The following is a 72,089-nucleotide window of genomic DNA, read 5'->3' on the forward strand; positions in this document are numbered from 1 at the left end:
CATAATATTATCTCTTCATCCCAGTCAATTTGCTACCTGAATATTTATTGAATACTAAATATATATCCAAGTCAGTGGTCATGAAATTAAAGGAAGAAACAGGACATAATCCATGCTTTTTCCTCCTTGTCATCGGATTACTGTGTGACAGAGATAGCTGTAAAACTCACCTAAGGATTCGGTTAATATATATTGCATATATTCTTTTAAATGCTATCCTCACATAAATATACACAAAATTTCCAATTGATTTTGAGGCACTTTGCATTAGAAACATACAGGTATTAGGTATTTGAAACTATTAGTCTCTTTCTTGGTATTTTGGAACACCAGTGAACCAAATTTACAATAAAGGTAGGCACTTAATTACAAAAAGGTTGTTCTTCCTTGATTTTATAATACAATCCCATCAATTTTCCCAAACTTCCCTGGACAGATTATGTAGCTTGAATTCACCATAATTAATAAAAATAATACTGTTGCTGCAGGTGAAGAAGTCAGATTTTCTCTGTGTATGCATAATTGCATTAAAGATGGTTGTTTAGCATTATTATAGTTCAGATAAAATGCTCTAAATGTCCCTAGTCAAACAATCTAACCTAAAAATTTGTAGCTCTATGGATCATAAATATTTCTGCTGTCACTTCTCCTAAATGAATTATCCTCTTTTGTTATTTTCCAAATTAAATTATATTTGAAACAAGTAAATGCAGCAGTTGGATTTTCACTGTAAGCAGAGACTTTATACATATACCGAGTAGAAAACTCAAGCAAATAAAACAGATACCAATCAAGCTTTATAAAATATTAGAGCCTTCCTAATTTTCTTATTGCAAAAGGTTTTATAAAGTTTATTTCTAAGAAATGAAATTTCCTTTTCATCCTTCTTTCCCTTTTTGTTCTTTTCCCTCAAGCCAATATATCGATAGAGCATATTTCAGAGACATCAAATTCTACAACACTGCCAGTACCTGAGATCGCATACCAAAGAATCAGCATGAAAAAGAAAACAGCAACTAAAAAGAACATAGATGGATGGATAGATAGATGCATAGATGCATAGATGCATAGATGCATAGATGCATAGATGCATAGATGCATAGATAGATAGATAGATAGATAGATAGATAGATAGATAGATAGATAGATAGATAGATAGATAGATAGATAGATAGATAGATAGATAGATAGATAGATAGATAGATAGATAGATAGATAGATAGATAGATAGATAGATATTTACTAAACCGTTATTCTTCAACCTGTAAACTGAATATGAAATAGCTTTGCCCATGAGTATTAGCAAGATAGCTTGAGGGACTTGGGAGGTGTTGCTTCAGCTCTTTATCTCCAATTTTAATTTATCTTCTGCAGTATCCATCTCATCTCATTTTATTATGCTTTGTGTGATATTTACAATTACCTTGATTCCTCCCATCATAAACAGGATGAAGAATATTTCTCTGTACTGTTAACAGGGTGTCTCACAAAGTGAAGGCTATGAAATAAAAATAGGGGTGATATAATTAGGCTTGCTATTCTAATGAAAAACTTGTAAAACTTGGAATGTGAAACTCTCATTTAGCAAAGCCACCCTCAAATTATTTTCTCTCTTTGTAATTTTTCTAATTCTAGTCCCATTCTGCTGACTGAAGAAAGCTTATATCTCTGAGACTTTCAATGTGTTCCCTGAGTTTCAGTGTGTTGGTGTATGCTGGCGTCAACAATGTGTCAAGGAAATGTCAGTGATTTCTAATTGCAGTCACTGTTTTATACTGTCTAATAAACAGCCCTTCGGTTTAATGACTTCTAAAACTCTCCTCTTCTTTTTTGCAGTTATTTGACATTCATCAATGTACCTTGAATGTATAGATTACTATACTTTTCATTTGACTGTACATTCTATATCAATCTGCATAGTAAAAACGCATATTGCACAAATATCTGAAGATGTTTATTTTTGGGTCTTATCTGAAACCAAACAGAGCAGTTAAACACCTTGAGATGCCAATTGGTTTAGGCTGACTGATTCTGAACCTTTTCTTCTGTAATATTAATTTGTACATCTAAATTATATATTTCTATATACATCTGCACTTCTATATACATATTGTATATGCTCATAACCACAGTTAAATATGAATGTATTATATCTGACTGCATTTCCTTCCGCAGTGCATACTAACACTTTTTTTCAGCTCTCTTACCTCTCATATCACCATCACCAGTAACATATAAACTGTAAGATATCTGGAACATGGAAATTGTCTTTATAATACACCTGTGGAAAGAACAAAACAGTTATGTTAGAAGCAAATGTTGCAAAATTTAGTACTGTAGCACAAGATACTCATTCACAGCTTCATCTTCCCATTATACTGAGGCATTCAACACAAGACAAATTCTACGTTGAAAGAGTAAATTTCTTACAATGAGAACAATCAGACAATGGAATAATCTCCCCAGGGAAGTGGTGGATTCCCCAACATTGGACACTTTTAAGGTTCATCTGGACAGGGTGCTGGACTATCCTGTCTAGACTGTGATTTTGCCAAAAAAAGGTTGGACCAGATGATACTTGAGATCCTTTCCAACCTGGTATTCCATGATTCTAGGATTCTATGACACTTTTTTTCAGTCTAGCTAAGGAATATTGGTTGATCTGCACTTGAGAGGAGATGACATCTTACTAATTAGAATAAAATTCCATTTCACTGAACAGGTGACCTGCACCTATTAAACATTTCTCTGCTGATTTGAAAAATAGTCATGATCATTTAAGCATGATTATACGGAGCTATTTTCAACATTTTATTTTCCACATCTTGTGCTTATAAGGGCTAAGAAAAATTAAGAAAGACCGTTATCAAGACCAGATGGAAAAACTGAGCAAATAGCTCAATGTACCAATGAGTTCAAGTATTTTTGACTGAGTTATTTACAACATGTTTGCAATCTAATACTCAGAGAGGGGATGAGGAATTGATTTTTGGGAAAGGACATGGAAGAAATCACATACATATGTATGCACTGCGAACACTCGGGAGTTAGCTAATACATGACGTTAAAAGATATCCAATTTTGGATGTGAAACCTTAAAATATCATAGAAATTGTATTCTTTTATTATGTGAATTCTTACTTACAGTGATACAAGTATGTAGAACGGTAACTCTTTTGAATAAGTAAAATGTGAGTAGCCTGACTGTCCACTTGCAAATTATGTGTAGACAATATACTGTTCAGCATTAGAGAGTTTGACACAAATCATGCTATTGATGCTATTTTAGTTCTGAGTGCTAGATATTAGCTATACACCCTAGCATTCATTAGTGTTTTTTTTTTTTCTCAGGTGCTGCATCTTACATTTTGGAAACATTAGCACTACAATTGATAAATAACTCCTGAGTGGACCAGAAAGTCTTACTCCAAGGCTTAGCAGCTGCAGTATGTTGTCATTGCCTCTTGTTATTTTACCCATTAAAGTTTTAATTTCATCACCTCTGGGACCCAGACAAGAGATATTTTTTATTCCTCCTCAGTATCCATTTTCTGAAATAACAACCTGAATAAAATATCTGGTGCAACAGCACTGCTGTTTGCAAACTGTTTCACATTTTAAGTAGTCACAATGAAAGCTTTCAAAGAGCAGGGTCAGCTCTTGGAAAATCAAACAATAACAATATATGCACAGTTCTCTACAAATTAGCATCTATTTCTAATTCTGAATGTGTTCCTTTGACTTTCCTTTCAGCAAAAGACTGAGGTTAAAATGCCTGATTCATTTCAGTATTCTTTTTTTTTTTTTTTTTTTTTTTTTTTTTTTTTTTTTTGTTAGTTTAACAGGCTAAATACAAACATGATTCTGACTTCTTTCAAGGGTGATTTATTATTTTGACAGATCTCAAGCAGCATCTCGGATCAGCAGTAGTAAAGCCCTAGCAGTTACATGTTCGACAGAGCAAACTGCTTAAACTCAAGCACAGTAGACTGCAACTCACTGTCTGACATTGATGTGTCAAAAGTGTGTCAAAGTGGATACAACACAGGCAATCAGAGGTTTAAGTACAGTTTCTCTCCTTGGAAATCCATCTCACTAAAGAAGTTGGGATAGCAGTGCTAAGATAATATAGGGGTCGTATTTGTTTCCTTTTTTTTCCCCTCCAAACATGAACAGGTCTGTTCCTTTTTTACGGTGAAAATGAACTCTTACATTGCTGACCTGAGTTCTTTATTTGGGCTTCTTCTGGCATAAAGATTGCAAATTTACACAATTTCAGTGTCCCTATTCAATCTGAAGCTTGTACAAGATATTTTGAACCTTTCCTTTCCAAAATTAAGCTTTTAAAATGGTACCATTCCTCACAGTATACACGGACCTATTTAATACTTACTGATGCACTGCTAGTTTTAGAGAGGCTAGGAATAAAACTATATAGTACAAAGGAGGACATACTCCCTGAAAGTGATAGTTATTCAATCACATTCAATTGCTTCTTTATATCACTTCAATTAAAGGCTTATTGTATCTTTTCACCATCCCAAGTTAGGCTTGAATTAGAGATAAGCTAAGTTCTTTGAAATATAAAAAGTATAAGCACAGAAGAAAGAAGAAGACCAATGTGGTTTTCTAATGTCTTTCTGAGTAGTGTAACTTGTATATGCATGGAAAATCTACCTTATATTTTCACCATGTATATTCTTCCCCATCTTGAGAATATGAATCAGAAATCTTAATAACAGTGACCCATCTAAACCCAGTATTAGGGTAGGCTAGGCAGCAAAGATGTTGGAGGAAGAATATGAGTTGCAGATGAAACAAGAAAATAGCCAGAGAAATTCTGCTGCAATGTAAGTGAGTGTGCAAAGCAGTTTGCTCACACAGACTTGGAAGCACCATGTCAATCTGTACTGTGCATCCTCACTCACTGTTTTAGGAACAGAGGGTGGAATAACCGGTCACTGTCACCGTGTTCAGGAAAAATCAGATTAAGTGGGTTTAAAAGAGATGTTATTTATCTAGATATTCAGATGGCTGAGCTCTGTTTGTCATAAAATATCAGTAACATTTTTTACAAGTGATGTTAGACATAATTTCCGTTACTTCATTTTAGCAACCAATGCATTTAGGAAATCAAGATTAAGTTGTCAAGTCTTTTTTTTTTAATTTTTTTTTTTTAATAATAAATATGGATGTTATTTTAAAATAGTACAGGAACAGAAGTACCATTTGCTACCACTTTTATTCTACAAATTATAAAATGTGAGTCTTAGATGTTTTAATTTAACAGAAAACATTGATCAAACCCCTCTTTTCTTAGGACCTACAACAGCAAAACAAATATCTCCAGAGGCAATTGTTTTGTATTTCAACCTGTCATTGAAGAAACAAATTTGGTGCTGGCATGACTGATTTTTAAGTCTAAAACCAGGAGGGAAAAGTAAATACTAAAATCAAAGATGGAAAATTATTTTTAAGGAATGTTCAACTTTCAAACAGCATAGCTTGATATGTCAGAAAAAACATAGGAAGGAAAAATGCTGTAAATGGAGAGTAGGTGATCATCCAAAGCTGCCTGTCATCTAATCTCTTACCTGAACACACTGTGAAGGAAAGCATAAAATGTTATAGCCATACAGTTATATTATTAGTATCATATTGGTACTTGTCTGTCAGGAGCTATCCTAGAAAACTGGCTTTTTAAAACAAATAGCAAGACAGGTTAAAGATAAAGGTGCAGCAGAGAGATGTTGATTATTTTCCAGACACTTATTATTGAGAGCAAAAAAAATAAATATTCTGAATTTTAATTTCTGCCAGAAATTGTAGCAGATAAATCCTGCATAGACACCACATGATTTCCAGCTAGAAAAAGTAATGCTGTCTACTGATAGGAAAACTTCCTTCTAGCTCATCAGATTGAACTGATAGTTATAGCCTACAAGGATGTCCTCAAACCTCAGCTGAATGGATGCAAAATCTTCAGATAGCAAGTTCAGTCACTAGATGGCAGAATCTTCTAATTAGTTAAGTGTGATTTGTTATTTAACCACCTCTGGGAGCAAACCTGTTTCTCAGTTATGAGAGCAGTGCAGCAAGTCGTTCTCATCTTCAGTTGTGCAGTAAACCACACATCTTTGTTACTCAATGCAGCCACAAGTTTTTATCATTCAGTAGCTTTTCCCAGCTATTCCTTCAATACCATAACATAAAAATATTTTATGTTATGCAAATTACTTTCAAGCAAGCACAGAGCAGTGCTGCACTTGTAATTCTGGCTCATATGTTCAAATGCCACAGTAGCGGTTCAGAGGCCAAATTTAAAGTCTTTGTAAAAATCATTCTACATTTGAGTGCACACTCAAATTTATTTGGTAGTATTTGACCTAGTAGCTTACAGCACTCATACAGTTCTGAGGTAGGCAATAAATTAATCTAACAAAAAGTTGAAATCCATAAGAAAAGCATGGATTTTTCTAATTAATTCACATTTTTATGTCCATGTGAAACTGAAAGCAGATCAGTGTGCCCAGATAGGTAGAAAGTAGACAGAGCTTTACTCAGCTCTATATGCAGTGATATCAACTGTGAATGGTGGTAGGTGGAGACCAATGCATTTCTGAGTTTCACTGTCTGTCTTTATGCCTGTTCCATCCTTGCCTGTGGGTAAATACTGCTGCTACATATTGTAAAGTCCTTTGTGACTTAAGTGGTGTGCCAAAGTCACACAAGCAAACTTCAGAGGAGCAGGAACTTAAACCCGAATTTCCCCAGTGCCAGCTGCATACACTCAGTTGATTGAGTGGATGTTTACTCTTCCTTTTTGGCCATGGAAAAACTGAGTGAAGTTACAAATTTTGCAGAGAGTTATACCACATTATATCAAACCTTTATGTAGATGAGTCCTAAAAGACAAGGCCCATGATTAATATGTGCATTCAAAAGACAGTAGGAGTTCAATTAAAAACAAAGGCACGGGTAATGTACTTAGCTGGAAGGGAGGGTGATGACACCAAGGAATAACAACTCTGACAACTAAGGAGAGAAAAGGGAACAAAAAGCTACTAGTGAAAAAGCTCTATGCAATTGCTGCAGAAATTTCAGTAGAGTTCTTTCTGGTACAGACAAGTATTGCCTAATGCACAAGAAAATCTATTGACTTCATTTATTCATTTATTATTTTTTAATAAATGATGAAACAGTGTTTACAATGCAATGATCATTTTTAGATCATAGCTTTAATATTTATCAAGGCCACTTAGAAGCCTCACATGGCTTTTTCATCTCATCTACTTATGATCTTTCTAAGCAGTTGACTAGCAATTAATTGAAGAACAGCCGACATGGCTATAATAATGGTATTTGCAAACAGTTATGGATAATACTAATTATTTAAAATAGTTTTGATACATGCTAGAATTTCTCTGAACACAGACAAGCTATAGATACAACTTGGGACACTAAAGACAAAGGTACTCGTTATAGCTTTGTTGATCTAACAGTTTACTACTTCTAAAAGGTGGCAGTTTCTTTCCTTCTCTTACTTTCTCTACTATGTCAGCAATCATCAGATCCTCTGCACACTCAGTACAACTTGCTGGACAGGTAAAAAAAAAAAAAAAAAAACAACAAAAAAAAAAAAAAAAAAAAAAAAAAAACCAAAAAACTAAAACCTGACCTGGCAAAATTAAATCATTAGGTTAGCAAACTGAATCAGCTCCAAGCAAAAGGTCAGAGAGGGAAGTCGCAGCCAAGAGACTAAGAGAAAGGTGAAATGACTATCATTCTGGAGTGGGAATTGGCTAGATTAGCTCAAGTGTACTTTCACTGAAATGTCTATTTCATGTAAGTCAGTGAGAGAGACCCCAGACTCTGATTATACACGAACTCGTGAATCTGCAGTTCCTGAATCTCTAAGTAGGACATTACTTCTGCAAACTTTCTGGAAGAATGAAATGATAAAAAAAACCCTAGTATTTTGATGTTTGCATACATTTAGTAATACTGCATATAAATTCAGATCAGGCTGTTAATCTTCTGCTTTTGTTCCATTCTGGAAGCACAGCAAGAATTCCAGAGTGTGGCATTACTATATCTAAGAGTCATTAAATGTACAGTTAGGTGATTTAGTGACAGATGACACAGATAAGGAAGTGGTACTCAGTGCTGCCTTTACCTTCAGTCATCACTAGTGAGGTCTCTCAGATCCCTGAGCTTAGTGAAGCAGTTCAAGAAGAGCTACCAGCAGTGGATGAGGATAGAGTCAGGGTTTACTTGAGACCCATGCAAGTCCATGGGACCCGCCACACTGCATCCAGAGTTACTGAGGGAGTCAGAAGCTGTCCCTGCAATACCACTCACTATTATCTTTGATAGACTGTAGAGATCAGGGATGTCTCCAATCACTGAAGAGAAGGAAAAGTTACAGTCACCTTTAAAATGGGTCAAAAGCATAATTCAGGGAACTATGACATGGTCAGCCTCACTTTGTTCCCTGGAAAATCAAGGAAGTGTTTCTGGACACAAGACAGAGAAGACGGTGACTGGGAACAGTTAGCATAGATTTACCAGGTTTACCAATGATAATTCATGCCTGATGAACCTGATTGTCTTATAGGATAAAATTATTGAATCTGAGAATGAAGAGAGATCAATTACTTTACCAAGGTTTTGTAAACCATATCCTATAATATTCTTTTATTCAAGTTGGGACATTACAGTCTGCATGGGTGGTAAGCCACAGGGGTAATGTGTGTTGTAGCTGCATATGTGTATATACAACTGTATATGTGTATACACATGTGTATATATACACATATACAAATATACATATTAGCTAACAAATCAGAGCATTATGGTGTGCTGAGGAAAGCAAGGGTTCAGGTCAGCTTTAAACTTTAAACATTTTTAAATTAATTTATAAGCAACACCACTTTTTGTTTTAATAGTTACTTCTTATTAATCAACAGTATTTGCAATTATTGATCAACATCACTATGTATAGAAAACTGTTACTCTTTAATGCTTATAACCTAAATACCACAGAGCTAATACTATGTAGACAGCACTTGCAGTCCCTGTTGGTCTTAGTAGCTTAGGCTTGAGAGCTCTTTGATAAGAGGACTCATAATTTCAACAGGCTGTTTGGTTTCTTCTCCTTCCTTGCTCCCTGCTGTTTTTATATTATATACTACTTATTTTGTATTTACTTTTGGCTGTTCAACTTCTATATTAGGTAGGATGGTCTGCATATTTTCAGTTCCTTTTGTTTATCTTGTTCTTTATCTTGCAACTGTTTGTTTTCTGGATGACTCTTATGTGCACCTACATATACCTTTCTGTCTTTGGTTGTTACATTACTCGCATAACTATTTAAAATGTTTGTACATTGTGTCTGGCTATGCCATAACAATTACAAAATACTTGTTTACTGTTACTGGATATACCAAATATATTTGTCTTCAAGGCAAAGTATTATTAATTATATTCTGATTGACAAACTTCTAATTTATATGTGGCCTCTGCTTTGGCTACATGCAGCATAGTGTTAGAAAATTATTGCATAGAAGCCCATCTCTGCAGGAGAGTTCTACCGTATTCTAAAAAGAAAGATGAATATTCACAAAATATTCTGAAACAAATAACATCTAGTGTTTGTTCAGATCCCTCTCTTTTGTCTGGTACCATTAGCTACGGGATAGATATCTGCAAACTTAAATTATGCAGGTATACTCTGGACCACAGCAGTGGCCAGATTTAGTTACAATACATATTTCATTAAGAAACTCAAGTTGTATTAATATAGATAATGGGATACTGTGGCATAATATTATAGATATAGAATAAAACTAGATTTTGGATAATGTAATGCTTCAGTTCTGCTACTTTTATTGACTGAAACATTGCCAAGTCTCATTACTTTTATCACTAGTTTTCGGATCTGGTGTTCTATTCTTAAGTCACCAAATACTAAGTTAAATGATTGTGTGGAAGACTCATTTCTTTTAAAAATAAAAATAAGAATGTTTGTGTTCGTGGTTCTGAAACCCAATCTGGACAGAAATAAAAGTATCTCCAAATCTCCCTAGATCTTATTTTGGTTCCTTTTGTTCCTGGAACTGGACATGGAAGTGTATTGGGTGTCCATCTGTCATTCTCCATCCTGTCAGTCGTTCTTTGAATCACAGCAAAAGTAAATGAAAAGGGGGCAATAGTCATTAGCACAGAGATTTTCCCTCTCTTAACTGTACTTTACCTTGGACACTTTTGGCTAAGAGATATGTGAATTCTATGTCTTAGGGATTTGTTCATCATGATATGCAAGGCATAAAGTACCTTAGACAATACCTCAGTTCTTCAGAGACAACCTTAGTGAAGTCCTTATGTCAATATAAAGTGTTGCCTTTGGACATACTTCTTCCTATTCCAACATTAATTAGATAAAAAGGATAAATAAAACTTGTTTAATGCTTTGTAGAGCAGCAGAAATAACAATTTGAGGATCAGTAAAGCTATGTGGATCAGTGTGCATCATGGAGTAAAGCCTACCCAAAAGTATCACGCAGACACATGAGACCTTGACTACATCTGTCCAGCTCTAACTAGATAGATTAATCCAGTAATTGCTTCCAGAGAAGTAACAGATTAATTTGCTGATTTAACAGTTTCCATATTCATTATATTTGTAGTACACTGGCAGACCAGAAGGTGATAGAAATCCCAGTGACAACTGCTAATTGGCCTTGGATATGGGGAACATCAAGGAGATTGGCCTGGTTATGTGATTAGCAAGGCTGTTGGTGGCATATGCTGACAGTCTGATATGGAAAGTAATAAACAGTGAAAACACAGTCACCATTGGGGTAAACACATCCACGGGCATCCATCACCACATTGGTCAGTGGAATGGCTGTGCTTCTGATGGAACTATTACACAGAGAAGTTGAGCTGCCAGTCCAGGATCCCAAACATGCAATGATCAGAGTGTCCTCTTCCCCTGCAACCATAGTGTTGGTCTGGCATGAGTGTGAAGTGTGTGTATACTGTAGAACAGAGGTCTTCAATTAGAAATAACTGCCAACGTGCTGTATCCACCCTGCTCAGAAAATAAACTTCAGATTCTATATGAGTTGTGCGATTTTGTTTTTGCATTCAGCCAAGTCTACATTTCCCTGTGAAAAACTGCTACTCTAATCTAAGGAATGCTTAAACAAATGAAGAGGAAATCTCCAAGTACTTGCAATTTTCCATGATTTTAATAATAATGTGAGTTGGCTAATGTAAAACTTGACTCTGTCATGTACTGGTGGGCATGTATTCCAGAAGTCTTTTCAGCTAAGTAGAGTTTTCTAAGAAACAAATAATTTGACAAAATCAAGTCCAAAGCAAGTGCATAAGATGCCTAAATTTACTTTAAAAAAAATCCATAGGCCATCAGGGGAATGCATTCTTTACAAAAATGACTAATAGATCTTATTCTAAAACAATGTTATCTGAACAGTATCTAATCATTTCCCCCATAAAATATTTCTGCATTAAGTTCAGACTGAACTTGAAGAAAAACATTTCAGTTCTTGAATATTTAATATTCTAAAATGTGTTAACATTTTTTATCTATCATTTTACAGAAAACACTAAGTTAACTATCACAAAGCAGAAAGCAAATCTTTATATTACTACTGTGGCCCAAAGTCATAGCACTAAGAAATACAAATTTCCATCTCAAACACAAACTAAAGTGAAATATGACATTAGTATGACATGTACACAATTATGTTGGCAGACTAAGTTTGCAGATTCCTTATATAGTTTAAGGAACTGGTAGGAGAGCTTTGAAATTGTGCATAAGGAAATATTTGGACATCAATTAAATTATAGTTGGTGATGTAAATAAAACCAGAAGAAATTTATTAGTCAATAAGTTCAGAAATCTGAACCTGGGGAGGAGACAATGAAGCAAGGTAGAGAAGGCAGCTTCAGTAAGGTGAAGATAACTGAAATAACAGCAACTGATACCTCTTTTCTTTCCTACCATGATCTGAATGCTTCACTGAAGCTAACATGAAAAAAAAAAAAAAAAAAAAAAAAAAGGAAAAGCTTATGCTGGTCATGATGCACGGATACTGAAGATTCCCACTCTCCTAGGTATACCTCTAAATTGATAAAAATTTATATTTAGGGGCTAGTGAGATCTGCAGACAGAACGACCTTTCATTTTCTTCTTATAGTGAAGACAAAGGGATGAGATTAAGGTTTTTCCCATCTTCATAGAAAAAAAATCTATTCTTCCTTTCATGGATTTTTATTAGTCATTTTAAAAATATTTATGGGAAATAAGCCAACAAGTGAAAGATTATTAAATGCATATGCAATTTATAGTAACTTCTGAAATACATTATTGCATCCTGAATTGTTGAATTTACAGGCAACAAGAAGAAAAAAAAAAAAAAGGAAAAATAGAAAAAAAAAAAAAAAAACACTAAGAAAAACACAGTCTGTTTTAAGACATTAGGATGGAATAAATTGAACAGCCCCTGGTTATAAAAGAAATGCACGTTTTGCAATGCTGTTACAGTCCTGCCACATTTGTAGAAAAAATGCTGCTCTGTGCCAAAAGCTCGGAAGGTGCTCAGCACATTGATAAAGTAGCTATAAAACAGCAGCAAATTGCAGCTGCCCAGGCCGCTGGGGAATACACATGCAGTCAGTTTGTTACAATTTGGCAATTACTTCTGTGGCCAAGCAGTTTGTTATTAGGGATGTAGAAAAGTGCTTTTTCAGAGAACAGGAAAGACATTAACAAAACCAGCACCGCAAAGCTGCGGGAACAGCACTTACCTACACCACTTACCATAAAAGCAGGAAAAAAAAATCTCCTGATTGCAATAGGCTTTGAAGCCTTCTGTGATTAGAAAGCAAAAGACCTCTGTTGGGAATGGACATTACACAAATGCTGCATGCAAATAACTGTACAGGCGACCTGTGCCGGCCATCAGCAGTGATGGCACAGGGAGCACAGCCAGTAGTTGCCCCCTTTGCCTCCCCAGCCTCAGAGGGATGGACAGGGGCAGAGGTACTTCTTGCTGGGCTGGAGAAGGGTTTTTGCAGCCACAGCACCCAGAGAAAACATGTACTGCGGGTGTTAGGAGAGAGAAAATTAGATATGCAGTAGTGGTTCTGCCAGTGATACTCTGGGAGAACTGGGAGCGTGGGCCTTGCCACTGTGACAGATGATTCACTTGATCTTTCAGTCAAAGTAACAAAATATTTTGTCATATTAGGCTCACATAAACATATTGCTAACTACACACAAAGACACGGGGTCTAGCTTAATAAACACTTGTGCTCTAATTGGCAGTTTCCAAAATACTAAAAACAATAGTGGCCACTGGAGGGCTCAAACACATCTTAAGAAATATTATTGCAGCCCATGGATTGTGCTTGGCCACCAAGCAAGGATGAGACATAAATGTCTTTACATAACTAGGAGTGAATATTTGAGGATATAAATATCAAACTTTGTGGCTAATGGGATGTAATTATGAGTTGTCTTGAAATTTAATTTGCTTATTCCTCTTTCTAGCTATCCTGTGCTAAAGGATGCTAGCAGAATGAGGATCTTCTGTTCCTAATGGCTACCATTATTATGCTCAGTCTTTAAACATAAAGTATTATTTCTTGGAAGACTCACAATAAAAATCTTTTCCTTTATATGAAGGCCAAACCTGTGCAAGTAAAACTAAAGGCAACTAGGTAGCAAATATAAAATTTTCACATTGCAGTAGGTTAAAATGTAATAATCAGAGATGTGTGATTTCTGCTAAACCAGATGATTACAAATTAGTATGTTATTCATTTATTTCTGAGGGATTATCAGAAAGTTTGGACAAACTCTGGACAAAGAGGAAGAGGTTAATTAACTAGCTATTTAATGGACTTATGACATGAAGGAGATATATCTTAACTAACTGTTAAAATAATCTCTCATGTATTTTTACGTGAAAAGGTCTTCACAGATTTTTCTGGGAATTATTGTCACCTGTGGGTTATTAACCATCTTTAAAAAGCAACATTCTAAATAAGTGTTTGGATGAAGTTAAACAAGCCCATTTACAAAGCACATTGACAGTATCAGTTAATAATATCTTAAACTATTGAGGCTGGTAATACCTTTAGTGCAAAACTAGGTTATATTAAACACACTGTGGGAGCTGGAAGGACCTCACTCTGATAGGAAATCACCATGTCAAAAAAATTTATGAATATGTAGTGTGAGAAGGACAAAATTATTCACACCAAGTTGAAATTTTACTTTAACTCCAATATAAGCAAAAGGAGATAAGATGGAGTGCAATTATCACTATTTTTCAGGTAAGTAAGAGGGAAACATGTTAAGATTCACAGTACTTGAAGGCTATGTTTTCAAATGGGGATAGATTTTGAGTGATCTCAACACAATTGATTCCTGTTAATATATCATGCAGAGTACCAGAATTGATAGATGTCCTGAAATTCTGATCCATGAGAAAACTCAGTAAAAATCCATGAACATGCACCTGTTCTTGAGTACACATTTACTGGCTTGGCTGAGTAGGGATGGATCATTCAGTTGAAATAGCTGAGCACAAATATGTTTTCAAATACTTCTCTGACATCGTCAGAAGCACTGATGGATGGATTTCCATTTCTGTTGTGCCAACTTGGACCACAAACATGTTCAAGGTGGTCTATGTCCCCCACCCTCCATGACACATTCCCAACACTCTCTTCAACTCACTCCAGCCCAGACAGTTCTGGATCTGTTTAGTAAACTTGTAGAGTGCTGATTCCAAGCCTGCATTTTCTTTTTCTTTAATTTTCTTTCTATTCACATTCAAACTTTAATAATTAATTTCATCTTTAATTGTTAAGTAATATTTATTCATGCACTTTTATAAATATATTCTTATATGTAAAATAGATACAAATCTGCATGCATATATATAAATGCAAATATTTTATATTTATACATATTTGTAACTTTTAAAAAATATAAATATATATTTTTATAAAGAGAGAAAGAGTCCTCTCTATGTGAGGTCCTTAAGGTACTTCTGGGCTAAAGAAGGTGTCAGGGATTCAGCAGTCAACCAGTCCCAAGGACATTTGTGATCACCTGGGTGCAGCCATGGCAAATAGCAAGGCTGGGCCAAAGAGTGGCTCCCTTGGGGTCGTCACTGTCCTCTTCTTGTTTCATTTTCATGGTATTAAGCAGTATGGTTATTCTCCTTCTCAGTCTTTCATTTGTTCCTTCAGCCAACAATGAAAGTCAGAAAAAATTAATCAAATGAGATGTTTAACAGATATCTATACTTCTTATTCCAGTTAGAAACTAATTGGACAGATACTTCTTTAAAGTGCAAGATCAAACCTGCTAAGTACTACATTTATGAAATCCATTCAACCAGCACAACTGATAAAAAAACAGGGTGTTTCTTACCATACCAATCACATCCTCACACCCCCTCAAACCAACTTATCCAAAGAAACAAACAGAAAAAAAAAAACAAACCCAAACCTGAAACTGTCTATATAAAATAGTGCAGTGGATTAATCTGATAGGAATCTTTCTGAATACAAGCAAAACAATAGATAGCAACATGTCAACTGTTCAACAACCAAAAAAGTTATCAAGGAAAAATTAGAAAAGGTCTTCAGGAATGATCTTATTTAGATACCCACACTAAATGCATGGGTATCACATATCTTTTAGTGCATACAAGAACAAAGGGACCTTGTCTTCTTAAGAGCCCATTTGTTCCTGCTCAGTGAGCTGGTGTCCTGCTTACCTGTAAAACTTTCCCCCATGAAGATGTATGAATAACCTTTTATTTCAGTATAAATGTAGGTTGCAGGCTGATCCTATATCTCAAGCCCATCATGGGGTGGAGGAAATTGAAGATTTCTTAAATTACTAAATTTCAAAATTAAAATGTATGACTTCTAAGCAATTGCCACTTGAAGGAAATATTTGTCAGCTATTGCTTCACTATGAAATAGCCTGTTCCTCTTGAATTCAGGAAAAAAAAAAAAAAAAAAAAAAAAAGTGACAGTTTCCTTGTCCAGCACTGAATACTGAAGAAACTGTTCCTGATGTCAGTTTTTTGTATGGCAGTGGAAGTACAGTCTTTTTTGGTTGTTATGTTCTTCATTCTACTTTTGTTGTTTTTCTTTATGGTTCTCCAAAATGAAAACCTACAATTTATGTACATTTTTCAAGGAAAGTTCCTTCATTTAAAATGTTCAGAGTAGCCTTGAATTTGTTTTGAGATATTGACATGAAACTTTTTTCTGCTTCTATCTTAAGTGAAAAACAGTGGTTAAATCAACCACAGTTGTATCTATGAAAAGAAGTCATATTTTCAAGGCATGTTTCAGTGGCTATCCAAAAAGCTATCAATAGAGTATACTAATAATAATCTGGTTCTACAAAAAAAAAAAATATTTGAAATTATTAGTTGGCTAAAAATGATAGTAAGATTAATATAAATGGTTAAGTTCTTTACCCTGTATTTTGTTGGTCATATATCTTGAAGTTCCTGATTGCTACAGGTTTCCACAAATTAAGTTATAGAAAAAGACCCAGTTTGCTATTTTTTCTTATTTCACTATCAGTCTTGAATTGTATCATTTCCTACACAATATATATATGAAACATTACCTTGAAGTGTATTACTAAATCAAAGCTGATACATAATTAAAACAAGTATTAACAACTGCTGCCACATAACTCAGACTATTGCATTTTTTCCCAGAAATAAAATAAAAGTCGTCATGCATTGCTTATTCTTGAAAGTAAAAAATTTATTATACTCACAGTCTTCCCTTGTAATAGATTTCAGAGCAAATCACTTTATTTTAATCTCAATTTTGTAGTACTTTTCAGTGGAAAATGCTGGAAACTGAAGCTCCATATGTATTTCCAGTAACAGTAATATAAATATCTTGAGACATTTTTGCTGGTCCTGTTTAGTGGTGTAGTACTGCTTGAAGTTTAAATACATACATCAGATTTTGCTCAGTTTAGAATCAACTTAAAGTGGATAAATAAAGTACCAAGTTTCTATCAAAAAAATTGTTTCTGGCTTAAGCAACTACCCCACCATGTAATTTGAGAGCTAAAATAGTAAGAAAATAATACCTTTTATTCTCATATACTGAAACCTTGTACTAGTCACTGTCTATTAGGTAATATTTTTTTTATAACCTTAGTTATACAAATACTTCACCTTAAAAGGAATGTTTGCACTCTCCTCCAAAAAAAATTGGATATATCGCTTTTTTTTTTTTTTTTTTTAGTCCTATAATGTTTAATTAGGGTGTTTAATCCTGAGTTTATAGTTTAATTCTGAGTATTTATTTTTAAAACATAGGCTATTAATAGCATTGTATTCACAAATAAAACTACAAACTCACTTTTGGTTTTCTGCTGAGACCAGTTTTTCGGATAGTTGTATGAGGAAGTAAAACAGCAGTTTTTCAGGTCTGTGGTCCTCATTTTTTGATCTTGCTTCTGGGAAAATGAGGAATGCAGAGGAACTGATCTTGGTTTTGAATAGAATTTATTCTCATATAAACCAATTCTTTTGAAATCTCAGGATAAGGAGTCTCCTGGCAGGGGATGAGGAAGAAACCCTTTATTTCTGAAAGGAATCTCTACTGAACCGTGGATACATTAAACCTCATCAAAGCACAAGATTTTGTATGCTTGGTCATTTTGGGCTTAGGCTCTCATTACAGGATTCAAGTGTTGGGGTTTTTTTATTATTTCATTGCTGAGTTAGGCTTTTAAAATTATATTTAATATGTTTAATATTTATTATTTTTATCATCCTTCAGTCTACTTTGTTCAAAAAGAAGTAGCCATTTCCAGAAATATAGCTCTGTGAACACTATTCTAGCCATCTGTTGTGGTTTGAGCTCAGCAGGCATCTGAGTAACACACAGCTGCTCACCCCTCCCTTCCCCCCAGCGCTAAGATGAAGAAAATAAGTGAAGGCTTGGGATATGAGATAGGACACGAAGAGATAACACATCCATTATGGTCACGGGCAAAAGACAGACTCGATAGGGCAACAAAAAAAGTACATAAATTTATTACAGGCACTAACAGCAACAACACTTAACAGAGCAGGACAGTGAGAAGTATTGCCACATCTTGAGAACACCTTCCCCCCACTCCTCCCTTCTTCCTGGGCTCAGCTCTGCTCCCAACATCTCTACCTCATCCCTACAGCAGCGTATGGACAGGGAATGGGGGGTGCAGTCAGTGCTGCCGCTTCTTCCATCTTTGGTGGGGGGAGCTTCTGGAACTTCTTTCCCCTGCTCCAGCATGGTCCCCCTCTCACAGGAGACAGTCATCCACAAACTTTCTGTGACATGAGTCCCTCCAACAGGCCACTGTGTTTCCCTCGCTGCTCTGGCACAAGACACTATCTTTCTCTGATGTGAATCCCTCCCAAAGGCTGCGGCCCTTCCCGAGCTGCTCCAGCTTGGGACAACCCCGCATGCTGCAATCCTCCCAGCGCTGAGCTACAACAGTGGGGGCTGCTTCTTCTCACAGGATCCCAGATGGCTTTGGGTTCAGCCACCTTAAATGGGCATACAAGACCCCTCACAGGCCATAAATCTATGTCTGCTCCACGGTAGATCTTTATGGGTGGCAGAGGCAGCCGCCCTGCCGTCTCACCACAGGATACAGGGGGGTCTCTGCTCCGGCACACCTCCCACCTCCTTTCTTCCTCGGTTCCTCCACTGACCTTGGTGTTCATGCAGCTGCTGAAATGCCTCCTCACAAGTCCCACTCCACCACACCACATCTCTTCTTAAATATGTTATCACAAAGGCACAGATGATTGGCTGTTTTGGTGTAGAGGTGGAGCTGACTTGGAGCTGGGGGAGCTTTGAGAAGCTTCTCACAGAGGGCCACCCCTGTATCCCCCTCCCTTGCTACCAAAAAACCCCCCACCACTCACTCAAACCCAGGACACCATCATACACTTAGAAGTGTCACATGTTCAAGCTGAAAAGGCAATTTTCATCAAGAAATGTGAATATGTATGAACTTCCAAAAGCCAAATGATGACTGTTCGGTACTGCTGTTCACAAACCCAAATCTGAAATGCAGAGTGACTACTCAAGTACAAAATGAGAACTTAAAAACTATCAAGTAACAAATTAATGCTTAAATGCTGTAAGAGACAATGCTGTTTTCCCTGAGTTACATCATCATCTTCTGTCTGTATTCACAGCAGTCAAGTTAAAGAAAATAGCATTTATCCTATCCAAAGACCAAGAAAAACTTGTGTTTAAGTTTAGTGAAAACCATGTTGACCTTGGCTATTGGGCTTTATCCTGTCATAAAATACAAAATTAAAATGAGAAAAAAATAGTCAAAGCACCAATTTCTCCAAGTCATAAAAACTCTGGAACTCCTAAAAAAGCCTTGTATTGATATCCTCCAGTGTTTGAAATCAAAGAAAAAATATGTGAAGAAGGGGCTGAAATTTAAATGGATTATATGAAAGACATACTAACACTCTTAAAGCCAAACAAATGCAATAGATTTAAACAATTAAGGCTTATAGAAAAAGCCGCAATAAAATCTATGTGCATGCCAGAATTTGAGTATTGTAGAAAGGGTAGGAGAATGTAAAAGCATAAAAAAAACCAATAGCTAACTCTTTTCTAGACATCTGTTCATAGCAACTTTAGAGGTTTTAGGTCACTGTATTCTATTAACATTACAGAAGCTATATGGAGCTGGTACAAATGGAAAGGTGAGACAGAAAGTGCTAGGTTAAATAACAAAAAATAAATTAAATTTGTGTACAAAGACTTTGGTGTAACATTTTTTTTTTCACTGTTGATTGTCCTTCCTTCACAATCTAGATAACTGTCCCCAGTCAATTACATATCATCAAATGAGTTACCTAACTTGTTTGCAGTTAAGGAACACTGAAAGGTAAAAAGTGAAACAATCTTCTGCTGGACACTCTTCTTCGTATTCAAGTAAAGACACAGAAGAGGACATACATAGATTAAAGTCTTCCAAGTTTAGAAAAGCAATCCTGAAAATCTCCACATGACTCCTTAATCAGTCACCTAAATAAAAAATGCATTGGTCTTGGACTGTATTTTATAATTCTCCTTCATTAAACATGTATTTTTCCACTTCCAAGTGACCTGTTTCAGAGTGCTCAGTAGCATGACACCTGCCTTATTCACATAGTGCAACAAGGGGAACTCTGGTGCTGCCTCTCAACAGGACTGTGTGTTCATACTGGGCAATAAATGTTTCACATAAAATTCATCAAGTGGCCTGAAAATGGAAGCTGCTAAATTCCTTCTTTCTGAATTTCTATGTTCCCACTTACTTGCTGTCTTTCCCACTCTGACCCACTAACTCTGACACTGATTACTGTCTAATGAACAGTCCAAAGTTTGTTACATGAACTGCCAAGACTGACAAAATGTGCTCCTATCTGAGAATAGTATATACCCTGTGCTTTGTTCATTCCTCTTGAGGAATGTAGGTTGATCTCCTCAGGCAAGGGAAGATATGAACATAGTTTTCAGGAAACCTGCAGCAAATGAGTGAGATGGTTTCACTATCCAAACTTCCCTTTGTCATTTTAAACAAGAACAATCTTTTTCCAGTCTTTGAAAAAAGAGGCAGAGTCCTAACCCCAGGCTGTGAAGACTAAGTGGGCAACAGCCTTCTTGTTATCTTTTCACGGGTTGCAGGATGTATGGCATCAAAGTTGTAACTGTGATATAAGGATGAATTTCAGGTTTGTGCTATAGTTATACCTGTGGTCTGTGTACACATAAAACACACTTAGTGACCAGGTCCACAGGTGGTCCAGGGACTCTCCAGCAAATCTTTGCATATATGAGACCACGGGCTGATTTGGGACAACCAGCAGATTTGAGAACATGGACAACTTTGAGACAATGAACTGGTTTGAGACAAAGTGCTTGACTGAACTTTTGTCACCTTCACAACAAAACATTTGATTAAATTTCCCAGGATCTCTTCAGGTGGGACTTTCTCTCAGCCCTGGAAGTTCTCCTGCCAGATCCTGCACTACAGGAGTCTACTGATAGGTAATGTTTGTAGGCTTAAATATGTTGACTTGCATCCTGGATGAAGAATGGCACAGGCCCAGTGACACCTCCCACCCCCCCACCCCTAGGCAGTTCCAACTGTAGAATTGACGCTAAACAAGGATAGATAACATTTCTGTCAGTCAATAGAGACCTTTATTTGAGCACACACACTCTTTTCTCTTATTGTAATATGAACTGTCTTTAAATTTTTATTTTTATATTGGAAGTTGCAGCAAAACAGTCCACTCATTTTATATTGCTGAAAAACTAAGAGTTATCATTTCTTCAGTTAAGCCATTCAATTGACTGAAAGTGCTTTAAGCAAAAACATTATATCTGGTAAATATTCTGATAGCTTCACATTACAAGAAATATGATAGTGAAAGGATTTTGGATGACTTGAAAATTTACTATATGTTATTTTATCCAATGCTGAAGGTAACTAGAACAGATTCTCATACTTACCCTCAGAATCTCAGCTGCATTCTGTAAATCAGAACATGACTCATTCTTCTGAGATTAAAAGAGACTTTTACTGATTATTTTCAGATTAAAACCCCCAGAATTATTTTTCCCCATCTAATATTATTTCTAAAAATATCCTACTCCAGGAAGCCCACTGAACAGGCTTTTTCCTCAGCAGACTGCTAAAAACACAGGACAGAAATTAATAGCATTTTCAGCTGTCTACTAGTAGAGAGAAATGAAAAAGTCTCTAAGCATAGATTAATAGAATTAAAAGGGTTATTTTTCAAATTGTCACCATGACAAAGACTGAGACATTTGTGTCAACAGCAGCACAAAATAATTCTGTCAACATGCTAAAGAATCACTTCTTAACATTCCAGAATATTAGTTGCAAAGATATTTGGGGGACTTCTTTTTAACAAGTTATTTTGTGCAGGGGAGACAAATAAAGGAGACTGTAGAAACCATGACCCTGCTTTTCTAGTTTAATTTCAGCTGCCCTAAAGACAGTGGGAAGCAGATACTTAGTTTCCTCAGACTCCCTGGCACTTTCTAAACTCCCACAAGGCAGCTACAATGAGTCATATGGAGAACTGTAACAAGAGGCAGATCTTCTGAACTCAGACTTCACAAGACAATGTTGAAAACACAGAGAGACAAACATTTTCAATAATGGTTTTACTAAACAAACAGACAACGACAACAGCATTCATTTAGGAGTCCATCCTTATTTACTTTTTAGAGTTATATATTGGAGTGTGAAATTATTTGAGATTTAACCATGACAAGTATGGAATAGCCACTCTTGAAATAGTGAGCCTATTGAATATCAAGACTTGTGAATAGCAAAGAAGTAGCAAAAGCCTGTGAAGGACTTATTCCTGATGGCAACATATATGTCACCCCAAGGTCTTTTCCACCACCTCTCTCTGCACTGGTCTGCAATGAGGTGGATAAGTCAAAATTGCCTTATTTTGACTTATTCCCAGCAGGGCTGGGACTGATTGGTTTGTTTTGTCTGATAATCAGAATATGTGTATATTGCATCTTTTGGCATCATGAATAATGGCAATGTATTTAAGTCATGTCTTCCCTTTGGAGAGCATGGGATGTGTGCTAGATTTTTAGACCTAGTCATGAAAAACAGTGACTTTTTTTTGAACTTTCTTATGGACTCCTGGACAGAACAACAATATATCATTGATCCAATCAATGTAGCGACTCCTTGAGGCAACAAAAGAACATCTACCATCCCTTAATCTGCTGAATCATATTGTTAATTTCTGTTTCTTTCAGGAGGCCAGGACACAGTGGTGTTTGTTTCTGTTTTTGTTTTAGTCTTACTAGAACATAATTAGAGATGGTGAGGGAAAAAAATAGTTTTCTCCAAAATACCATTTTCTACCTTGTTTATGTCTTGACTTATATTAGCTGATGAGAATTATAGCAGTTTTTCTTGACAAAACACATGTAAAGAAAACAACAGGAAACATGTCAAAGAAGCAAAAAGGAGCTCCGGCTAACTACAGGCTTTCCTTAGTTCCCTGGGAAGTTAGGGATAAAACCTTTCTGGGGTGACAGGAATAGTTTTTCCATCTATACAGTCTCTGGCAGAGGCACTGTTCAGTACCTGGAGACCCATGGGGTCATGTTCCCAACCAGGTCTCTGCCCAAGAGAAGGCCACTAATGTGATGGAGAGGTTTCTCCTCTCCAGTCTGGGGTCCATGCCCTGTGGCACATCACCACCAGTTACCAGCAGCTTCTAACAGCCCTTTAATTCATCATGTCTTGATATCTCTTTCAACATACAGTGCAAATGCTTTTCATCCAGATAAGTATCTTAGTGCTTTTTTTTTTTTTAATGTTATGCTATGATTTTAGAATTTTTATGTTATTTTATGTTGTGTTATTACAGATTTTTATGTTATGATTGCAGAAAATCACATAACATTTAAATTCCATTTCAAATCATTGAAGCATAGTTACTTGGAGAAAGGATGCTTTCGGTAATCCCTCCCTTCAAATATATTTTTGTTATTTTCTTTAAATAATTCAATATAGATAACTCAGTTTGCATAATTCAGGTACAGTGAGGACAGGCTGCTGAACTTTGGACATGAAATGACTTACTGATTTAATAATTGCTCCTTAGGCCCTTGTAGCTCTTCAGTATTAAGTTTTCAACATGCTGTGAAATACCTATATCATAAAGAATGGTTCAAGATATTGATTACACTTAATTCCTAATTTCAGACTTCATATGAAAAATTAAATAAATCCATAATTGAAGGATCTCCCAAAGAAACAGTTGTACACAGGAAACAGGTATCTTAACAGTAGATTAACTGAAAATTTTTGGAGAAATTTTGTATCAGTAAACAAAAGTAAAATGATGACAAAAGAGACCGAAATTGATCTAATTTTATAAGGATTTCTCAGTTAAAAACATCAACCCAAATTTACAGAAAGACTTCTGAATTAAGAACTTGAATGCTTAAGTCAGGTAACATACCTCTTCTGTTTGTATCTCCAGCAACTTCAAGAGGGACATGGAACATTGTGGATGCAAAATGAACACAAATAAAAGAAGGAAATAAGGTATCCTTGCCTCAAAATGCATCATGACAACTCAGCCAGATTAGAACTATAAATTTAGTAAATTGCTATAAGATATAGCACATAGTGCTGTTAATATAAAATGAGTAAAAGAAATCACAAAGGTACTCATCATTTATCATTTATTATTAAGAAAAGACATCAACATATAATAATTAATTTATCTAAGAAAATACCTTTAGAAACCATTTAACGTAAAGCCTCAGAGGAAATCTTTATGTTTTTGTTAACATATGTGCATAGCCAGTCTTCAGACTTAGTTTGCTATTCTCAAGTAAACAAAAATTTTAAATAAGCTTGAAAATATTTTCCTAGTTTTCAGTCTTAAGATCCAAAGATCCAGCACAATGACATTTTCACAAGGAATGTATTGTGTGCCATATAGAAACTAATATAAAAAAACCCACACTAAAGTCCAATAGAAAACCTTCATTCTTACTCTGCTCACTCTCTGGATACAACATTGTGATGTTTCTGACATAATTATTTTCATGATGATTTCAATATGCAAGATCTTACCCTATTTGCATCTGTGTAGCATGAGTGCTTCCTTGCTGTGAAGGCTACTGAGACAATTTTCTGAGACCAGACTTTATGGAAGATTTATACTCAATACCCAGCTGTCCTGGGTTTGAGTGAGTGGTGAGGTTTGATGGTAGCAGGGAAGGGGGCTAGAGGGGTGGGCCCCTGTGAGAAGCTTCTCAAAGCTCCCCCAGCTCTAGGTCAGATCCACCTCTGCACAAAAACTGAGACAATCAGCTGCACCTCTTTGAGAACGTACTTAAGAAGGGATGTGGTGTGGAGGAGCAGTCAGACTTGAGAGGAGGAGTTGCGGCAGCTGCGTGAACACCAAGGTCAGTGGAGGAACCTCCAGAGGAAGAAAGGAGGTGGGAGGTGTGCTGGAGCAGAGACCCCCCTGTATCCTGTGGTGAGATGGCAGGGCGGCCCCCTCTGCCACCCATGAAGATCTACAGTGGAACAGAAACTGATTTATGGCCTGTGTTTCGTTTAGCCTGGCTGATCAAGGTGCTGTGCCCAAAGAAGGCCAGGGTCTTGTGGGAAAAGGCAGACCCACTGCTGTAATTCAGCGCTGGGAGGATTGCAGCATGCGGGGGTGTCCCATGTCGGAGCAGCTCAGGAAGATTGCAGCCGTGGGAGGGACTCACATCAGAGAAAGATGGTGTCTTGTGCCAGAGCAGCGAGGGAAACACAGTGGCCTGTTGGAGGGACTCATGTCACAGAAAGTTTGTGGATGACTGTCTCCTGTGAGAGGGGGACCATGCTGGAGCAGGGGAAAGAAGTTCCAGAAGCTCCCCCCACCAAAGATGGAAGAAGCGGCAGCACTGACTGCACCCCCCATTCCCTGCCCCTGCGCCACTGGGGGAGGAGGTAGAGATATCAGGAGCAGAGCTGAGCCCGGGAAGAAGGGAGGGGTGGGGGGAAGGTGTTCTCAAGATGTGACAATGCTTCTCACTGTCCTACTCTGTTGCATGTTGTTAGTGTCTGTAATAAATGTATGTTCTTTTTTTCTTCCCCTTACAAGTCTGCCTTTTTCTCATGACCTATCTCGAATCCCAAGCCTGGCTCATTTGTCCTTTCTCATTGCCGGAAGAGAAGGAGGAGAGTGTGAATGCATGGTGTTTGGCTGGCGACTGGGCTCAAACCATGACACCAGCTTAACTGCAATGCAATTCTTTCAGTTTGCTTTCTTTTGAAACAATACTTGTCACAGGTTTCACATTTACTCTGTACATCTCAAAAACATATATATTGATGATCTTGGAATATGAAGAGCAGAAAGACTGTTTTCATGGCTTTTAACACTATTTAACATGAGACTGTCACAATACATGTAATGGACTACATGAACCAGAAAGATAGTTAAGTGATGTCAGTGGCTTTTCTGGGTTTTCTAACTTCTATTTTTCCACTAATTTTGCTGTCATTCTTTCTTCCTATAAACAGAGAACTCTCAGACAAGCAGTCAGTTGTCCTTTCATCCTCTGGTGCAGTTGATAACATACAGTTCAGGCCAATATAAGGTGAGCCTGAAGTAGAGGATATGTCTGGCCTTATTTATTACCGAATTTATCTTTTCTTGTTACTTTTGTAGTGAGCTTTCTCTTATGGGTAAATAAGCACTGGGAGCTATCTGGGAAGATAAAGCTTTAGGTAGATGAAGATGAAACATGTGAGAAAAGTGGCAACTTGTAGTGACACCTAAGTGTAAGATAAATCACATCCTGAAGTAGCAAAATGAGTTACCTGACTACACCATCCATTTACCATTATCAGCCACTCTGTATATGCAGGACTGTTTACAGAATGAAAAAAAAGAATGGGCAAGGATACATTAAATATCTATAAAGCAGTAGGGAGTGCCAGAGCTCAGTAATAAGACACACTGGGGATCATTTATTTAATATTAATATTCTAAAATATTAAACAAATCTGATTTAAATTTTTTATTTATCATCTTAGAATCAAACATCTTCAATTCTTCTTATGTACTTTATTGAATGATTCCTCCATTAATATGAAAAAGAACACTAGATACTGCAAACAAATTATCTTTTCCAAATTTCCAGAAGGAATATTGATTATTGTCACATCCCATAAGACTGTAATAAAGGTTTTCTTCTGTTATATGTGTTTTGTGATAACAAGAAAACGCCAACAGAATCAGTCCTTACACAGCTAATTGAAATAAAGACACTGGGAAAATAAGGAAGTCATATCAAGGTTAAGAGTACAAGTGATGAGCTACGCATTTGGAAAAATTTCATAGTTTTATAGAGTTTCCATTCAGCATTTTCAGGCTTATGAAGAAGACTGTATATTAAGAACTATGGATAATTTTCCTATATGACAGACATCTTCTCAAAATTCATTAAACCTTCTCTCTACTAACAAAACCATTTTTTTGCCTAAAAGAAAAAGGAAATTAATAAAATGTAACTTTTTCTATAATAATATAAAGATAATCTTTTAATGAGAAAATATTATCGTAATAATCATTTATGACATGAAGTAATATACATTTTTTGTAAGTTTCATTCAGGTTTTGACAGTTAAATGAAATATAAAAATTAATATAATTATAATACATTTACATTGGTTATTTGAAAAGTGTGCAATATCAGCAGCAATAAAGTATTTTAAAGACAGAGAAAAAAAACTCTACTATAAATAATAAAAGATAAACCAATAAAGCCCCTAAAATTTTAGGTAACATATAAGTACAACTGCAGTAACTGCAGTTCTTACAGGATCACACATATTGAGTATAATTGTACATTACTGTGCATCACATGCTGTGTTGACAATTGTAATCCACTATGAGGGAGAACAGCTTCAGTGATTTCCCTCCTCTTTTGAAAGGCAGGTATCTGCAAGCACTGAATTTTCTACCCACCAGGTAAGTCATTCAGAAAGGATTATGGCAAGTGTATCTCAAAATATTCAAAGTAAAGGCAGAGGAAAAAAATATCATGAATTCCTTGCAGATGGTAAGAATTTATTTGGCAGTCCTCTAACAAAAATATTTGTTTTAAATTTTTGATTTTAAGAAGAAAATAATTTTACTCCAATTAAAGTGTTTTCTTAGATTTTTTGTTATTATTAAATATTATACACTACATATACCGCATCAAACACATTTGCAAAGTGAGAAAGATGTGAATGCATCTGTCCACAAAACTAGACTAGTCCCTCTCTGGACATACTTAAGCGAATGTGATTTTGCTTGAAACACCAGCATTTTGAAGGCTATAGTTGTGCAATCTATTGTAAAATGGAATTTTAAAACAGGTAGAATAAAAGCTGTGGACCTGTCTATGAAATAAGATATTTCGGCATGTTGTTGTGACTGCTGACTGTGTTTTCAGGCTGTAAGTTTTTGAATTCTGAAGTTAGTGACATTGGAAGTCCTTCCATGTCAAAAAGTCAGTCTCAATGGTTACAATTTTGTGAGACCAGTGACCTCCCAGAAAATGTACTCAAATTTCATATCCCTATAAACTTTTGGGAAGAGTTCCCAGAGAGTGAAGCCATCCAGATTATGATCTCCAACAAATGCTGAACATGTAAATTTTGTGGTTCACTTGGATACAGGTGATACTGCCATGGCCTTTGGTTGCCCAAATAATGATGTAATGAGCCTTTTAAACAGGTCTTACCCAATTCTACTCTTCCAGTTTCTCCCAGAAGTAAATATCCAACTGCTGGCATGCAACACTGAAGATATATCATAAATAAATGATCTGTAGCTAGTCACCCAGAAAAACTATTAACAACAAAGAGGATAACCATTGAAGCCACGTGATAATTTTAACTGTCTATCTTTCTAAAATTAGAAAGTGTTGGTTTTATTGTGCTTTACTTGCCAGGCTTTACTAATAAAAAATTCCGTTTACTTCATAATTTTTAAATTTAACCTTGGTTACTATCTAATAGGTAGCAGCTATTGCTTGTGAAGAAAACCCACAGATTTTTTTCATCTATTGTTTTGTGATAAGTCTTCAAATGTCTAAAAAACTTTTAATGGTAAGCAGCCCTGAAACACCTAAGAAAAGTAAAATCTCATGTATAAACTCATATTTTACAGAAAGTTAATTGAAGGCTTAATCCTGAAAATTAATTTGAGTATTGAATGTTAAATATTTGTTTGCTATTAAATATTTATTTACAATGCAGAAGACAACGTGTTTGCTTCATCAAATACTTTGGAGTTGGAAAATTATTGTCCATTCTTATAAAAACCAAAGACTATTTCAGTGTATTTTGTAACCCAAAGAAGGTTAAGAACATGATTTTTATCTGGTCTGTAATTGCTGATAAAGACAGTGTCTGTTAGTATTTTTGCCACAAAATGTCATCTGTAGATTATGCTTGTAAATCCTGGGGATTTTCCGTATGAAATGACTGAGCAGCCATGAACAGATTTGACACCTTTAAATCTATGTCAAATGCTATTCTTCGGAGGACTTCAGGACTGATGCTTTTCTCAGCTCTTCTGGGTGCATCTTCCTGACACTACTCCTGGATTGAAAACCTATTTCGTATTCCCTCTTATAGAATACTAATAAAGTACTTTACCTAAGTTTTAAGAAATAGGAACGGCTGGAGATCAGAAATACCAAATCCTTTTGGGAAAAAAAAAAATATATATATATATATATATAACAACAATTTTAAAAGAGCATCTTTGGTCCAGATTACAGGATTTTATCCCATGATAAGAAGGGCACAAGGGTAAAGCCCTTAAATTTGCTCAAATTGGTCAACTTCAGAGGTTAGTTTCAGACACTAGTTCCATGTCTGACGTGTAACCCTTTCCACATCCACATCTCAGTTACCCAGCAACAAGGTTGGTCTATTAACAGACCATAAAACCTAATTATTGTAGGAATTAGCCAACCTAATAAGTAGCGAGATCTTTTCTGACTGTACATTCTTCTACAGTTATTCTTAACAGTGGTCTTCTTGTGTATCTTTTTATCTTTATGTTTTGAGACATAAACAATTTGACATATCTTTAGGATGTCCTGAATAAGTAAAAATAAAATGCAGCAGACAATTTTTATATAATGGTGTGCAGAAGTGTGAGGATGTATTCCAGACACAGGCACTTCAGCTCACAAACAGCCCACAGAAGCAAGGGTTAGCTATCTCTAAATCTAGTATAAAGCCTTTCTCATAGTCTAAAGAAGGAGATTTCATTCTGAAATGAAGCAACTATTTTAACCAGATGTTTGTTACACAATCATAATATAAAAATCAGGATTAGTGAAGCTATTAAGGGTTGTTACCACATAAACAACAGGTGTAGAAAGGATAAATGATATCTTCATGTAGATAGTTAACCAAATTTTTGATATTGAGGGGGAAAAAATGTTAGTTTCCCAAGCCAAGCTTAAAATAAGGAAAATCATGTTGTATTGAACTCAGAGCACATTGAACAGGAGGAGGATTGAAAGGAATGAAAGATCCTGATTAAGGAGGCATTAACACTTTACAGTTAGTCTGCAGTTCAACTTAGTAGACCTGAGATCACATAAAATTTGTATTGTATTAACAATCTCTATACACAACAGTAAGAAAATACTAGCAAAATCATATTTTCATGTAATTTGTTTCTCTTGACCCCCACACTAAATCATTTTTTTAGAACAGCTTTATAATCAAAATACCTTACAATACTTCAGGCTGAGATTTTTGGAAATATATTCCAAAATATTCCTACCATTGTGAAGTTAAAGTATATATTTGTTATGTGGATTGATAGTGTGGTTATTATAAAATACTGCAATATCATATTGTTAAAAGATTTTACCATCCCGAGAAGTACTTTATATTTTATTTTTAACCTTTTAATTATTCTTTTTTTTGGAATTTAAATAAAATTTTAATGTGAAAATGTGAAGGAAAGTATCATGAGACATTGTAATATATAGAAACTTGTGACCAGAAAAGAATTTGCTCATTTATTTATTTTACTAAGATATTTTATAAAACATTGCACAAATATAATACATTAAGCTTTGTTCAAAAACACATTTGTGATCTGATTTTGCCTGGGGATTTGTAGTGTTCATCTCTTCTGGTGTTCAGTGATTGTGATGGAAAGCAGAATAAATAAATTCTAAGTAATACTATAGCTTAGGTGAATTGCATCCCCTCCTCTGAGAAGAATAAAGAAAAGACTCAGCTATATTTTAATACAGAAATATCATACCTAATGTGTATGCATTCTTATAGATAACATATGAACAGGTCTGTACATAGACACAAACAACTGCAATGAGACAGGGCAGACCTATCTGTACTGATTATTTTAAGTAATGTAGTAACACACAGACACCAGCATTCTGCTTCCAGAATCTTCCATGGGCCTTTCAGCCCACCCCTCTTCTTTAAAAAGTCACTGTTGTTTATTCATTAGCATATTTAAAAAAAAATACTGGCAAAAAAAAGACTGTTCTCCCATGTCAACATATTTTGGTCTTAAGTATTGCAATGAACAGTGATAGCCATCAGATGTAAAATACATTAAAGGTCCAAGAGCATGTGACCTTATTTTAAATGCAATCCAGGGCTGAAGAAGCTTTCATGGAGCATGGTGTTTAAGTGGGGAAAATATAAATGATCGCATGTTGGAGCAGATCATTAGAACTGCTGCATATGATAACTTTTATACAAAGTCCAATAAGCTTTGACTATTTAGGCTGTTTTCTTAATCCTTAAAATACCTCCTGATATCAGTCTCTATAGGGTGTAAAGAAACATGTACATGTGGGCACAGCTTTGTCCAGCAGTGGGTTGGTTGTGGAGCTGGCTGGAAGTGGCTGTGTCTGGCATGGTGACATGCCCTGGCTTCTTCTCACAGAGTCCACCCCCGCAGACCATCTCCACTACCAAAACTTTGCCATATAAATTAGCTAGTTTAGCTTCAAATGGGATATGAGAGTTGGTTGCACCACATGCATCCTGCCCACTCACCAGTCTGCCCATGGTCTGCTATTCATCAGTTTTGGGGGAAGCTGGAAAAGCTCCATTATTTGCTATACACTCAATAATAACTGTCACTGATTTTTAATTTTTATTTTTTCCAGTGGCCACCTTGATCTATAAAAAGCACAAGGAGTCATTTTCAACCTACTTGCACTGATAATCCCTGAGTGTCTGATCTGCCTGCTACTGGATATAGCACATATTCATACATAAACAGTGCACAATTACAGATCCAAGTTAAATTTAATTTTTTCTTATTATAAAATGAATATATTGTATCCACAAATATAAAACCTTCATCACAAAATTTGAAGAACAATGTTTGCCGAATATTACATTCTATAACCCTACAAACATCAAATAAGAAATCAACAATATATAGCAATTTAATTACAATTAAAACTTCTAAATACACCCTATCATATTGTGCAAAATCCTAATAATGCCTAAAATCTTTCAAGTATGCAGGAACTAAAAAAATCAACTGCAAAATTGTTAACCACCTTTTTTGTTGTATCACTATAAACTAAGCTTTTTCAGTCTTCTGGAAAGAGTAAACAAGTGATAGAAGTCCATCTTAGGAACTTTGTTCTTTCCTAAGGGAACTCTGCCATTCCAATTTACTTCACTAATAGTTCCAGGGATCATAAAGTCTACGATTCACACAAGCATCATGACAGAACATTGTTGTTCAAATCAGTTTTGTCATCCATTGGGACAACTGTTTCTTTGAAATGGAGACTTTTCCCCAGTATGCAGGATGATCTAGTCTACAGTAAAGTAAAATCTAAAATTTCTCTTTTATTCAAGATCCTTGAGAGTTACTTGATGTCAACTGTTATGGGCCATCATCATGCAGTCATCTAGGGCAACTGCTAGGTTATACCAAAATCGGCTTCATGGGTCAATAAAAGAATAGGCAAACTTGTGATCTGAAAGGATTGTAATCAGAATACTTCTGAAAAACATTCTGGGCATCTTTTACTTTGCATGGAGGCTGCTGATCCCTGCAATCTACCTCCTAACGACTGTTGCTTTTAGTAATGGCATCTACACAGCCTTTGTAAAGACTCCAGCAAAATGTCAACATATGCTTTGATTAGAAAGTAAAAATAATTATATGAGTTACCCATTTCTGCAATTTCTATATATGGTTATTCTATCCTGCAACTGAAGTAGCTCCAATCAGATGATTTTAGAATACTAAAACTTTCATATAAAAAGAAAAAAAAAAAAAAAAAAAAAAAAAAAAAAAAAAACTAAAAATAAGTCTGAGGGACTTTTAATCTTTTATGCATCAAACCTAATTTGTTACTGCTACAAGAATAAATACAAGTGCTTTATGACATTCATTACAGAATTAAGGTAGATAAGACTGATAACCAGACAAAAATAATTCTTTGAGCAATACTGATAACTGAATATGGCAATAACTCACAGTTGCCATGGAAGGGCATGATTTCCATGATTTAAGACTGTAACAAATAAAATCTTGCTCTTGCAGCTGTGCTTGGATTAACCCACAGTATAAAGCTACCAGGCAACTAAAGAACTTGTGAGAATGGTCAGATTATAATGTTTTGAGCAATTTGGAGTTTCTTGTTCATTTAAGTCTCATTTATACACTTGTACAAGATAAACACAAGCTGCTGTGTTTATATTGTGAAATAGGATCAATTTTGCTGAAGTAAACTGAATGGACCAGGTTCATCATGCAATGTCAAAACTTTCTGAAAAGAAGTTTTCAATGAGCCTTTCCTCAGTGGACAAGTCTTAAGACTCTCACAAGAACAAGCTGGTATTTTTTATTTCCAGCCAACTAGGGAAAACATCCCTGTTAGAAAAATAGAAAATAACCACCAGAAATGAATCTGTCGATTGAAAAGACATACTTTTACCATACTCATAGTTGAATATATTATAGAAGATTTGTTAAGTAAAATAATTTCCCTGTCATTTAAATTAATGTAGTCATTCTTAGAAAGCCTAAATTCAGGTGGGATTATTTTTGGTTTTCACTCTGCTCTCTCAGCATCCTCTGGATCTTGAGCAGTCAGGAAGTCAATGACTGTACTAATATAAATAGTACCTTGCATTGTAAGTTCTGTATCCATGGGAGACTTATTTCAAGGTAGCATTCCAAATGACCTGCTCTACATTATTCTGCTTGCCCTGAGCATCACTTGAAGGATATTTCCTAGTGACGTTTTATGGTCTGACTGAAACTCTTTCAGCACGCTTTCTAAAACTGAACCAAGGACATGGCTTGCAACAATGTGCTCAATAAGGTCACATTTTTGAATGGGACAAGGGTTAAATTGACTGGTTGGAGCTCTTCCAGCACAATCTGCTATTTTCTAACTTCTGCGTGACACACCAGGTAGGAAGACTTATGTTCACCTTTTGTATTGCATCTTGTAACTAGAGAAGAAGACTTTATTTTTAACTGTGCACTGCAACAATATGTCAGCTGCACAGCCCAATCAGTAACTCACTGAGACACATAAGACTCAAATACACATAATTTATTTCTCAACTGCTTTGTTTATGCATGTGTTTATAGACATGTGCAGGTATTTCTGCCCCCTGTTTCTGTAAGTGGCCTGTCAGAATCTAATCAGACCTTCATCTTTAAAAGCAATCACTCCCGTTTCTCCCTATAAAAACAAAAAGCAAAATCTCCTGTCTCCAATAGTAGCCATTGACAACAGAGACCATTTTTGATCTAGAAATACTGAAATTCAGTTTGAGTTACTACGTGTATTTCTGATAAAGCTGAGATCTGACTTTATGAGTTTCAAAATTAAACTCTCCTTAATCTTTTTATAAAGTCTTAGATGAGGTTTATGACTTAAGTATTGTGCTTCTTTTTTGTCCTATATAAATCACAGTTCTGGCAAAAAAAGCTCTCATGTTATACATAGATATTCTTATCTTACAACATTTTTTTCTTACAATTAGTGAAACTCATTAATGTCTAATGTCAACTGTCAAAATAAATTAAGCCTGGAAGTGAGTAGTCCTTTTTTTATTTTGGGCCTTGGCTAACTATTCTGAAATTTTTGTGGGTATTTTTACAAATTGCAGCAAGCCTAAACAGTTAATGAGAGCAGAATGATGAGCAGAAACAGAGGGCAGAAACTCTGTGAAGGAAGCATGGTACTTCTCCACAAGAGTGATAAAGTGCCACATGGCACAGGGCATACTTCCCAGCACCCACAGGAACAACAAACCCCACACATCAGAGACCTCCACTAAGTCAGAGCCTTGGCTAGAGGAACAGCCCCACAGGTCTTTGAATGCAGAGGCTGCTTGGTGCCTCTGCCAGAGGCTGAGGAACAGGAGGTGGTGTCCTCCGAGAAGCTGGGTCAGTGGATGAAAAGGCTGCCACTTGAGTTGTGCAGACCATGCAGCTTCCATGAGGTGTTTGTTCCAAGAGGTATTTCTGCAATTCCATGAGGATGAACTGTAGATCTATACGGTCTTCACAGAGACACTGCAGAGATGAAAACCCAAATCTTACTTTGCACCAAATGAGGGAAAGACAGAGGTTATGCTTGATTATGTGGCAGATGGAGGAAAATATCAATTATGAAACCCAGTCAAATAGTTTCCTCTCCCGCCCCCCAATATCCAGAGAAAGGCAATTTGAATTTATTCCATTCACCACAGACTAATGAAGAGAGAAGTAGCAACAAAGACCCTGGCATAATTCATGCACTGCCAGCATCTACAAGTCCTTCACACAGGATTTTGCTTGGTCTTGAAAACCACTCTTTCAAATGAGTGTCTATTTTATACTTGTTATAGTTAAATCCCACATTAATGTCACACTCCAACATATAGCTCAAAAAGTGAATAAGAATGGACTCCTTTGTGAATTGTACTTTGGTTAAATGAGTATAAATTATAGGGAAGAAGAGGATTGCTTAGGTCTTAATACTATCTATAAATGTTAATTTTGTAAACACTTGAATAAGTCAATACAAACATTTATGTTAAAATTTAAGCACAAAAGAAGGTATTTCTACACTTGCAAGTGGGATGGGAGAGGTTAAGAACCAGCTATGTTGTTATCTAGGAGCTTTATAGCTTATAATATTTCTAGATACCAGTTCCTCTCTTCCTGATGACTGTTTTCTTTGCTATTGACATCAAAGCCCTACATAGTTCCCCAATCAATTTATGCTCTGAGAGCAGTAAAACCACAGAAGACCATGTGGAGTGGAACCTAGTAGTCAGATTTTTGCAGGGATGATGCAAGGATTCAGGAGATTCTTCTTACCCTCTAAACACACTGGCTGGGGAGCAGGGGTCATCGGGGAAGATCTGCTGGCTGTGTTTAGTCTTTTGTTTTGCTGTGTGAATGTAATAGACCCTGAATATGAGGTGTTCTTCTTTCATAAAATATTCATTTCCTTGACGGAGTAAGAATGGCCAATGGCATCTTCATTCTGTTTCCCTGAAATTCTCAGACAACTTGCTATCTGTTACCTGACAAAGAGGAACTTAGTAAAACACTTGGCACAGCTGAAATACTCAGTGAGTTGAAATCCAAAAGGAGTATATCATCATTTAGGAGCAGCTAGCTACCTCACAGACAAAACTTATGTGTTCTATTAAAAAAGCAACAGTGGAGCACAACTGACTTTTCTGGACTCCTCAAGCTCGTTAAAGGTCATTATCCATTGAAAAGCTTGTCCAAAGCTTGAAGTCATGGCCTGCATTAAAGAGTAATTAACATAGTGAATGCCCATTTGGACCAACTTGAAAAATAAATTCCACCTAAGAATTTGACCTCTAAAGAAAATACTGTCTAACTGATGTTCATGTTTCTGTACAAACATGATGCAAATTAACGGGTAATCTGACTTTACTCTTCTGCTTAACTTTACCGTTCTTTCAGGTGATATTTTAGAAGGAAAAAAAAAAAAAAATAGATTTTGAGTAAATTTAGTCTGAAGTCTTTAGTTTACAGTCATAAACTGGAAAACATAAAAGGCTGTTAAGGGAAAGCCCCAACTCAGTGGAGTTTAAAAGCTAGGTGATTTCTCCCTTTGTTCTGCTAGATGCATCTGCTGTCATTTCTCTTTGGACTCCTAGCCAATAGTGAGGCCAAGTTCAAATCCTGAGGATACAGGTACATGCACATGCACACAGCCAGCCGCTGAGATCAACACGATCCCCCCCTCCCCACTTTGTCTCCATTGTCCAGTGCTTGTTCTTCTCTGTTCTGCACAGATCCCCCTCTTCCTTTGCTTTTGTCTCCTCAAAAATGAGCAGCCCACCTCTAATTACTTCATCCTCACCTCAACTATCTGAGAGGTCTGGCTATTTCTCACACATCTCCTTCAGCATCTGTGAAACCCAGCTATCCTTCATGGTGCTGTCTCTAATTTCTACCCTTCTCCCTTTGTCATTTTTTATATCCAAAATTTTCTCATGTCACATCCAGCAGTTTCTCCTATTCGGCTAGCTAAACCTCAGATCAGGGCCTAATAATCTAGCTTCATCCTTAACCAAGATGACTCGATTTTTTAAAGGATAATAAACATTTTAATATATTATTTTCAAAGTTGTTATAACTATAACCACTTTGACTTTTTCTTATTGTTAAGGTAAGAATAAGGAGTTAAAAGTAAAATAAAAAAATACCCTCTCATTTTTTATTTTTATATTATTTTTGTAAACTACAAGAAGAATTTACATTTAAATCATTCCACTATTCCTGAACTTAGTGTTGTTCAGTGCAAGAAACAGAGTTAAATTTCCAGACCTTAATCTTCTTTTTTGTTTCTAGAAAGAGTGAGTTCTCTATACTGTTGTACTACTGTGAATGTAGGAAGAATTAATTTACACTGTTCTAAAAGAACCAATAATCACTTTTCCAGCAGAGCTGGGTTCTGAGTATAATGATGAATTTTTGATATCATGGGAAAAAAAAAAAAAAAAAACAAACTAAGTGCAAAAAATATTTGACAACTTCAAATTCACATTATGTTACAATGCCACTTTTTAAGATATTAGTTATAGGCAGAATATATTTCTCCTTTTAAAAAACCTCTTTCACTAAAACTGCAAGGCCTTATGGTAAAGTGAGATATTTTTTACATTTCTCCTTTTTTTTGTTTGTTTTTGTTTTTCATTTTTGTTTTTTTCTTGCTTGAAAACCAGTTTGAATTGACCAATCTAAAACTATCAGAATATCACATTTGAAAAATTTACCGGTGAAAACTAAGTTGTTTGTTTGTTTGTTTTATTTTAACAGCATAAAGAACGTTCTACAAAGTTAATATCATAAGAAAGTAAGAGATCTAAAGAGGGTAAGGAGAGGAGGGAATTCATATAAACGCACTGCTTGATCTTTTTCCATAGAAAATGAAGAAAACCAAAAAACATTATATATTTTATCAGCTAAAATAATTAAATTGTACACTCAATATCAACCAATACAATGTACAGTTAATAAATGATGTCATACTAGATCCTTAGTTAGGATTTTTGTTGAAACAAAGTCCTCTACAAACACATAAACTGCTACAACTCTGTGTTTAAACCTGACTGATGTACATAAATACATTTCCAAACTAACCAAGAAGGATGAATGCCCTATGTAGTAATCCTTTCGAGCATTCAGATAATATCCATTATTCGATAGCAGCTTCTGGAACATTTCCCCACAAAGAAGGCATTTGCTTACAAGATAAATAAAGTACAAAATAACTAGTGTTAATTCTCTAGAAAAAAATGTTTGTAATAAAAATCTAATTTTCCCAAGGGTGATAAAAATAAGGTTTCACCTTGTAATTCTGCAGAGTTTCATAGATATTGTAGGATAGTTTAAAGAGAAAAGAATGTGAAATCCTACAAATAACATGCAAAGTCAGGTCTTTATCTAATCTAAATTGCACAATTTTGGTTCTTAATTTTGCTTGTAGATATATATTAGTTTAAAATTCTTACATTTGTTCACTTTCTGTTCTATTGGAACCAAAACAACAATATTAAAAGCTACAGTATCATACACAAGAAGTAATTATAGTATACAAGGAAGCTGAAGTGCACTATGCTTTGTAATGGATAACATGGAACTGATTGCCACAGGACCGCCTGAAAACTGTCATGTGTAGACCCATCACCTACATGTTGTTATATACCACCACACTGTGAACTACATAACGCTGAATCAGATATTTAGAAAAGCTTAATGGTTGTTAAACTTCCTGCATTTTAAAACTGTATGGCTTTGTATTATAAATGTCTGCAAAAATCCTAATTACAAAACTACTAATGAAATATGCAAGTTTGTTGCATACCATCATATGTAATGAGATACTGTGATTAGCTATGGGTGCTGTCATCAGATATCAGTAATAAATAGAACACTAATGGGATTTTCTGAGTGTCGCATATCTCCTCCAATACATCCTTTAGATTAAACAACCTAAGTTCTTTTCTTCAATAACTCAAACACATTTTAATTCAGTTAGTCTCTAGTGTGCTCACTTCTGCTGAAGGAATTTTGTGAAGTTAAGGGAAAACTTTAAATGATTTCAAGATGCAGAAGATGAACAGTTTTATCATTACCTATTGATTTTACATATATCTATGAACTATGTAAATGTTAATTTCATTACTATGAAATTAGTAAAAGGTCAGCAAATATTCCTTGCAAGGTATTTACTGGTGCAGAAAATGCCAATATCTGAAAAAAAAAAAATGTAGATACCATATTTTTTATATTTGTGTGGGTGAATGAGTGGATTTATGTCTTGCATTCAACTATTTTCCTTGGTCCAATGTAAATTCTACTGTCTGAGGAGCAAATTCATTAAGAAAAATATGTGCTAACTATCAGCAGTAAAGAATGTCTTTCACAGAATATAAGCATTCCATAAGAACAATTTCAAATTTCCACATGACAAATAAAGATGGTGGTTCCTTTCAGTAATGAGATTATCCTTACAGACAAAATTAATCCTTCCTTTTCAAAGTGTAGAAAATACCTCACATGAAATCAACTAACATTTTCTACTTCATTTACCTTGATGAAATTTGTTTGAAAATCTAATCTAGAGGCCTTAAATCCATTTCTTTTCTTCATTTTTTATCACTTCAAGAAGAAATATATACAGCTGATCTTACAAAGACACAGAAGCCAATCTTAAATATATATATATATATATATATATATATATATATATATATATATATAATTTTTACTGTAAGAATATAAACTTTAAAAATTTTAAGAACCCTCCATTTGAGAGACAGGTCTTCAAAATATTTCAGAGATGCCTCTAGTATACCACAGTCCTTTATGTCATAATGTCACTGGGCCACCAGCAGAAAGTCTTGGATTGAAGCCCAAGGGGAAGCAATGTGATTAGATCAGGGCAAGTTCCTTAAATATCTGATCTTTTTCAATTAGAAGCTTCTTCACTTTTTCAGACAACATTGCCTTTTCCAGCTGCAAATCCAGTGGTATCTGCAATGCTGAGACTGAACCCGAGAAAAAAACTCATGTCAAAAAGGCTTTGTGTTGATGTGACAAGTACAGTCTCAGGATTTGTGTGGGCTTACCTTGTCCTGAACTGTATTAAGAACTTTCTAGTAGCCAAGTACTACTCGTCTAAACTCTCTTGCCTTAAACTCTGGGAAAAACATATAGACAGGTCACTGTATAACACGAGGCCATGATGTCAACCAAGGGTGGAGAGGCTAGTTTTCATTGGGGAAACAATGAGAAGGATGTAGACTGTACTGAGAGAATTATAAAAATAATTTCCAGTATACTTGGGAAGGAAGCCCCTCTGCAATGAACATTGCATTCCTCCTGTCAAAGACATTGGGATGATGGTAGAGACTGACAGCCTACCCAGTCCCATTTTTCTACAGGAGAACTGAAGTGTAAACCTTAGGACAGAGAAAAGTGTGAACATAACAGCAAAAAAAAAAAAATAAGTTTTTTATATAAGAAGGCTTTTTATATAATTATTTTCACTATATTATTAATGAGACTTTTCTGTACTGATTAGCTCATTTGGACTATTAAAATATTTAGACTATTTAAACATTATTAGACTGTTGAAACATTAATCAGAGTAACCATAAATTTTTCACTTCATTGTGTGCCTATGCTATGTTCCTTTTGCCTGTAACAAGATTCTGAGTGCAAGAGGATTTTATTTCACCATGAACTTGGGAGAAAAAAAAACGGGGCTGCTGCTATCAAAATTTCTGTGTTTGTATGAATCACAAACCAGTCTTTCCCAATTATTAGTAATTGTGTGGGCCTTTGAAGGTCCAATTCAGCTACTAGACCAAAGCCACATCAGATCTCCACAGGAGTGGCAAGTCTGCACCCTTGACTATGTCTGTTTTCAGTGGCTGTTGCATTCACTATTAATGTTACACAGAAAGTTGGGACAAAGCCCAGCTCAGAGTAATCTCTACTTCTATTTGAAAAAAAAAAAATAAAAATAAAATAAAAAAATGTTTGGGAATAGGGAGAGGCTGCTGAATTCCATTCCTAAGATATTGAAAACCTGTGGTATTTTAGTATGACACCTCCAATTTCAAGGCAGTTTATTTCTGATGTATCTAACACACGAAGAAATACATCTCCCAAAAACCACTTGCTATAAATGTTTATGAGTGACTAGGATGTTTATAATGTTAAATCTGGCATAAATATCTCAACAAAATAATTTATTTTGCCTTGCTGTTTTCTACATAAGCTCAGGAAGAATAAATAATACAGAAAAATAAGGAAACTACAGAAGTCTCCTTAAGATACTGCAATATTGAGCATAGTAAAATAAATGGTGAGTTGTGAAGAACTTCAGGAAGCACTCATGATACTGAATAACTTGTCAAGTAAGCCACAAATGAAATAGAGTTTAGACACATGTAAAACAACACACATGGGAAAAAAAAAAAAATCCTCATTTTACCCATTACTGCTACTCAGGAAGAGTTAAGAAAAAAAATAAAGATATGGATGTTGGGCTAGACTGGTCAGCTCCAGTATACTATTTGCATGTAGCACATCGATGCCCAAAGAAAACGAGAATGGTATCCTTTTACAAAAAAGCAATGTATGTGATTTTTATTGATATGATCTCAAACTTGTCTCAATGCAATGTCGACACTGTTTCAGCATTTCAGTCAGCAGTGCTGCACCATTAAATTTCCCCCTCTGAAGGGCCAAGCCTCAAGAAACCCTGCTTCAAGCCTAATTTACTGTGATTGGCCTTGCTGCAGGGAGCCTTAGGCTACCACATGCCAGGTTCTCAGGCATGTCATATTCCCTTTTTTTGAGCTGAGACCCTAGCAGTCATAACTTTGGCAGCTGGAAGTTCTGTGCAATTTGTTGCAAATTCTTGAACTGAAGAATTTCACTGAGAGAGTCTTGGAATAAAATTTCTATTTCATACAGAGTAATGAGAAGCCAGAGGGGAATACAATGATTACTTTTCTAAAACAAAGCATTTTCATGACAAAGTATTTGGTTTTACTGTGTTCACAGAAGACTGAAATTAAACAGTGAGAAAATGTAACCTAGGCTGAAAATTAAGGAAAAACAACAATAAAAATTTCAGACATCCAAGTACTCTTTTAACTTCAAAAGAGTATTCAGACCAGGGTTATCTCATTAGAATTACTTTCCTAATATTATTTCTAAAGTCCTCTGACTGAAAGTATTGTCTGGGTCTTCATAATTTTAGACAGATGTGATACCATTTTTATCAAGAGATAAAGGGTTAAAATAACATGGAACTATCATATATAAAAAAGTCTTTCAATTCTCATCATGTAAATGAAGAAAATTCCACATAGAGATCGTGTATAGAAATGTGCCTATTACTTAACTTTATGTTCTTAATCAGAAGACTATTTTATTAGATAATATATGGAATTTGGGGTAATGCGGTTAACAAATAATAGGTTTACAAAATCATTTGTAAATGCTACAGGCGAGGTGGCTGTTTCAGTCAAATATTCTGAAGAAAGTGCAGCATAAATTTTCAGAGGATTTTGGTAATTGGCAGATTTATTAGGAGTCAATAGCAAGTTACTCATTAATAACTATTGTTTTTCAAAAAATGTGCATGCAAATCACTAATCAGGAGAAGGTATATTTGTGTTCAGTCACTTAAGAATAGAAAGTTTTGTCTCATGCTAACCAGAGATACTTTTCTGCTTGTTTTTTACATTTAATGAAGAGCATTAAACAGTGCTTTTATTACAGAATTTCCAACTTCTTTTCAGTTACTTCTGAAATATACCACAGATTCCTGGGGGAAAAAAAAAAAAAAAAAAAAAAAAAAATCTTGGAAATGAGTTGCTAAACACCAGTAACTGTTGTTTACCGTAAATTTTCTTCTCTTCAAAGTAACCTCTCTTTCAAGTGGATCTATATGGATATTCTTTGAGTCACTCTAAGCAATCTGTGATAGCCAAAGCTTCTATGTCAAGGGATAAAACTAGCTGGTCAATATATATTCAGCATTTGGTGAATGTATAGACAAAGATCCAGGTAGCTACATGATACTATACAAATTTTTCTCAAAACAATCCTGAAGTCATTTTTTTGACAGAATGCCTCTGGAAAGAAATGACAGTATCCATCAGATGTGCTGCAGTAAGTCACCATTTGCTTTATAAACTGTGATGCTTAGATATAGAATTAATCAATCCCCCTCCATCAGGGCATGGACACTGAAAACAAAGAAGAATTCCTACAGACATCAAGACTATGAAACACATAGTCATGGAGGACACATATGAAAAAAACATGGGACACTAACATCCTAATTAAGAACAAAGTCTTTCACTGTCATGAAAGGAATTGTGGAACAGGTCCAGACAGACATTTTCATAAAGAAATAAAAATAATAACATATATTAGCCACATAGAATTGAAATTACCTATATTCCTATTAGTGGAAACAGGAGCTACTAAGAACTCAGATATTTAGGCAACCAACTCATCAAAGTCAACAGCAAGGAAGTCAAAAAACATTGAGAAATGATGACAGGGCAATATGCTTTGACTTGCCTTATAAAAGACTGGTTGATCAGCTCATGATTATCAGACATGACAGTGAAGCAGATCCTGAAAAACTCAGAAAAAATTCAAATTCTTTCCGCTATGGTAAGAAACCCAAAGTAGTCAAGAAGACCACAGGGAAGAAGATGAGGTTGGACAGAAGCAGCAAACAAGGCCTCCTGCTTGTACTGTGAGCTTATCAGACTCACTGTTATTTCTATCTGTTAGAACTTTTCCCCTTGGAGAAGAAAAGATGCCTGGCAGGCAGAGGGTGAACTGTGAATCCTTAAAAAAAATTGGAGGAACTGATCAATAGAGATCTTTTAAAGGGCAGGTTCTGAGGAGAACTGCATCTCCTTCAATGCAACACATTACACGTTAGAAAACAGGAATTTACGACAGTTGTGAAAACTCAAGTCTGTCTTAAGCTGGGGCTTCCAAAAGTGTCCTTTTTTTCCTATACATTAATTTGAAATATTAAATATCTTTTCTCCTCTGCAACAAGCTTAGGAACAGCAGTAAAATATTTAGTAAAGTTTAGAAGTTTAAATAGTCATTCTCAGTGGGAGGGGAGAGATAATAACAGAGTATGGACCAAACAGATTGTCAACAAGGGAAGGGAAGGGAAGGGAAGGGAAGGGAAGGGAAGGGAAGGGAAGGGAAGGGAAGGGAAGGGAAGGGAAGGGAAGGGAAGGGAAGGGAAGGGAAGGGAAGGGAAGGGAAGGGAAGGGAAGGGAAGGGAAGGGAAGGGAAGGGAAGGGAAGGGAAGGGAAGGGAAGGGAAGGGAAGGGAAGGGAAGGGAAGGGAAGGGAAGGGAAGGGAAGGGAAGGGAAGGGAAGGGAAGGGAAGGGAAGGGAAGGGAAGGGAAGGGAAGGGAAGGGAAGGGAAGGGAAGGGAAGGGAAGGGAAGGGAAGGGAAGGGAAGGGAAGGGAAACATCAGGATTCTAGTTTACAAACTAAGGAGATCTGTGCACCAAATGCAGCAATAGACAAAGCTCATATTGTTTCTTCATACCTGTTGTTTAAGTAATAGACAAGTGTGTAATACTTAGTAAGGCAGCACCTACAGTACCAAGGAACTAATGACATTCCTTTAATTTTCCTTTCTCTGTACGTCTTAAGATAATGTGATTTTCCATAGAACCTAAGACTATGAATTCATACTGGATACACATATACTCCTTTTCAAAGGTTTTCTTACTTAATCTTCTATTTTCCCATATTTATAGCATATATAAACTGAAGTCCTAAATTATTTGTTAAAATACATGAATTTAAATGAGCAGACTCAGATTTTTGTGCATATCTTATTAAAGTTCTTTGTTGTTTGTTCCATAGCTTTTAGATTGATGAAAATCACTCACACTGGAGAATGCTTCAAAATTATTTTTGATATATAGTATGTCAGAAGTCTTCAAGCATTTCATGTCTGGACATGACAACAGATTTCAAATTTCTGGTTTTTAACAAGGCTCTGACAAGGCATGTTGACAAGAACAGAGAGAATGAAGAAAAGCCTAGAAATCTGACATTAATACAGTGCATTTCTTCTTCACTGTGTACAAGTCCTTCCCTAGTTTGGGAAGTTAAATCGTGACTACTCTGTGTTGCAATTGAATAAATATATATGCATGTATCAGTTAGGGAAAGGAAGATTTTGAAAAATTGCTATATCTAACAGGAAAATGGAAAGTAGATATTAGATACCAAAATCTTCAGATTGCATGTTCAGGATTATCCCAATTACAAAGAGAAAAAGCAATGTGTACAATTCACTCCTATGGGCAAAAAAAAAAGTAAAGGGAACATGAAAGAAACGTTCAAGCTGCACAGGTGACAGCACTGAATCTGACGGATAAGAAAGAATGAACCAATACTGAAGCCTTTCAGTGGACACATTGGTTACACTATATAAGATTATACAAATATTAATTCCTCCCCAAACAAAATCAACACTAATGAGTTAAAGGTGAACTAATAGAATTTCTTATTCTTTGTGAAAAATCAAACATTTATTGCTTACATGTTTGAGAAGAAGTTTGCACATCCTCTAGCAGAGCAACATGATTAAATGGTGTGAAACAGCCCGATTGCTTTGACTAAATTAGAGAAAGGTCCCAGAGGACCTGCTTAGAAACCACCAAGACCATCTAAGTTAATCTTAACTGAATGGAACAACCCAGAAGAGTGAGGATCTCCCCACAGTGCACCGATGTGCCTGGCAGGGAGCAGGTTAGGTCCGTGGTGCACCTATGGGTAAGGAGAACCAAAGCATTTGAGTCTCACAAGACTATGTCAGCACATCTGTGAGATTTTGTGTGCATTTTGTTTACTTGAAACTTAAGGTTCAAGCACAGGTTTGAGTTTATAGTGTCAAGGTTGCACTTATACTATAAGAGAACACTTTCAGTTTTGCAGTTCTTCTAGGCCTCCTTATGTGCATGCATCAGAGTGAATTAAATGTTGAACATGTTGAAATTTTAACAGTGTGTCCAGAGTATGAGATTCCCACCTTGCAACAGAAATTGACACCAACCTATACCCTTGTGTATTTTGTGAAAAGTCATCTGAATCTAAACATTATGTACATTAAATATGCTGACCTTATGAATGTCCATTGTACAGTAAAGTATTAATGTAACAATATTTAAGAAAATGGGTAACTTTATATGCGTATGTATTTTCCTGAGGTCAAAGCTATTAAAATGTAAAAAATGAATATAATGAATAATATTACTGGGACTTTGAGGAAGTGTAAGTTTTCTTGCCATTTTTAGCTTCACATATACCTGTAACATTCAAAAATATTTTTATTACAAAAGAAATGTTATTGTATATCATTACAGCAGTAAATACATTTGACTATTAATTCCCAGAAATTTATTCATATTTTTAGTAGACATTTTTGTCTGTTCTCATTCAGTTTTGTCTATTTAATACAGTTCAGCTGACATAAATCAGAGGAGAAGCGAGATAATTTTAAGATCTGATACACAGGAAACTGTTGTCAATTAATCTGATTCCTGAAGTTCTTCTGAGGACAAATGTAACAGAATGAACAATCTCAACATATTCTTTATGCTATTTTTGTTCTTCCTATAGATTTTTTGTCATAGAAAGCATAGAAAAGACTTGCCTGCATGTAAGAACATTATTCCTGCTACACATTAGTGATGGGTGTAAACTGCAAAATTTCACATATTCAGAACAAATTACATTTAGAATTGACATCCTAATTATGTGTTCATTTGAAATTACTCAAATATTTCAAGTTTGAGAGGCTTCTTGAATTTAATATACTTTTCTCAGAAGAATTTTAGGAATTTCTTATATAAAGCAATACTATAAGAAACATTCTTGTTAGCTTTCTGCCTTGGACTTGAAAAGAAAACATGATAGAAACAAAATCTTATGAGTTTCATTTGAAAGTATTCATATTTGCAACGCATATTTAAAGACAGAGAGTTTTAAGAAAATTATTCTCAAAAATATGTTTTCCAAAGTTAATAAGTGTTATCCTACTTCTTTCTTCCAACTCAGGAGCTTACTCAGGAATGCCTGTCCAAATCCTGGATTTAGCGCTAATGAGTTTGACATTTTCCATAACTATTTATTGTCTGATAAATCTGCCTCCAATTCTTCATACTGCTTCATTACAAAATCTTATATTTGACAAGGATTTCTTCTCTAATTACATCAAACTTAATTTTTTTTTTTTTAATATGGAAGAAGCAAACAATAAGGACCACAGGTGAAATATCAATAATTTATTACATTAAAATGTCACTCAAGGCAGTCTGAAATTTAATGTCCTGCATATTTTTATTATTACTATTTTCTTGAAGAGAAGAAAACCCTTCAGCAAATGACTGTGCTGTCTCAGGAATAAAAGTGGTTAATGCTCAAAAATACTTCTTGCTACTCAGACTTGGAAATTAGTGTCTCGCTAATCATGAAAATAAATTTCTTAATAGATTTTTTAATGAAAAATGTGGAAAGAAAACATGCATACAAAAATCAGCTAGACCTCTGTTTCAGAAACTCTCCAAAATTGAACAGACCTTTTAATAACCCTTTTGCCTCATTGACCTAACCAGTATTAGATCAACTGTGGCAGTATGAATGCTGAAATGGAGCTTTCTGGGGTGGCTATGAAGTAAAGGCATCTCCAAAGTAATAAGAGTATGAGAAGGCAATAGAAATAATATGGAGAATGGGATGAAGCCAATGAGGATGAGGTAGGAAAAAGAAATAAATTATTGGTCTGGAGAAGATAATACAATATTGATATATTTTGTTTCCAAGTGAGACCCATTCTTAGAACAAAAAGGGTTTAGACCATGCAGCTATTTTTATTTTTTTCCTCATTTCCTATGTGCAAGCATATTATAACATAATAAAATCTGTAACAGAATTCAGCTACAACTGAAGATGGACTGACTCTGAGTATTAGAGTTTAATTCTATTACATGTTAAGGATGAAATAAATGTCTCTATCTTGAGAGAGATAGAGAGTTCATCTCAAGATCCGTCTCTCAGCCCATTTTTACCCCTTCATGGATCATCATACAGAGCTCAGGAACATCTGATTCCTAATCCAGTGTCCATGTCATTTTAATATGATTTATAAGAAAATTTAATCTCTGTGAAGCCTATATAAATTCATAGATCCATGCCACCACCAGTCAGGTCATTATTAAGAAAAAAAAAAAAAACAAAAAACCAAAACTGACTCAGCTCAGCAGAGTTGAAAATTTTGTTTCTGGGTAAATTTTGCAAAAATGTGGGTAATGCCTTGGGGCATTTAAGGAAATTTTAAATTTTAAATGGCTTGCTGGGATTAAGGGCTTTACAAAAATCACTTCTGTTCATTTACAGAGGGTTCAAATGATTGCCTTATTCCCCTCCACTGAGGCCCAGCTCCAGATTTACAAAGAAATATTTTATTAAGAAAAACCTTGGAAATTTATTGCCTTTTTGTATGATGACCTATTAAAAACTCATCCTACGTTGAAGTGATGATCTATCAATGAAGATTGCTTTCCTGCAATGACTGCAGGCAAATGCATACTGCCTTGTAAACTCCAGTATACCAAAAGTCTCACAAACTGAGCTATGTTTATGAACTTACAACACTAAAACACAGTAATTATCTCTTATGCTTGGCATTAACTTTCAGAAGCAAAAGTGACACAAAAGATGACATATTTGTGCTTCTTAATAGAGAACATATAAAGTTAAATTCAAGAGTGAGAAGAAGATACATTAATTAAATGATTCTGTACATAGTTTATTAAGCAGGGGACAAGACTAATCTTCTAAAGATGTTTCTATGACAAATAGATTAAAGCTACACTGAGAACAAGGTGCTTCCTTTTCAGTTTCCACAGTCTTCTGACACTTTAAAATTCAAGTAGAATAGTTTCTCCCCCTTTTCATGAGTTTGTAATGCTATAATTAGTAGACACATGATATAGTTACCCAGTAGAAATTAAAAAAATTGAAAAGGTCACTAAGGTAGATGGTATCAATTATTTATAAAATATGAGGAGTATTAACATTCCTGTATGTTTTCTATGACAATTTTTAAAAGATAAAATGAACTGTAAATTATTTCTCTTTCATCATAAAATATGATAATAAGACTGAGAAAATAGAACTGAATATGCCAATCATTACTACTTTGAAACTCCATCATATTTTCTTCCTCTTCATCCTCTTTGGTTTATTTTTATTTACCATTCTTTCAATATGTGCCTGTAAACCTGGATCTGGACTTCTGGACTCCATTTCCCTTACTTAATTTTGTTTGTGCAACACAGGGTCAAAAGGTCAAATTCTGCCCTAGGACAGATGTTTCTTTTATTTTCTTTTGTAAGAGGTGGTTCCCATCAGCCTACAACTTTGAACTGCAATGACTACAACTGTCTCAGGCACAGAAGACATCAGTAATAAGTATTTATTAGAAATACTGGCTTGACAAGTCACTTGAGCAATTGTAACAGAAATAAATTCTATTTTGGATGAGTAGACTGCTGCTAAAGAATTCGGTAAAGCATTGCCTGCTAAAGACAGTAGTAGAAAATGAAGACATCTATCCAATTTTGCTTTGAGCTTCTTCATGATCTTTCAGAATGACAGTGTGGAATAAACAAGTCATTTTACCCGACCTCTGAACTTACCTGCATTTCAGTATTGTCAATATTAGTTTTGAAATATTAATTCCACTTTAGCATATATATTTCGTCCCACGGAGTGAATTTTCTGCTCAGTGTTCACTTTTTCCTTCCTTACAATTACCTTTTATATCATATATATAGTGTATGTACATAAACCTACATATTCATTTAATTCAGTCTTTAAATTTTATTAAAAGTAGTCTAGGCATCAGACAATTTTGTTAACACAGGTTAAACTTCTGCACTTACTCAAAAATTTAAAAATAGATTCTATATTTCAAGGAAACTTAATAAGGGAATATGTATTGATATACATATGGATATATATGGGAACATGTATTGAAAAGTGTGGGGTATTTTGCAATGGCAGTTACTTCTAGAGGTTTTTCTTTACATAAAACCAGCTCAATTTTTATCCATGCTAGAATAAGTTCATTACATCGTGTGTCATTCATGTAAGTAACATTGATTTTCATTAGTTTCACAAACACTGAAGGGAAACAGCTTCAGAAAAAAAGCAAACTTTTACTGACATTACCCTGCATGCATGTCTTCATATTTTCAAAGTGGCTGAAATGATCAAGGCACGATAAGGGAATTTTTTGTACTAAAATTACCCAATAGAAATGTATTCAAATTTCACTATAATTGCTTAATGTTTTTTACATCACAGTCATTGGCAAGATTTGGGTTAGGAACATAGAATAAACAACTACAGCAGCTGAAGGATGAGTAATTTAATTTTGTCCCATAGTCTATTTACTCTCCAACAGGTATGAATCACTGAACACATGCAGGGAGGTTCATAAGTTAATAGACTTACTCATTTTCACCACTAGTGTTGTTTATCATCCCAAGTAACATGAACAGACTCAGAAAACTCTCTCAGGATGAGGATTCTCAAGAAATAATCCAAACAACCTTCCTAGAAAAAACCCTGCTTTTTTGGAAAGACAATTTCCTAGGCATCTCACTCTAAATACTGTTATGAATTTGAGAACAGATGACCAACTCTTAGTTTCAGGAGGAAGGTTTATGGCAGAGCTGTTTTCCTGCTGCAGGCTCCCAAGAAATCTTTCAGGAAAACAAGCCATAACTCTGACACCATCTCAGAAACTGTTTACTAAAGCATGCTTTTGGAAGACATTTTTGTTCCAGGAACTTGACATTCTCTTATTTAAATGTTATTACATTTTTTTTTTTTTTTTTCTAAAGGCAGCCAGCTCTAACTTCAGATGCCTTGTGCTTTGGTGAATTATTGGAGATGTGAGTAGCATATGCTAGACTAGAGCACCTACAGCTTTTGCACTGAACATTAAAAAATATCAAAGTAGTAAAGAAAGGATATCTGTGCTCACAGCAATTGAACAAAATATCTAGAACTTAATTTTTACTGCCCTTAAATATCACCTTCTTATGCCAGTTCTATATTCATTGTGTTTAAAAGTGACAGAAACCTCATTCAATTTAAAGTCTTCCCAGAAACCTTGAAAATATTTTTCATTAATTCACTTTCTTACTGATGCTTATAACTGATACTTACTTTTTATCTATTTTTACAATTGCATTTCCAAAGAAGCAAATGGTGACTTTCACCTAACACATGTAACTCAATTATTTTAGGTGATGTATATACTGTGGACAAGTTAGTGTCTTGTCTCTACCTGTCACTTTACAAGGACAAGAGTTACCCATTGGTCCACTTCTATATCTTCCAATCCCTGAAGAAGTCTCAGATACACTGAGAAAACATGAATGCTATCAGAAGTCCACGTTTAGGCTGCCAACTTTCCTAAAAGGTCTGTATTAAACACTTTTTTCCTGTAAGCTCATTTACAAAAACAGAATAACAGATTTTAGCAATAACAGTCTATATAGTTTAAAATATTTTGCCTAACAAAAATGGAATAACATATCAAGTAACAATTCTTTATGACCCATATAAAAGCTTGTGATAAGATGCCTCACACAGATCAGGGTTTTGCTATAACAGGCTTTTGTCTGTTCTTACTGTGACAAACCTAGTAGACCTAGTAGAAAAATTTATGATAGAGCTTGGAAGTCTATCAGTGCTTTGGCTCAGGAAGGGGGGGTACTAATACAGGTGATGGCATACAGAACAAAGTAGAGATTTCAGCAAGGTTACAAGTAGCTATTCACAGAATAAACTTTCAAACTTGTTGAAACTGTGAGAAGGGATTTTACAGTGGTGGTGTTGAAAGACTGCACCACTGACCAAATTTATTCCAATGACAATTTAAAATCTATCTGGCAATTTGACATTCTGCAGTGTTTTGTTTTGGTTTGTTTTTTTCCTTAACAGGCTCTGATCATAAAGTAGAATCAGTGATTTTTTGTATATTTGACTTTTTTGTCAGCTTTTGTGCTCAGTGGCCTAAAGCTTTTTTGCTTCTGTTAGTGGTATATTTTTATATATTTTGAGAAAAAGCTGTTATTCCCTCTTTTCAAAATGCCAGACCTCAGAGGTATCACAGACCTAGTACCCCTTCTCCAGTTCAGTTGCAGGGAACACCAAATGCCCCCAAGGGCTTATCTATTGCTGTGAGTGCAGAGGGCCTGACAGGTTTCAGCACAAGGGTGGCAGAAAGGAAACCTGAGCTTGCCATTCACCCCAATGAGAAGCTTGGGTAAAATTCTCAAAAATATCTTCGGAGTATCCAAGAAGGTAGATTTATTTTTTTGATGAAGGGACAGTGACTACTAAAATCACAGGCATTTATCCAGTCACTGTAAAGATCATCTCTGGGGATCAGAGCTAAAAGCTCTAGGAGCTCCTCACCTGACTTTGCCATGACAGCCCATTCATGCTCCCATATAGAACTGTGATTAATACCCACATTCTTTAGGTGGTCTGTATTTTGTTGTATTGTGAAATACAAATACCTGAAGGTGGCCTCTGCCAGAGTGTTACAGTGATTTTCACAGTACTATCCAAAACTGCCCTGGGAAAGTCACCAATTTCATTCAAAAGCTCTAACTTACTAATTACTATATAGTTGTGCAAGAAGCATGCTCCCACTTCATGTTCACTTCCTCATAACTCACGGCAGATTTCAGTATTTTTCCTTTTGGCCACATATATAAGTAATTGAACAGAGGGGGTCCAAGAACTTTTTTCCTCTGATAATAGCCACACAGTGGGAGGTAGGACACAGTGCTTTAAGAACCATAGATTGGTAGATGGCCATGCAAGTCAAGTCCACTGCAGTGTACAGAAAGGGATTTATACAGCCATACACCTTTATATCTGCAACCCTCTATTTTCATACGATGTGCAATGAATCATCACCATAATGTCATTCCTGTGTGATCTCTTCAGGTCTCTTAAAATTTTCACATCTTCTTAGCACTAGTAAGATGGCTCCTTTTGCAGGTGAAAATGTTCTGATGAGCTGTATGTCACGCCAGGAGATTTTTTTTCTCCTCAAGCACTAGGTTGTCCACACCACAGCATTCTACTTGTGGAGAAGAGCCTACATAATCCTGACTTTCAGGGGTGTTGAAAAAAATGAGGGTATTTTTCATTTATGTATACTGGTGAGAATAAAATTTTGACAGAAGAATTGAGGAGAGTCTATTTGAAATTTCAAAATCAAATTCACCTGACCCATTAATCAGTCACCTCAGGAGAATGGCAAACTTACTTATTCAGTTAATTTAGTGTTCCTGTGATGCATCTGTATTCTATGCTGTAATTACAGAGGAAAAATAAAACCCTAAATAAAATCTGTTCAGCAGATAAAAGTGGAGGTTGCCTTTAAAAAACAGTATTTAACTTGCAATGATATTGTGTTGTCCTCTAATGTAGAGGCTAACAGCTCAGTCAAGTGTGAATGTGAAAGTATTCTTAGCGATGGTTTTTCTACAGAAAGAAGTTTTACCATTGCACATTTTATTTAATAGCTTTCTAATTCAAATCTCTCTGCAGACACAAAATGCTCAGTTACATTACTGGAATAGCTGAAGGACAGAACAATGCAGTAGAAGTAATAAGGCTGCACTACTCTGCTATAACTTTTAACAAGAATTGCATAATATTTTAGTTTATAAATTTCTGTGCATGAAATGGGATTATTACTTTTGCAACATATTTTTAATTTTTACCCTTCACTTTCATGTAATTTAAAAAAGCTCAAGGTTATAATTTCTCCAGTATGCTGCAGCTTTTCCTACAAATTCTGTCCCAAAAACAGCCTTTATCCAATCCTGGCAACACTCTAATTATTTCAACAAAAGGAACAATGAGCAAATATAAATGATCATTTTAAATGAAAACCGGATTATAATACCAGCAAAAGAAATGTAGCTCTTGTCATAAAAATATCAAAACTGTTTAAGGATTAGAATCTATTCTGCAGGAAATACTATACAACTTTAAAGATCAGCTAATTAAAGTTTCTACTTGCCTATAGTTTGCATTACTTTGCATATTTTTTGACAGATGGCTTAAATATATGTCATGGCCCTGAGTACTCCAGTAGGCTGCAATTGTCATGTCCATCCTCTGCTGAGATGCCCACCACTGCTCTTTGTCTGTGTTCTAGGGACTGTATTTCAGCTCAGACACATCAAGAACTTAAAGTGTCACAATTTAAGTAATTCATAGTTATTAAATAATTTCACCTGCAGCAAAATATATTTTAATCCTTGCAGAGAACAATTATCTTACAATGCATCGATTAAGTGGTCAGAATGTGTCATAATTAGTTGGTATTACTTGAAGAGAAAAGGTCAATATTCTTCTTACTGTCCCTTTAATGTGGATTTCCATTGGCAATGAGGTTAGAAGGAAGGAAATACTTTGCTTTTTGCAGAGGATTGAAGAATTACAAATGGATTATTTCTAAAGTCATTAGGTTTAGTCATTCAGATTTAACTACTATATAGCTGCTCATCCGTGACACACATTTACAAACCATATTTGAACTTCCTTAAAAATATTTTAAAAACCCAACCAAACAAAAAGAAACTGTATTAAATGGTTGCAGCATAAAATCATGTAAACAAATATAAACCAGTAAAAGGCGAATCTGATGAAACACACCAATATTCACAGACAACAGTCCCATCATTGATTCATCATAGATTCATAAGTGTGCCTCTCTAAACCTTATTATATTATATGAGTGGAAAGTTCCTCATGTGGGTCTTTGAATTTTCAACATTTTCTTATGAGTTAAATAGAGTCGGCATGGTCTGCAAAGACAAGAATATACTAGAAGTGTAATTAAAACCATAATGCTCTATTCAAACTATAATACATGATAGTTGTCAGTCCAGTTACAATAGTGCTAAAATTTACAGTCCAAATTAACACAGGAATGCCTCAATAACAACACTTAAGGTGCTATACAAGACATCAGCCTCCTAGGACTCATATTCTTGAATGTTACAATCATTCAGAGATCCTCTGGGTCTTGAGGCTGATGGTTTCTGATCTGGTGGAGTCGAGAGCTTTCAACACCCTGGGGCCTTGCCTGGGAGGAGTAGGATGTTTGTGGTATCAATATTTCTTCCTCATTCTTGGGATCCACTTAGTTAATTTATATACATTTTCCTAGCACAGTCTGCTGACACAATTCTCTTCATTTGTTCCCTATTACTCAGTTGTTCTTACCTGTTATCTCTGAAACTGGTTTTACCCGAATTATATGAGATTTTATCCCTGTAACAACCACTGATTGACCACTGTGATTGGTATTAACAGTGTGAGACTTCTGAGATCACTCTGTACCTAAAATATTCTACATAACATTTTATTCTGGATGGCATAGACAATTCAATCCACATAGAACAATTACTTTTTTTTTCTCTATGAATTAAATTAAAACTACAACAAAATGAGGCAACAGTTATCTGATTGTTAAACAACTGCTATCAAAACTAACAAAGCTAAAATCCATTCAGCCTAAGTCAAAACCAGAAAAGTCCTGAGACCTAACAGTGTACAGTCTGTACAAAAGCCTCAGGCTTTTTATTAGTAAAGGCAAAAATCTTTCCTGGGATGACAGATGTTATAATGTTGTTAGCAGATCATTGTCTAAGACTGTTGAGAGAAACAAACCTTCTTCATTATCTTATATTATCTTATATTTTATATTATATTATTATATTATATTATATTATATTATATTATATTATATTATATTATATTATATTATATTATATTATTATATTATATTATATTATATTATATTATATTATATTATATTATATTATATTATATTATATTATATTATATTATATTATATTATATTATATTATATTATATTATATTATATTATATTATATTGTATTGTATTATATTATATTGTATTATATTATATTGTGGTATAGTATATCATATTTATTATTATACTATTGGAGCTTTACTGCAACAGATGCTGCAAAAAGATTATTTACGTCTTTACTAGAAAGAGATAATGAATAACATGGATAGGTGAAATGACATTTCATGTTTTAGTGGCATAATGGGGAAGTTGTTGCTGTTTTAATTATTAATCCACTTTTCTAGGCCTTAAATTTCATTCATATGCCAAAGTAAATTCACTGATAAAGCTATTAGCTTATTCTTTCATAAACATCATATTAACGATCAACCAAGAAGTCCAGTGTCAAATACAATGAATTCCGGATGTAGAACTACTTCTGTATATGAGTGGATATTATTGTGATCTTGTACTTACCCTACTACATAGAAAAATACCGATGAGCAGTAGTGAAGAACAGAATCTGAATGTCAAACTTCTCACTTAAGGATTTGTGCAAAAGACACATAAATCTTAAGCTTTTGTTCCAGGGGGATTTATGATAGTCTGTAAGTGCAGCTTGTGAAGGAAATCCATCCTTTACAGGTGGGCTATTTCATCCTTAAAAGGTTCATTCCAGTGTCCTGTAAAATGAACTTCTATATTAGAAGTGTTGCTTGATCTTTACCTTTCAAAAATGATGCTAACGGAAAGCAAACAATACTGTTGCAAGTAACTGTATTTTAGGACCTGTCAGGAAGTGCTACATAGGCTTAAAAGATTGTTGGTTTGTTTTTGTTTGTTTGTTTGTTTTTTTTTTTTTTTTTGTCTTGGTTGAATATTATTATTTTGGTAGACAATTAAGGTGCTTTCTAAATTATCATCCAGATGATGTTTGTAAGGAGAATGTGGTGGGCACAGTAAATTGCATATCTCAGAGTTGCTGATTGCATGAAGGCAATGAATTCAATAAGGTACTTCAGATCTGGTTTATTTTCCTAGGATAATAAGAAAAAAGAAAAAAAAAAAAAAAAAAAAGCCCCAAGCCAAAAGCAACCCTAAATGTTTCTTCCAGAACAGTACAACAGAATGAATCTAACTTTCAGACAGTTACATTATGTTTTATAGAGGGGGGAAAGGGAAAAAAAAAATGGTAAAATGTTTCCAAATGTTTTCTAGCAAAATTATTTGTTCATGTGTATTTTGGTAGAAAATGGCATTTCTTTCCCCTGACATTTATTCATAATTTCAGTCTCTTCTGTAGATTTCCTGGAACAGAAATTACTTCCATTTCAGAATATATGAAAGACTGACGCCATTTTCAACTTCTTGCATGGAATGGAAGCATTACTTATTGTTCTGTGTGACTATCTGGAAGGTGGGAGAAATAATTTTCTACCTATGACACAGACCACTAACTTTGACTTAATATTTCTTTGAGTCCAATATTCTGTGTTCAGCTGAACTATATGTTCTTGGAAGACTTATTCTGAAGACACTATGAAATGAAAAATACCTACTATTCTAGTTCTTTTCCTGATAAATTGTTTCCTTTATAAATTATTTTGGAATCAGTTTGAATCTGTCTGTCCTGAGCTTCCAGCTCTGGTTTTCACTGTGACTTTCTCTACTAAATTAGACTCTCTATAAATATCTGTTGTTGAAAAAGATTTGACTTCTTGATCAAGTCACATTTCAGTTATCTTTTAGATAAGCTGGATAGATCATAGTCTTTAAATCTCTTATGTTGATGCATTTTTTTTTTTTCAATTCTTTCTGTGGTTCCTTTAAAGCTTCTTCATTTTTTACACATCCTTTTCTTTACATTGTAAAGAATGTATTTGTAGATGGTATTTCAACACCAAGTTAGCCAATACTACACTTTCAGATGTAATGACCCATTAAATACTATCTTTTCCCATTCATTCTCTTGTATGGACAGATGAATTAAATTAGTTTTCCTGTCAAGCCATTCAAAATCAGACTAAAAGGCTCACACTTACTTTCATACAAGGTCACCTACACCTCTCACTAGATTATGATTATCCATTTTGTAAGTTAGCCTGTATTTTTTGTCCTAATCATAAGAGTATATTTTCAGTGTAGCAAAAAGACATGTATATCTCTATATAAAACTACAGAGCACGTGTGGTTTTTATCTATATACTGCACAAAAAGATAAGAAAAATCTCTTCAGTTGTAATGTGTTATTACTTTGGTCCTAGAATTTCTAAAAGCTGTGTACCATCCATGGTGAAAAACACTCTCAAAAAACTGTGACAAGAGCCAGCCCACTCAGATGAAGTGCTTTGTACTGGTTGCCACACATGCATAATTTTTTGTCCAAGTCATCATTTCTAACTCTCCTCTGGCCTCTCCCCAAAATTAGAACTGCAGCACCAGTTTAGCTGCTATCACTGTGTTTCACTGAAAAAAGGTCTTACTCATCCAATAAAAAAGATAAAACCAAATTAATTAAACCACATGTAAATTAAAACTGCAGATGTCTGTGATGCAAGAATACGTACCTGAAGACAGTTGCCTTTCTAATCCCATTAATAATTGTTTATTTTAGCATGTCTAAAACAAATAAACAAACAGGCCATATGTCGACAAATAGATTTTTAACCAAAATCATAGTTTATTAATACCTAATAACACAAGCATGAAATTATCTCTAAAATATTTTAAGATCAGTATGCATTCATTAACAGTGTTATACAACTTGAGTCAAGATTCCCATGAATGCTTACCTAACTCAATACTTCAGATTTATAAAGGAAATATACATTTGCATGTAATATAATCTCTGTTCCTTGAAGTATATGATATTCTGCATATTCTGATATCAGAAGATGAAACAAAGTGAAGACTACTATGGCCTTTCAAATCATAGCATCCCAGGATGATAAAGGTTGGAAAGAGGCTCTGGAAGTCACCCATTCCAATCCCTGCTCTAAACCGGGCCAGAATAGATCAGGTTGCTAAGGGATTTGACCACTCATAGTTGGAATATCGCCATGTCAGGAAATTCAACAGCCCCTCTGGCAACTTCTGCCAGTGTTTGAAGCCTTTTTCAGGATTTTCAGTATGTGAATTACTACAGAGGTTGTAACATAAGACATATTTTCTGTTTTGATTACATAAGCACACAAATAAAAATGTAGTATTGATTTATGTGCCACCTGACACTGGTCCAAGCCAAGATCTCCCCAGCCAAGTAGTACTGGTTTGTTTTGTTTTCCAACACCATCACAGAGAATTACAACCACAGAAAACAAAACTAGAAGAGACTGCTACTAGTCATCTAGTCCGATTTCCTGTTGCAAGGCAGTATCATCTGTATGCAAGTTATTTCTAACAGACATTTCCCTAACATGCTTTAGAAAGTCTTCAAAATGAAGTATTTCACACTAAAAAAAATTACCTGGAAACTGTCTGACTATGGAAATTTCTAACCTAAACCCTCAGTAAACTTATCACTCGCTCTCTTATTCACCATGTACTCAGAAGAACAGGTTGTTATCCTCTTCTTCACAAGATTCCCTTACCTCATTAGTTTAGTATTGCTTTCAATATTTACTCATTATTTGCAACTACTTGGATAAATTAAGAAGTTGCATAGTTAGGAACTGTAACAAACCTGTCAGATTTGTTTCCATGCAAATGAAGGTTCTTTCATATGTTCAAAAGCACAAACTTCTCTGCTTTCTGTCTAATGGGAACTTGTAAATCCTTGTAAAAATCTAGTTGTCCAGCATGCTTCACAATTTGACTTGAACTTGTACAGAGTCGGTACTTTTCCTACTGGAGTCTATATTAAACCACATTGGTTTAATAATTGATTTCCTATCTTGTTCAAGCCATGTGTATTACCATACTGGTATTTGGCTAAGGAAACTAAAAAGAGCTATAGACTGTCCTGGTAAATGATACCTTGTACAAAAGGCAATGTCAAAACAGGTTATTCTTGTTCACCGTAGTTAAAGCTAAGCATATTTACTACTGTTCTGGGCTGTTAGAGTTATAACTAACAACATTTTCCCCACCCTATTCATCCAAGTAAATAAGATAATGCAATGTTAAAATAACTCTTTTGTGTAATGCTTCTTAAATATGCACACAGAAACACATATTTTCAGGCAAATGGATTTATCTGTGGAGCACTGTTGCATTCTTGACCGGGACCAGTGTAAGTATTCAAAATTCTGTTTCTCCCTGTAAGAGGTACATACCTTGGTGTTGTATATACAAAAGTACACATCTACATTTATAAGGATTCCACAAATTGTAGTGACCCATATTTTAAAATTTAGTCACTATTTCTAGACTTTACTCTGTTGAGATAAAAAAAATCAGGCTCTTTCCACCTCTTACTGACATTTGTATGTTTTTATTCTAATTAGAATTTGCTTATGCACACACACCTATTTACGTTATCAGGACATACTCTGATTACTACATATTTCTAGAATTTCTATAATTTTCCATCTTAAACAAACAAGTAGACAAACCCAAACCCAGTAATTTGGAAATACTGTCAAAACCTGTCAGTCAGTGACAAGCACATTAGCAACTGGGATGCAATATCTACATCAGTATGTCTGTGTGTCACATCACTTGGACTATGATTCTCTGGTATCACAGATCAGTGTTTCATAAGTCACAGTAGGGAAAATCATATTTTTTTCCTATTAACATCATTCACAGAATTTTCCTGAAAAGGCTTACAATTATTGGGATACTCTTTAGTGTGTCCACAATCTTGCTAGTGAAACTATAGCTTACAAACTTAATTACCAGACTGTGAAACTGATGATTATTCAGTTAGTGATGCCAATTAGTGTAGTATTTATCTACCCAGCATCTCTGGTGCCTCTAGAAACTGACTGTACAGATAGCTTTCTCTTGAGATGACAGAAACTGGAATCATACTGAAGTTAAGTTACTATGTTTGACTACAAAATGTCTATGATGTATTTAACTTTATATGTAACCCAAACAGAACAGCTGACATGATCAAGGAAAAATCAATGAGGGTAAGTTTGACTGCAATTTTTAAAAATGGTTGTGACCTGAAAGTGCAATGAAACATCCATGTACTTTAATTCTAAAAATCTAGTTTCAGCTTTTTAACTTGAAAAAACTTGTACTATAGTTTCCTTGCTACTTCTTCCTCCCTTTCCTCATCCCCCCACTTCCAAATGTCACAGAGATGTATTTACATCCTTCAACAGCAAGACAAAAGCTAATATTTATGAGTTGGTAGAATTCACAAATTTACAAGAAGGCATAGTCTAATGACATAGAAAGTCTCTTTACTCTGAAAATTCATTGGTAGGTTATCAAAGAGAAAAAAATACATTTACAGTCAAGCACAAGAAAGGAGAAAATCATCAATTTATATTCATATTTAGGCTACATGAATCATAAAATGTGCTGTAAAATGCTGTATGTTATAAATATCTTGTTTAAGCAGTTTTCTTATTTGCAATAGTGTTTGTTATTAAACAAAGAACCCAGTCATCGGAACAAACCTTCAGCTAATGCAAATCATGTTTTAAAATTTTTTGTTTGGTTTGGGGTTTTTTTAATATTTTATGACAGCAAGCTTGAGTTTACTGGTAAACCTCTAGCAAATAGTCACTACACGAGCTTCAGAACTGAACAGCAAGAATCACTAGTCATTGTGTACATAGCTTTTATGACTATCTGACTTATATATTCATTTTTCGTTTATATATTTTTTCTGCATTGAATATTGTAGTTAACAATGAAGTTACTTCCTTTAAAAATCAGTCAAAGCTAACATGATTCAGCTTCATTTAGGGATAAGCCTCAACTTAGATTTCTCACCAGTAACAAAACTGAGTTATTAGTTTCAGGGGTCCATCCACTACCATTTATACAGCCTGTGGAGGAAGCTCTACCTGTTGAACAGACAACGAGAAAGGCTCAATGGCCATGCCAAATTCGTTTTGACCATCACTAAGATGGGTCCCACTTGCACAAAACTGCTGTGTTAGTGATCCTACATTAACCTACTTGTTCAACTCATGAATGTGTTAATTAATGAACTCCTTAGCAATCTTTGAGGTTTTAAATCTAGATTTAATAGGCACTACAAATTTTATTGTCATATTATTTTGCTTGATTTAAAATGAATGTTATGCATCCAGATAACTTTTAATCTACCTAATACAATAATTATTGAAACAACAACATTCTAAACAAACCTAGTTAAAGGAATTAATCATCTCAAGCTGCATGTTTAATTAAATGTAGAAAATGGTCCGATCACAACTTAGATCCTTATCCTAGAGCTATTCCAAATATCATAGATGAAGTAACATCCCAAAATTCCAAACTTGATCTACATAAGCTTTTAAGTCAGTAATCTGACATGTAAATGTTTATTAATAGGTAGCTACTTTTGTCCACTCTGCATTCATCAAATGCGCTACTGAGGTAAAGAAGTGATAACAATCCACAGGAAATAATGTTGTTCCTTGTCACAGTTTGAGCCTGGTCTGCAGCCAACCACCATGCAGCCGCTCGCCCACCCTCCCCCAGCTGGGATTGCAGAGGGAATTGGAGGGGCAAAGGGAGACTCACAGGTTGAGGTAAAAACAGATTAATAAGAGTAATAAAATAATACAGTGACAGTATAAACAGATAATGTGCAATGCAATTTGCATACCACCCATTGACTGACACCTCACCCGCTCCCAGCTATTGATCTCGAAACATAAAGACTCCACAACCGCAATCCCAGAAGTGAGAGTGCACCCCTTCCCACCCACCCCTCCTTTATATGGTGAACATTATGTCACATGACATGGAATATCAGCCAGTCTGGGCCCAGTGCTCCAGCTGTGTTCCCTCCCTGCTTCTTGCTTGCCTGCATACAGGCAGAACACATGGAGCTGGAGAGTCCCTGAAATCTCAATGTGTCATCAGCACTCCTCCAGCTACCAAAAGAGAACATGAACTCTACTCCATCCTGATCCAGGACGTTCTTACTGGGGTTCAGTGATCAAACCCAATGTTATTGCATCAATTAAATCATATAGCATTTGTAAATTAATAAAGTTATTGCCCACAATTTTAGGAGTCTGTGGCAAAATCTCCCTGCCTCAACTGGTAACCTTCATGTAATCTCAAAACTAATGCAATTAAGAGACATTTTATACTCATAAAAGATGAAAGTATTGTAAAGAAGAACAGCATAATTATAAATTCATTTTACATCACTCTCGTACACCTCTAATTCCATCACCACAATACTCCCACCTTCTTCTGTATTGATAATGCTACAAAACTTGATGTTCTGTGAAAGTTGAATTCAAAGCAGTATTTTTTCATATATCAATATTGATATATCAATATATCCATATAATATGTTGTACTGTTGTGCATCTACTTCAGCTGGCTCCCAGATGTCCATCCACCTGATCTCTTGCTCTCCTTCAACAGGGCAAGGGAGAAAATAAGATGAAAAAGCTCATGGGTTGCAATAAAAACTAAAGACAGGGAGATCACTTACTAGTCACAAGAAAAACAGACTCAACCTGGGGAAAATTAATTTAATTGATCGCCAACTAAAATATGTTTGGGTAATGAGAAACAAAACCAAATTAAAACACCACCTTCCACCACACACACACTTTCCCTGGCTCAACTTCACTTCTTCATTCCCAACTCCTCTACCTCCCCGTATCCCTAAGAGGTGCAGGGGGGATGCAGGGCGGGGGGTTGTGGTCAGTCTATAAAAACTCCTTCCTCCTCAAACTTCAGTAATTTTAGAAAGGATTAACAGTCATACATGATTGCCAATAAGTACATTCAGAATTTGCATGGAAAACTGTTCCTAACACAAGCCCATGGGCTATTAGCTGACACTTTTAAGAGTGATGTACATCCCCTATTAAAATATAATGCAGTCTTCAGGGCAACACTGGTTCCCAAGACCTAAGTATTTCAGAAGAAGACGCACATGAATTTTATAACAGAACTGGAAAAAAAAAAAAAAAAAAAATTACTAACAACATAACCCAAACAAATAGGTCAGATAGGTTCAACCTTTAGAGAACAGCAATCAGTAGTACTTGTGGAAATAATTCTGGTGCATTTCAGAAACAGGAAAAGAACGGACACTAAATTGGTAAATGTGATTAGGTAATAAAGTGGGATATTTCATTAAGTTTCTGAAAATGCTGTTTTTCTCCTTAATTTTCTGTTAAATTAGTCTTTGTAAAATAACAGTACTCTTGTCATAAAATATCTGGGGAGGTTAAAAAAGAGCATTCTGCATCTATCCATTTGTTCTCACTGAAAAAATCTTGGTTCCTCCAGCTGTGAAAGCTGAACTACCTTTTTCTCTTCTCTTTGAAACGACATTTCTGTAAATACTATGTACTTAACTACTACTCCACTTTAAAAGTCCCCACTTATATTACTGTCCAGCTCCTCTATATCACTTCATCACATTTATGTTAAAGAAATCAGTTCCAGCATGGAGGAGAAGAAGGCTTTAGAAAGTTTTGCTTCTCAGTATACAGCAGTGTCATGACAGCCCATTTCAATATGTGTCAATTTTCCCAAAACATGAGCGATAAGGCACTCTCAGGCCTGGTAGCTCCATATTTCCCTGCACTTGTCTTTCTCTTTTAATCTTAAAGTTGTTTTGACAGGCTTGCTGACCCTGCTTGGGGATACCATAATAATCATCCTTAGCACTGAAAATTATCTTAGCTTTCACTCACTGGATAATCAAGAAGGCACAATGACATACCTAAGGAGGTGTCCAGGGTGTCCTCTATCATAGCTGCAAAGAGAGAACTAGCAAATATTTATTTTCACTTACATGACATGTGCCAGGAGAATCAACAGCAAGCACACTGAAACATACATGTGCATTTTTTTCAGTCACACTCCAAACTAGACATCAATCGGTACTTTATTCCAGCATCGCCAAAAATAAAACAAACAAACAAGCAACAACAACCAAAACACAGCAAGACAACCAAAGCAACCAAAGGAGGGGAAAAACAAACAAACAAACAAACAAACAAACAAACAAAACTTATTCTATCTTAAATTAAAAGAAAAAAATCAGAAATTCATCTGGAGAAATTAACAAAAATTCATGTGTTCACAACAAACCTACCCAAGGGTTCGAGGGTTTAGTGAAAAAAAAAAACACAGAAACAGAAAATGTCAATTTTGCCACACACAGTGGCATACAGTGTGGCAAAACCTGTGGAGTTTTTAATTTGCACTAAAATTACAGCTGTGATGTAGTAGGGTGTGAAGGTTGTGCCTGCACGCATACATATCACACATAGTCCTCAGTCCCGGCTCATGCAGGACCCCTACAGCTCATCTATGCACTGAGGAAACAAAGGACTGGTGTGAGATAAGAGAATGATTTACAGCAAAGAGATTGACTGGACACCTGGCAGATTCAGAAGAAAGTCATTGACTCAAGTCCACAAAAGCTCTTCAACAAAGTGGCTGAATAATGGGTATAGGAGCTCTTTGTGAGGGATCTGAGGCACTTTTGGGCAATTGCTCCAGGTATCTTCTCCTGTGCTTAAACCATCTGAAAGGGACTGTTTTCATATCAGGTTATGTTGATGAACTCTCTGGAGGGGAAAAGAGAGACCAGGAAAGTTAGGAGACACCATGCAGTTCCTGCTGTAGACTGAAGAACTGGCAAAACTCTATGCACATAATTTTAAATTGGTGTTAGAATCTGTTCCCACCTATCAGCAGAACAACAGCTGCTGAGTTGCAGCTAATCCAGCTGAAAATATTATTGCAAGGATGTTAGAGGTGGTGATTCCCATTGTCCCCTGGACAACACCCAGAAACCCTGTTCCAGGGATTAGATTCTCCATGTGAAGTTTAACCCTATGCCAACAATCCAAATAAATGGTGGGGTTTTCTAGTGAACACTGTTCATGAACATCTGTGCAACAATCTGCACTAGCAGCTTTGCACAATGATATTATAACTCCTTGGATTTTAAGACTCTGGGGACATTATCATTCCACCTTAAATATAATCCTCTCTATTACATGGTCAAGCACTGTTTTTTCCCTTGCCTCCACAAAAAAATTCAAGCTCAGGTCATGATTTAAATACTTAAAAATTGAATATACTTAAATCTTTGCAGATTGAGTGCCTGAAATGCTTTCACATTATACAATCATTTTTGATAAAATTTCACCTTGTACAAAGGAGATAAGGGAATCTAAAGAGTTCTCTCAGGTACATTTGAAGAGAAGTCTCTGCATTATTTTAATGTAGAAATTAATAAGCTGGAGTCTTAGACAAAATTTGCATGATTTTTTTTAACTCCTAATATTTATATGCTCTGAAGATTAAAAAGACTATAGTATAGACTATTTTAATGACCACTCAATCAAGAGAGGTCACTGACTTTTAAGTCAACCTTAGGAATGAAGAACTGAATATCATAGTCCTTGTTTTATATCTGCCTGGAAAATTAATGATGCATTAAAACTTAATGGCACTAGAGTCCATCACCCCTCATAAATGGTCCATCTCAGTGTGTCAGTGTGTACATTAAAACGATGTGTCAGAGTAAATGAGAGAGTGATCAAAAATTAACCCAATCCTCAATGTAATTACTGCAAGGCTATGATTGGACTAACCACTCTAACACCTGACAGTGATTGAAATGCCATTATGCTTCCCCAATGCAGACCTCTATTCAGGAATGACTTCCATATGGAGGATCAAAGTCACCCCACAAATCTCCACTGGCATCAACAAAACGTGAATCAGACCTCATTAGGATTTTTTAAAACCCCATTATAAGGTCAGTTAAAAGAGGAAGTGTCACAAAGAGGCAAAATATATTTTATCTTCTGTAATATTTATTCTATACATGACAAGTATTTATAATACTTCCACTCCTGAAGTAAGCAGCACCAAATAAAAGGGTTGATCATCATTAAGTGGTTTTCTTTGAAATGCGAATTCTATGAATGTGTACATACACATCCTGAGCACATCATCTGTTACCTGAAGCAATACAGCATCTTTCACTGAAGTTAGTATAAAGGCATCCTCATCTCTGACTCTCCCTTATGGCCAGTGTTAGGATATACAGTATGGAGCTCACCTATTAGCTTCAACCATAAAATAGACTAACTTCAAAAGACTCTAACAAACAAAACCAATAAACAACAATTTCCTCTCCAGTGGTTAGGAAGTCAAAATTACTGAGAAAATTATTACTGCAGACTGTCCAAGATACTTGTGTGGAGGAAGATGCTGAACCTAACAGTAGATTTGTTCCTGGGAACCACCAGAAAGCTATCCAAATGGATTAAAGCCTACACATCCTCAGAAAACTGCAGGATGTCAGCCTACACTGACACTGAGAAAAAAGGTACAGTTCCTTGGCTGTTCAGGAAGTCAGGTTTTTGCAAATAGCGTCTTTCACATTCTCAAATGTCCTTCCAAGAATCAGTGTGTGCATTTGGAATATTCTTGATTTTAGGAACTAGAATTTTATATGGATGTTTTCATTATAAGATTGAAAGAGCAAATGTTTTCAGAGAAAACTCATAAGCCAAAATAGTTCAATAATGGACAACAACACACCAGCTGCAGAGGAGTAAGCTAGGATCATAGTCCCAGATTTCATAGACCATGAAACAGATTGGGGTAATAATCCTATCCTCAGGGATCAACAGTGGAACCAATACTCTTTAATATTTCACAGCCTGGAATACTGGGATGGAGTGAACTTTCAGTAAGCTTGGGGGGAGGTGAATATGCTAGAGAGCTGCTATTCAGAGGGACCTGAATATGCTGGAAGATGGAGAAATGGCTGTCACACACACCATCAAGTCCAACAAAAGTAAATGCAAAAACTTTTCTCTGGGAAAAAATAACCCATGCAGTAGGGGTTGAGGCTGACTGCTTCGGAAGCTGCTCTTTAGAAAGGATGGGGGAGTCATTTTGGGAAATAAGATAAATCTGAGTTAGCCATGTGCCCTTGCAGCAAGGAAGGCTGTGGTGGGTTGACCCTGACTAGGCATCAGGTGCAAACCAAGCTGCTTTTTTACTTCCCTCCTCAGCAGGACAAGGCAGTGAGAAAATAAGATTGAAAAACTTCACGATAGATCAAAAGCAAAGGATGCACATAAAAACAAAGGAAAAAAGAAAAGATTTATTCTCTACTTCCCATCAGCAGGTGATGTACAGCCACTTCCTAGGAAGTAGAGCTTTCAGTACTCGTAGTGGTTACTCCAGAAAACAAATATCTTAATAACAAATGCCCCACCACCTTCTCCTTTCTCTTAACTGAGCAGATGTCATATGGTATGGCATAGCTCTTTGGTCACTTCAGGTGAGCTGTTCTGGCTATGTCCTATCCCAAGATCTTGTCAACCCCTAGCCTACTGGTGAGGGGGTAATGGAGAGAGCCTTGGTGCTATGCAAGCACACCTCAGCAGTATCCAAAACATTGGTGTGTGTTGTGGTTTGAGCCTGGTAGGCAGCCAACCATCACGCAGCCACTCTCTTCCCCTTCTCCTCCAGCAATAAGAAGGGACAGAGAGCCAGGCTTGGGGTTCAAGATAGGACTGGGAGGGGAAAAAAAAAAAAAAAAATCACCCTTTATGGCCACAAGCAAAAGGCAGACTCGTTAGGGGAAGAAAAAAAATAACATACATTTATTACAGACACTAACAACATGCAACAGAGTAGGACAGTGAGAAGCATTGCCACATCTTGAGAACACCTTCCCCCCACCCCTCCCTTCTTCCCGGGCTCAGCTCTGCTCCCGATATCTCTACCTCCTCCCCCAGCGGCACAGGGGCAGGGAATGGGGGGTGCAGTCAGTGCTGCCGCTTCTGCCATCTTCCGTGAGGGAGCTTCTGGAACTTTTTCCCCCTGCTCCAGCGTGGTCCCCTTCTCACAGGAGACAGTCCTCCACAAATTTTCTCTGACATGTGTTCCTCTCACGGCTGCAGTGTTCCCCACACTGCTCCAGCATGGGTCACCAACATTCTCCAACTGGAGTCCCTCCCACAGCTGCAGCCCTTCCCAAGCTGAATTACAGCTGAATTACAGCAGCAGGGCTACCTTTTCCCATGAGATCCCGGCCTTCTTCGGGCACAGCACCTTGATCATCCAGGTAAAAAACACAGGCCATAAATCAGTGTCTGCCCCACTGTAGATCTTCATGGGTGGCAGGGGGGGGGACGCCCTGCTGTCTCACCACAGGACACAGGGGGGTCTCTGCTCTGGCACACCTCCCCCCTCCTTTCTTCCTCCGTTCCTCCACTGATCTTTGTGATTACACAGCTGCCACAACTCCTCCTCACAAGTCCGACTGCTCCCCACCATGTCCCTTCTTAAATATGTTATTACAGAGGCATAGCTCATTGGCTCAGTTCTGGTGCAGAGGTGGAGCTGGGGGAGCTTTGAGAAGCTTCTCACAGGGGGCCGCCCCTATAGCCCCCCTCCCCTGCCACCAAAAACCCCCACCACTCACTCAAACCCATGAAAATGTGTTACCAACACATTTCTAGACACCAATACAAAGAACAGCACTATGAGAGCTGCTATGGGGAAAACTAACTCCATCTCAGCCAGACTGAATACAAAGGCTAACCACACCCAAGGATGTATTAGTAAAAGTGTTGTCAGAAGGTCAAATATAATGATCTGGCACTTGTGAGACCACATCTGGAATACTGTATCCATTTTGGGACTTCTTGTTACATGAAAGTTATTGACATACTGGAGTGAGTCCAGGGGAGGCTTCCAAGATGATTAGGGGGCTGGACCACAGGCCACTCTTGTTTAGGCTGAAAGAACTGAGACAGTTTAGCCTGGAGAAGAGAAGGCTTACGGGAGACTTTTTGTTGTCTACAGAGGATACAGACAAATGGAGACAGGCTCTTAGACATGCACAGGAGTAGGATGAGAGGCGACGCATATAGATAGGAACATGGGGCAATTCTTATCAGATATAAGGGAAAAAATAAATTTACCATGAGGGTGATCAAATACTGAAAGATGTCAGGTATGAATTCTCCAACCTTGGGGATGTTCAAGGCTTATCTTGAGTCTCTGGTCAGTGTGTCATGGTTTAACCCCAGATAGCAACTAAATCCTGCACAACCTCCAGTGGGATGGGGGATACAATTGGAAGAGTAAAAGTGAGAAAACTTGCCAGTTGAGATAAAGAAAAATTAATAGATAAAGCAAAAGCCACATGCACAAGAAAAGAAAAACAAGGATTTCATTCACTCCTTCCCATACACAAGCAGGGGCTCAGCCATCTCCAGGACAGCCAAGTTCTGTCACATGTAATGGTGGCTTGGGAAGACAAAAGACATCACATCGAATGTCCTCCCCTTCCTCCTTCTTTTCCCGGCTCTACATGCTGAGCATGACGCCATATGGTCTGGGATATCCTTGGGGACAGTTGGGGTCAGCTGTCCTGGCTGTGTCCCCTCCCAGCTCCTTGTACCCCCCCAGCCTGCTTGCTGTTGGGGTGGGGTGAGGAGCAGAAAATGCCTTGGCTCTCTGTGAGCACTGCTCAGCAGTAACAAAAATGTCACTGTGTTATCAACACTGTTTCCAGCAGAAATCCAAAATGTAGCACCATATTAGTTATTATGAAGAAAATTAACTTTATCCCAGCTAAAGCCTGTACAAGCAGGTTGGATGGATGACCGTGGAAGGTGCTGGTAACCTGATTTTTTTTATGAATCTCATTAGAGGAATACTGAACGAGAATATGAACTGCTTTTGCAGATCTTGGAAGAGTGGGCTTCTTCATTGACAAATTCACAACCAAAGAGATGCTTGCTCTGTTGGATTGACTTCACGAGGAATGCCCCATATTTCCTCTAAGTGCTTGGTTAAGTACTGGTATAGTCTATAAGAAAGCAAAAAATAAAGCCAAGTTGTCTTCTCTGTGGTCTAGGAGTCAATTAATGTTCATTGACTGCTTCCAAAAGACAACTACGTTGACCATGTGGGAAGCAAAGTTCTAATGCCTTTGGTTGCCTAAGTGCCTAACAGTTGAGGTGGACAGCCTGACTACAAATGTTGATCAAGCTCAGGTGTTGTCGCAGATGAAAGTATTAGCACCTTAATGATTTAACAAAAAATCAAAATTTATTAATAACTAACAGCACTTGATCATTAACCGGTTTGAATATGTACAAAATAATTCAGGAAAATGTTATAATTAAAAATAGTGACTATAGGTTCTAAGATGACAAGATTCACTCTAATTTACTATATGGTATCTTAAATCAAAACATATATACATGCTCATGCACAAACACAAAACATACAAACACATACACACAAGACAAAAGTATTTGGATCCAGTAGAATGAAGTATATATCTATACACACCAATAGGCAGAGAAAGAGGAAGAGAAGCTAGCTCAAAGTAAAAGTTCCCTCCTTGAGTTTAGAGCAAATACTCACAATGCCTTGGAATTCCTCAATGGGCAGTAGTTGAGACTCAAGCGGGTTGACTTCTCCCTGGCCTTCCATCAGCTCTGGCAGCAGATGACACCTTAAGGTTTTTGAGACCTGAGAGGCATCCCAGCTCAGGGGAGATGCTGGTCACAGGCCTGCTGCAATCCAGGGGAGCTCAAAGGGTCTCACTTGGAGTGGCAATTTATAGGGTCCAAGATAATTGACTTTCATCATGTATTTTTGCTTAGGCCCAGCTCAAACAATGAAACATGCTGGGACCTTCCAACAGTTGCACAAGAATTTGATGAAGGTGCAATTCTGTTATTGTTCTCATTTGATCACATCCC

The sequence above is a fragment of the Tyto alba genome, unplaced genomic scaffold, assembly GCF_018691265.1.
Source record: "Tyto alba isolate M040663 unplaced genomic scaffold, T.alba_DEE_v4.0 Super-Scaffold_1000006, whole genome shotgun sequence".
NCBI classification, from domain to species: domain Eukaryota; kingdom Metazoa; phylum Chordata; class Aves; order Strigiformes; family Tytonidae; genus Tyto; species Tyto alba.